Source organism: Polyodon spathula, chromosome 15 (genome assembly GCF_017654505.1).
Source record: "Polyodon spathula isolate WHYD16114869_AA chromosome 15, ASM1765450v1, whole genome shotgun sequence".
NCBI classification, from domain to species: domain Eukaryota; kingdom Metazoa; phylum Chordata; class Actinopteri; order Acipenseriformes; family Polyodontidae; genus Polyodon; species Polyodon spathula.
Window position 1 is genome coordinate 20,073,365 of NC_054548.1, and position 72,089 is coordinate 20,145,453.

Sequence of the window (72,089 nt, forward strand, 5' to 3'; positions counted from 1 at the left end):
GATGGGAAGCTGTGGCACATTAGCCTCTAAGATTGTAAGTACAATGTGCCATTTACTTTAAAAGAAACCGTGAAAGAGAAACTTTGTTATTTGGAGGCAGTGTTTGTTTCTTACTCAGGGGAATTCGTTTCAAATCCTTGATAGATGCAGGGGACAAAAAGTCATTTCTATTTGACAGCTGTTCAGGGCCTCAGTGCAATGGGCGCTGGTTTCTTTTCCTGCCCGTATCTGTGCAAAAGGCAGCCCGCGAGCAGAGCTGTTAATTCATTTGTCTCAGCTCAGAGAGGGTGCACATGCCAAGCTGGAATAACCATTAAGAGAGGCAACGAGCACAACATTAAAGTTATCCAAAAGAAGAGTGCAGATTTAGAGGGGAAAGTATTATTGTATCATTAAAGGAGTACAATTAAGTAAATGCAAGTTCAACCTTGGTTTGTTTTAGCTGCTGATTAGATGCAGCCACTAAAACTGAAAATAAAAAAAAGTGAATATTGGAGAATCAGAGCTTGGAACCCTTTAGAATGACCAGTCTTCCATTATCTTAACACACTGTACTTAGTGTAGAAGCGCAGATGCAAACAGCATGCTGCGTTACAGTGTGTTGCCAGCTCTCTTTGCCTCTTTAGCAGGCGGTATGGGGCTGTGTAGCACAATCTTGTACCCGTGGGGACAGGCTTTTTTCCTAGCTAAGTGGGATTAACATACCCAGCAGACAGGCGGCCAGCCTGCCTCAGAGAACTTGTTTCAGGAACCTCGGAAGAGTCAACAATTACCAGAAATTGGATGTGCTCCCTCCTACTGCAAAGTGCCTCTGATAACCATGGCACCATCTGGTTCTGCATCTTAATAAAAACTGAGCAAAACACATAAACATTCTGTCAGTGTCTTTTTAAATACCTTTGTTGGTTTTTACTGTTAATGCTTTTTAAAAATAATTTCCTATAGTTTTACCTATAAATTTATGACTGTTTTTAGAGAAATGTATATCCACTGTTTTTTTTTACTGGTACTATACAATAGAATATACATTATCATAAACTTATTACAATGTTTATTATCATATAAAGCATTTTGATTTATGATGTATTCTAAGGTTAAATGAATGACAAATGCTTTGTGTAGTGCTGTCTATATTACCATATACAGTACTTCTGCCTACACTTTTGTAGTGCCAATTTGAAATAGGATAACATTTTTGTCTGACCTACATCATTAATAATAATAGTTAAAATTATATTTCTAAACAAATTATGTACATAAAATGGCAAAGAAATGTTGATGTTATTTTTTTTTTTTTAAATCCGGGAACTAAATAATCAAACAAATAATATACTGAATAATAATAATATACTAACATACTGAAATTGTGGTGCACACAGGAAGGCTTCACCTTCCTTGAATATTGGACCACATTCTACACCAAGGACTATCTATATAGGCAGACTGCACTTAAATAAAAAGGGAACCATTCTGCTCAGAGAAAGGGTCCTCAAGGAGGTTAAGAAGCATTTAAATTAGAAAGGAAGGGAGGAGAAATCAACAAAAAAAAAAAAAACAGAAGGGAGACTAAATCAAAACAAGGGCAACAACTCAGGTAAGACAGCCATTAAATGTATTTATCTAAATGCTAGAAGTCTCAAAAACACAATGTTAGAACTTGAAGCTACTGCACTAACAAGTAACTATGATATGATTGGTGTTACAGAGACTTGGTTATTTGAGAGTGAAGGAGACGAATATAATATTAGTGGGTATACACTGTATAGAAAAGACAGGCAGGACAAAAGAGGCAGTGGGGTAGCACTATACATCAAAAATAGTCTTGAAGCCCAGGTGTTAAATCTGGAATAAAAAACAACGCAGAATCAATATGGGTCAGAAAAAACAAAATAATCTGTTATACAATAGCATTAGAAATGATGCAGCAAAGGAGAAGCCATATTAATAAGGGATTTCAACTTACCCCATATAAAATGGGAAAACCCGGTAGGGAGCACGACAGACGAAATTGAAATGGTTGAAATGACAAATGACTGCTTCCTAATGCAATTTGTCAAGGCATAACTAGAGGGAGGGCATACCTTGATTTTGTCTTTTCAAATAACGAAGACAGAATAACTAAAATAGACGCCAGAGAAACATTGACAAACTCAGATCACAGCATTATCTCATTTGAAGTGCTTTGGCAAAAGCATAGATGAAGAGAAAAAAAATAGCAAGTATATTAAATGATTACTTTTCACACGTTTTTTACAAAGGAGGATATGGACAACATGCCCCACGTGTCGACATGTTCCTATCCAGTTTTAAATAACTTTAGCATAACAGAGGCAGAAGTGTTAAAAGGACTAGGAGCTCTTAAAATAAACAAATCCCCTGGGCCGGATGAGATCCTCCCAATAGTACTCAAAGAAATGAAAGACATTATTTACAAACCGCTAACCAAGATCATGCAACAGTCTCTTGACACAGGGCTTGTACCAACAGACTGGAGAATTGCAAAGGTAACACCGATCCACAAAAAAGGGAAACAAAACCGAACAAGGTAACTACAGACCAATAAGCCTGATTTCTGTTATATGTAAACTTATGGAAACTATAATAAGATCCAAAATGGAAAATTACCTATATGGTAACAGTATCCTGAGAGACAGTCAGCATGGTTTTAGTAAAAGGAGATCGTGTCTAACTAAGCTGCTTGATCTTTTCGAGGATGCAACATCGAGAATGGATAATTACAAAGCATATGACATGGTTTATTTAGATTTCCAGAAAGCTTTTGATAAAGTCCCGCATAAAAGATTAATCCTCAAACTGAACACAGTAGGGATTAAAGGAAATGCATACATATGGATTAGGGAGTGGTTAACATGTAGAAAACAGAAAGTACTGATTAGAGAAGAAACCTCAAAATGGAGTGAGGTAACCAGTGGAGTACCAAAGGGATCAGTATTTGGTATCTTCATAATCTACATTAATGACTTATATTCTAGTATAGTCAGCACATTTGTTAAATTTGCATACGACACAAAAATCTAGACAGCATTCAGAACTGGGCAGACACATAGCAAATGGCATTTAATAAAGACAAGTGTAAGGTACTGCACACAGGCAATACAAATGTGCATTATCAGTACCATATGGGAGATATTGACATTGAAGAAGGAATCTATGAAAAAAACCTACGAGTTTATGTTGACTCAAAAATGTCTTCCTCTAGAAATCATGGGGAAGCTTTAAAAAAAGCTAACAAGTTTTGCCTAGATATATAGTGAAAAGTGTTGAATTTAAATCAAGGGAAGTGATGTTAAAACTTTACAATGCATTAGTAAAACTTAATCGAGACTAACATTTGAATATAGTATGGGGACTTTAGGGTAAACTAGTTAATGAAAATGATCATTCAGTGTCGACTTTTGCAATACATTATCAAGGAAGCAAGGCACATTTGATGGTTCAACAGAGAAAAATGAATATTGAACAACAGATTTGTTCCGTTTTCCTGTTGTTAAAGCAACATGAACCATTAGACATCCAATACAAATTGTATTTAGATGAACCTACATGGAGCAACAGGGACACCCAGTGGTCAGACACGTTCATGTCATTTACAATCCCAGGTCTCGGCAATGCAAGGAGTTGTACAGATGGCAATTCCATTTTTCAGCAATAACACAAGTCAGTTTTCAATCATCCAGATGGTGTGGTTGGCAGTTTAGAATACTATGGATGGAGACACTTATTATTATACGAATACAACATGATAGGGTGAGACATATTTAACTAGATAAGGAGGACAGACTTCAAGAAACTTGGCAATAGCTTACATTCCTTATTTTTTTCATGCCTTCAGTTATAATAAATGTCTCTATATGTATATCAAAAGTGTGCACTCTTTAATGTCTCTGGAAATATGAATCACATTGTTACCAGGTTTTTAGCTAATATTTGACATTTGCTGTAGTTTTTACATGTATTCATATTGTAGCGATCTCAGTTAACGCAGGCAGGTGCATCACACTAGGGCAGCCTATGACTTATGGATTAAGTGTCATATTATGGGATAGTTCAAGTTTTATATATATATATATATCTATATATATTATATATATAGATATATATAATATATATATATATATACACACACACACACACACACACACACACACACACACACACACACACACATATATATATATATATATATATATATATATATATATATATATATATATATATATATATATATATTGTATTTACAAAAGGGCACTATGATCTGGCATCATGCAGGAACCTGATAGTTTACTATCTTCTATGTGTTAAATCAGCAGTGTAGGTGGAAGTACATGTTACTAGAAATAACTCTTCATCACCTGTTTTTCCAGTAGGTGTTGTTTGTCACAAAAGAATATTCAATAGTGAGCAGTCATTTTCAGTATAAACATTCTCTGAAAATGAAATAATGTCTGATGTCCAGTCCTTGCATGAGCTCAATCTTCAGCCACCATGGTTTGCACATATGCTTATTAGAATGACCATACTGTTATCATCATGACACTGACATAGAGAGAGAGAGAGAGAGACAGAGAGAGAGAGAGAGAGAGAGAGAGAGAGAGAGAGAGAGAGAGAGAGAGAGAGAGAGAGAGAGAGACATTATTTAAATTGAGTTTTCAGTTTATCAATTACTTTTCATTGTGTATTGTGTATATATATATATATATATATATATATATATATATATATATATATATATATATATATATACTGCAGGTGCACATTATTTATGTAAAGTTCTAATATTCTGTCTAGTAATATTCAAATCTGGTAAATTCGGAATGTGCTTCGAGGCTATTTGTTTTAATGATGATTGCTACAAGTACTTTTTATATTCAGTATTATAATACTACAGAACAAATACAAATAGTAATAATGTGGTGATAAAAAACAAATGCCAATGTAATAAACACTCAAGGATAGAAAACTGCCGGGAGCATCTGATAGCCTGTGGTGAGTGTGCAGTGTGCTTGACTGAGATGGGACGCAGCTGGAGAGACATTACTACACAGCTGGGTACCTCAAAACCAAGAGCCTGTATGTTGACTGTGGAAGATGAGCTGCTCTAACAGAGACATTGTGGGAAGATCTCACAGAGCAGAAATACTAGAAATGCCGGTGGGTCTGCCTTGACGTTAACACTTGAGACAGGATTGATTTTGCAGAATAAGAGACACCTGTGAGTCGGCAATGATTAATGAAAAATGACCAGTCTTGATTTTATGAAACCAATTTTCTCAGCTAAAACACTTTAAAATAATGGCAAATTCATGTGAATTTCAAATTTCATAGGTTTGCATATGACTATCATCTAAATAACAACTATTTTGTAACTTTTTTTTTTCTAGTCCTGATGATTATAATGATATTAATTATAAATAATTAATGTGGAACACCACAGGTATAGCAGCTTATGCTTTAGAATTCATTTGAATTTGCGTCCATCGTTTTTCAAGTGTAACCATCACTTCTACATTATGAACAGTGATTTTAGAGAGGGATTGACAGTCTTTTTTTAATGCCTCTTTATTCCCACTATAATATAATAGAGCTGTGAAAGATGTACGTATGCACAAGTGGTCAATACATATTTGTATCATGAATTACTTACATTAAATATTTGGAAACTGTATGTCAAACAACTGTATATATATATATATATATATATATATCTTATATATATATATTATATGATATCATATATATATTATATATAGATATATATATAGCTAGCCACGTGTTGGCGTTCGGGTCAGTAACCTCGACCCAACCACACATGGTACGCCAGCTGGACCACAAATGCCCCATACATACTGTGGTAACAAGGGGCAGGCAGCCAAATGGGGAACAAATGCATAAATACATATTGTTGCTATCGCAACAAGGGGCAGGCTGGTTTGATGTTAATCCTGGCTTGAAGGCAGCATACAGTCGAGAGTCCAGACACAGATTTGTGGGTACAAGCACAGAGCAAATTTATTTTAGTAGGCAAATGCTTCAGGCCATACATTGCCTAGTTCTACAGTTGCATTCTATAAAATACATGTCAGTCGAGCACTTGTATTATTTAGCCCGGTAAGCCCATGTTACTGCGTCCTCCTCACAACTAAGAGGTAATTCACGATAGAGCTATGGGCACAAGTTTTACATCACCTGAGTTTATATGAGCATCGTCACGTGGTTGAGACTTGGCTCAAGAAGTTGTTTTTTTTTGGCAGTTGTTTGTATACTAATGAACAAAAGGAAACTTTCTTGTTATTGTTTATGCATGATTGAGTCACAGACAGGTTGAGATCATACTGTATCTCTGTTTATACTCTACAGCTCTGAACAAAAGTTTTGCATCACCTAGAATTATAAGATTGGCACATCATTAAAATAAAAACTATATGAACATAATTTAGATCTTTTATTTAATATCATGTAATCAAAGAAACTACAAAATTATATTGCAAAATGTCTACCGGAAGCCATAATTGTAGTACAGTATTTCAAGTTAGATTTTGAAATGTCAAATCTTTAAATTTTGGTCAGTTTTTTGTTAAGCATATGGAAAAGCAGCATGTATTTCAATAAGTTAGCAAATACTGAGGGTATATAGGGTAATGCAATACTGTTGACCACAGCTGTACAACCTAGTAGGTGGCGCAAATTAATTATATAAGTTACTTAAAGGTACAGCTACCAATCCCTGTGCCAGGGAGTTCATCTTTAATTGACCGCTGCTGTGCATACTTTACACTGCTATTATCTGTTGTATAGTTGATTTCATCATTTGCTAAGTTCTCCCTTAAGTACCAAGTTGGTAAAACAAACATTTTGAACCTAAAGTGCCAAATGCTGCCATGAAACAGTATTTGGCAGCGACAGCATTTGGCACAACACCGGCCAATCAGAGGGCTGCCAGAGCTATTACAATATATGTTTAAAGAAGACAAAAATAAATCTTTAGCATAATATTTGTATGTTATTTTATAGGAAACCTACTTAAAAATACGTTTCTTTGTATTGTAATGAAGACTAACGACTAACTCGACTTTAGCCCTGCGCCCATAATACATGCATACATTTCTCAAATTCTCTATGTTTAATTACAAAAAACCCTCCCTTGCTCGCCTACCCCTCCCTTTCGGAATAATGGAGGTTGTTGGAATGACGTACTTACTGCATGAACAGCGACACTACCTTGGTCTCACAGAGAGCAGATAACAATGTTAATTGAGAAAATAATGTGTTTATTATGTTTATAAATTAGCTGTTTTAATACCGTTTTGTAGAAAATGTGTTATGGGTATCAAGGTTATCGCTGTTCGGATTTGAAGAGAGAATCAAACGGAAAAAAAACCACCCATCTATATTTAACTTTTGGCGCAGTTTATATTTTCTACAAATATGGAAATAGAAGAAGCATTTCAAGTGGTCGGAGGAATGGGAATTTATCAAATGTACCTTTGCTTTCTACTGACATTTTTATTAACGGTGAGTAAATCTAGTAGGAGGAGCACTGAGTCCTACGGTATTGATGCTGCTAAAATAAATCACTATATCATCCTGCTTAATAATACCAGCGGTCTGTCTGAGAAAACGACAGTTGCTAGAGTTAGCAGCTCCTAGTAGGTACTTGTTTACTGACAGTAGTGATGGCATATGTTAATTAAACTAATGGAAAGTTGTGTTAGTTTTAATCAAATTTGGGAATTAGACAATTATGAAGTTCTATACTTTAAAAAAAAAAAAAGTTGTTTACAATTTATATTTTAGTGTAGATTTAATTCCGATGTAATGCAAACAAAAGTTACATAATAGTTGATATCATGCAAATGTTTTTTAAATGTAAATGGCTTGTAGCAAAAGTCTTTATATAGTCGGAATGCCATCGAGATCCTTGAAAAACAGCTTTGTTATTAGTATTACAAGTCCATACAAGTGCTATTTTCATTGCAGTGTACAATAAACTAGAATCTGTTTATAGAGTACAATCGTGTGCAGGGACACGTATCTTTAGATCAGCTCATTCAATCTTTGTATAGCATTGTATCGTAATCTAGACCAATGTGATAATGTGTTTGGGCTTGTGTTTATAAATCTGGATGTATAATTTGCAGGTCATGATACAAGCAGCCAAGTTATTTACTTTGTGGTACCCCATACATTATTTACATTATTATATTTATTTAGGAGAATGTGATCATTTAAAGGTAAATAATAGCTTTTGAAATTAAATAAACTAATTCTAAAAAAAAAAAAAGAAAAAAAGACCTTGTCTGCAAGCTGCAGTAATCCTGAAATGTATTTGAATTAAACTATGCCCCAACACACCCACATCACTGAGGTACAGGCAGATCGTACAGAAATGAGATGACATGCAAAATGCTTGCATGATACCTATAAAATCCCCTATATCCCCAGGACCCCGATTGTGCTGATCCAGGCACATTCCCAAACCAATCCTTGCTTATACAGCATGTTAAACGTTTGATGTAATCTCATCAGAGTTAAAAGATGAAGCTGTTTGTTTTTGTTTGTTTTCTTGTTTTGCACATATGTATATGTTATGACAAAGTGTGAGTTGAAATCCTGCTTGTTTCTTTTGTGCACTTTATCACTTGTACAAATAACATGCAATACTTTTATTCAGTGGAAGTATTTGATGGTATTTGTACAAGTAATCAAGTGCAGAAAATACCTATACATTATAAGTAACACGTTAAAATAATGGCTGCAAATGCATATGAATTTCAATACAGTTTAATGTTATTGCATCAGAACATAAACAAAGTTTTGGTGTTATTTTGTAATGATTTCTGTAATCTTGAAGATAATGTAAAGAAAATGGCTGCAAATTCATAATGAATTCAAGTGAAACACCACAGGAATAACCCTAATGTATGGAATTCATATGAATTTGCGGCCATTGCTATACTAGGTGTAACCTTTTGATTTAGTGTTCCTGTCCCTGCCTAACTGGGCTGCCTGTTACTTTCAGTTCTATGTTTCTACTGAAGCCATTCTTATTGCCTTGGTGGGGTTGGCACCTCCCTTTGACTGGGATCTGGAGAGACAGTTCACCAACCAAAGCCTGACCCACAAATCAGCTGATGAAGATCAGATATTCAGACACTGGCTGCATGAAGCAAACCAAAGTGAAGTGCACAGACATGTGCACTTCAACGGGAGTTATACATCAATTACATCAGAGGTAAGGAATGCCTTAGTATGTGTTAGTAAACGGCTTTCAACAGCCGGCTTTTGATGAAACATTTTCAGGTTCTAGGCTTGTTGTTCCAGGATATAGTGATACTACTATGTTGTTGTTCTGTTAATGTTCACCAGATCTGTAAACTAAATTCAGTTGTTTGACAACAAGCCACACACACAGACTTAAAGCTGGTTCAGGCTTTTTTTTTTTTCAGAACAAGGTGACTGTCGACATAGAGCATGCATCCACACAAGACGGTATTGCAAATTTTAAAAACCTTATGCTGGCTCGCCATGCCCCAACAGCCAATAGAATTGAATCTGGCATTGGATCAGCAGCAGCCCCTACATCTGCAACAGTTCATGAAAGATTATCGTGGAACTTTACTTCGAATTGTTTTTTAAACCACACTTGCTCTTGTATGTACCTTTGTTTACTTTCCACGTGGCTTCTGATGTGAGAGCTGTCTTGAGGAGTGCAAGTAGACCATTGAACTCCTCTGCTCTGAAATGACAGTCAAACACTTGCTAAAGTTTTATTTAGGTTTTGCCACTCCATGATACATTGTTTCACTTTTCTTCTTTGTCTGCTTGCTTGTGTTGGGTTAATGTTTTTTTTTTTTTTTTTTTTTAACTAGTACTTTAGCTTCTCATAGCCACCACCTTCCTGTGCAGTCTGCAAATTGATCACATGTCTTTCCATCATTTCTGCATTAACTTTGCTGACTGGTCAGCTTTGGGCACACACTTCAGATGTGATGGACTTCTTTAGCTTTCGTGATATTGCTTGAATACCTTTGTGTAATATACCGTCTGTAATAATATTTGTTATTGTTTTGTTTATTTGAGTGAGTCTGGATTTATTATGTATACCATTAAACAGCATTTAATGGGGAAGTCTCATTTAAATTGTGTTTATCTTACCTGAATTCTGCTTTTCTAGTTAACTGGTCTTTTGTCTATCTTAGTATCCCACTCATGTTTGCATATGTACTGCCCCAAATGAATAACAATTCACACTGTGTCCAAGTGGTACTTGATCGGGGATGCAGCCTACAAAGTCTCCCTGGCAAGCTCCTTTTACTTTGGTGGCGTGCTGATGGGAGTACTCGCCTTTGGCCATCTCTCTGATCGTTATGGGAGAAAGAAAGTCTACCTCGCTGGTAAGTAGGCGTGTGTGTGCGTGTGTGTGTCATTTTTAGTAGACTACATCTGTTAAACATATACATGTATATAATATGTTTAACCGATCCAGCATTACTATAGTGAAATGATTACAGACAGAAAACAGAAGTCCATCTTGCAGGCTACACTGATTACACATGTTTTCTCAGGTTTGGCGCTTGATATCATGTTTGGAGTTACAAGTGGGCTTGCACCGTCATACCAGCTGTTTGCTGCCTCTCGCTTTCTGGTGGGCATTATGAATGGAGGAATGTCCTTGGTTGCCTTTGTTTTACTGAACGAGTATGTGGGCACTTCCTACTGGGCACTCACAGGTAAAGAAGAATGCTTAAATGTTTGCTTGTGCATACATGAGCTTACACAGTATAAGAAAAATTAATCATCACAAATGCAGGATTAGATGTGCTTTTGGTACATTTTTATGAACATTTAAACTCTTTGCAATGTCAGCGTTTAAACCGTGTCTACATACATACACACACACTCTTTATATTACATTCTGATACTGACAGCCCTGGTTAGTATTGTCTAAGCAAATAAACCCAAAATAAGCAAATAACGTTTTAACATTGCAAAGCCTTAACTACAAAATAATAATAATAATAAAAAAACAACTACACGTCAAAGTATAGTTATATTTATGGTTGTAATTAAAATTGCTAGTGAAGATTATACAATATACAAATTGAACACATTTTCAGATAGTATAACGTTTTTAGAAGAGGTGTGTTTCATAAAGGTTCATTTAACAACAACAAAACAGGAAACTTACATTTTTTTGTGGGTTTTTTTTATGTTATAAGTACATTAAAAAGGAGACGAACATCACCCACTGTACAGCATGACAGCAAGTTGTGCTTATAATTGAAAAAAAAAGTTGGAAATACTTTCACTTCTTCTAAAGGTAATTACCAGGGATACTATTGCACAATATTTTTGTTATTTTAAAGATAAGTGACTGATATTAAAAAGTGTTGTCAAAGTTTGCGGTCTTTGATAGTAGCGGTGGGATTTTTGAGATCTATTGTTGCTCGAGACGAGTACTTGAATCAAACGCCACTCTCCTCTACATACTGTACTAGTGTACATAAACCTCCCAAACATTGCCGGAAGTCCTATTTTAAATGCCAAATTAACACACAATCAATTTAATATAATGTTTGCCTTCTTGTGCAGTTAATTGTATATGGTCAAGTGTTACTAAGTAAAGTAAAGTATTCAAATTCATGTATCCACACAGCTTTACATAAAATTGTAAAGAGATGCCTGCTGTACATGTTTGAAGTGTGTCTCAGTGATCGTTAGTGCAGTAGTTTCAACATACAAATAACAGCTGTACGAAACATAAACGGCCGTTCGGTCCAAAAGCTCACAGAACAATTTTAAGTGAAAAAGCCTTCCACCTGTGGGAAGATTGGGGGATGGGGTCCACAAGAGTCTGTGGTAATTGCAACTTTTTCTCCCTTTTGAAAGTTTTGTGTGAACAGCAGCAGCATGATTTTCTTTAAATTTTTCCAGCCTTGCTGCTGTTGTTTTATGGGTCGGCACAGTATTGGGATAATCTGACATTGATTTCAAAACTGCTGCGTTCATGATTCACATACACTGTCCTCATAGGGGATAACGTGGTCACGCCCTGTTCAGCCAAATCTATAGTAAATGTTGTTATGGATGTTTTCTTTTTTTTGCCATCAGTGAGTCTATACACAATAATTCTGAATGTTTTCATTTCAAACTGTGAAACATTGAAGGTTTTTGTGGTACGGCGATTTTGTTTGGCATAATTGTATACATACCATGGTTTTCTCGTCCGTCTCTCAAAATACTTCCAAACGTGGCTTCCTTTGTTGAGATGCCATTTTAAATATAGAACAAACTCAGAAAAAACTCTTGTCGTCTTTTGTTTAGAGATGCCATTTTAAATGTAGAACCAACTCAGAAAAAACGCTGGTCATTAACGTTATTTAACCCCACCATGGAATTGATACCATAACACACCTGCTACAGGCATAAACACACAGCCAGACTGACAGAGAATACAACCCGCCCCAGTGTCAATCTTTCTGTTGCACCAATTAGAAAAGCTACTTGGGGGCAATTGTCAAACCCCTTCGTTTTTATAATAACACCCTTACTGTGGCACTGTGGCAGTCTGATACGCGATGGACTAATGATGAGAAAATAATAAAATTAATGCTTACAAAAATATGCATGTGGTGACATTTGTCACGTGACCGGTTATACATCGAACATATTATTAAACGTTTTACCAGTTCTTTAGAGTTTATATGTTTAAAATTCCCATCCCTATGCAGGATGTTCCTCAAAACCATTTCAGCATCACAAACACATGTAGTATAAGTAAGATAAGCACATGTGATTGCATGGTATACACAACAATTTTAATAGTTAAAGAGATTGTAAGTGTAAATGAAAATCTGTTAGAAATCCACGTATTGTAGGCTTCAGTTTAGTCTTTTCAATATTTCCTCACAACTAACCATGCTGTAGTACATGAATGCAAGGATATTAAGATATTGGCCACTACCTGTATGTGCCCAACTCAGACATGTGGATATTTATGTCCAGGTCACCGTGATGCGATTAAAGCAAGGGTGCAATAACCAATATATGAAACCAAAAGATTAACAGAATTTTCAAAGAAAACACTATATCCAAGTATAAGCCCTATATAGTGCAAGTCATTTCCTTGTCAAGTTTTATTTGCTTTTATGTGCCTTTTGGTTAAAAATAAACCTCTTTACAGAGACTTATTTTATGTTCTTTGCAGGATCTTTGGGCAGCTTGTTTTTCGCTGCAGGAATCTCTGTGTATGCAGTGATGGGTTATTTCATTCACTCCTGGAGAATGCTGGCTCTTGTCACTAATTTGCAAGGGGTGCTTTTATTTGTGCTGTCAGTGTAAGTGTACAATCTTGCGTCTCAGTCTGAATTAAAGTCAACCAATGAGGAATTTAAATCCTGTTTAATTTAAAGCCTGTAAAATAGCATTATTATTGCACATGGCATCTGAGAGAAGAGAGCACTACTAAGTCATTAATCCAGACCAAGGGTAAAATGTAAGATATGTCTAAACACTGCCTAGAAGTACATCAGTAAGAAATACTACATAGAACAAATGTTCCTACATCCACTAAGGACAAAGTGTTGCAGGGGAACAGGTTAATGGTTACACTGTGGTGTACAAGATCTACTTGGAGAGTAGACATGATTCTGAGAGCAATATTGAGGTTGCTTAAAAAGGTGTGATTACTGAACCAGAAAATTAAACAAAACAAAAAAAAGAGCATTAGCTACATTCATTTCACACCCATTAAGTTGCTCTTTAAGTGAGCACTGATGCTCAAAGCATTGAAGTTTTCTTTATTTTAAGGTTTCCATGTAGGGCAAGGATAATGGCAAACTTATTCCACTCTTGGGGACCTAGTGTAACCCAGGTTCAAACCCACCAGGAGCAAAAGGCTAGTGAATTACTTTTTAAAGAATACGTAGATAAATACATAAAGTCTCGCTTTGACAGTCAAGTTTAAAAATCTTTCTATGGAAATTTTATTTATTTATTTATTTATTTATTTATTGATTAATTTTTAGTGTGACTCAGACAGTGAACATTTCACAATCTGGTGTTGTTTTTGCCATGGGTATACAGTCCAGTATGGTTTTGCATTCCTAGGTTTATCCCTGAATCGCCACGCTGGCTATATGCACAAGGGCGCCTTAGTGAGGCTGAAGATGTCCTTTACCTCATTGCGAAGAGAAACCAAAAACAGAAATGCACACTGTCCTTAAAACCCCCGCTGGACAGACGAGATAGGCAGACAGCGGGTGTCCTGGACCTGTTCTCCCACAGGATTCTTCTGAAGCGCACACTTGTTATGATGTATTCATGGTAGGTACTGGAGATGAAGCAGCCAGTGTGGCAGCGTAACACTGTACTGGGAATTCACTTTATAACAAGTTTGTTCAAGTAAATAGAGCTAAATAAATTAAACAAAGATTCCTGGGATTACAAACTTCATTTTTAATTTGAACTGCTTAATCATAGAATCTTAGTAAAACTTTATATGCTTTTTTGAGATCGACGAAAACTGTCTGCAGGACAAACATGTGTCTGTTGTACTTGAGACAGTTAAAATAGCCTTGCCCCTATGTTTCAAACAGCACAGAGAAATCTGTCAATTAAATGAACTACTTTCAGGAAAAATGAAGTCTCAAACTCATATTGGAACGTGAAAGCTCACAACTTTTTCCAAAACACAAAATAGAAATAAAGAAATGAAAATACATGTATCATTGTGGCAAAGTGGTAATTAGTAGAGTAGGTGAGCTGCAGGTGCAGTAAACCAATGAAACAAACAAGACAAAGTATGGGTGAAATGGTTTGATTTTATTTATAATACAATTGTCTATTGACCAAGCAGAAAATAACAAGGAGTTTGCAATACACAACCATGTGTATTGCATTGTAATGAAAAGGGGTTGCAGTCCCATAAATAATAAGCACAGTACTAAACACACAAATAGACACACACACAATCACCAGTCCAAAGTGAGTGCTCTTAGTGTATGTGGTGAAGTATAATATAATACGTGCTACAACTGGTGAACAAATGGTCAGATGTTGTCTAGGTGTTAGTGCTGGCCGTGGGCGACAGCTCTGGATCGTATTAGCCGCCTGGTCTACTTGAACAAATAAGAATGAACAACGATTTAGACAGACAGACAAAACAAACAAAACACTCACGCTTCTCTCTATAAATACACAGGTCCTTCGGTTTCAGTGTAACCATAATAAGGAACAGATCACATTACTACGTGCCCTATTTATACCGTCAACCATGACCCCTTGGTTAACTAGCACATCCGCTCTTCCAATCCGCGGATGCCACGCTGTTAACCTGTTAACTTCCATTAAATTGTCGGGCCAACTAGCCCAAGGTACTCTGTTCCCTTTACACATCGCCCTCACAGCTCGGGGGAGGGGAGGGGGGGGGTGTAACACCAGGAATCATTCAATCTTTGTCACAATCATCTACTGATCTTCCTAAACGTACAGGTTACAAGTTATACTATCACGCTAACACTATTTGGTAATGCACTTCACACTCAGTTTTTCATGCCTCTTCATCATGTTTCTTTGTCTGTCAGGTTTGTGTGCAGTCTTGTGTACTATGGCCTTACACTTAACGTAGGGAACATGGGTGGGAATCTGTACGTCAATCTGGCTCTGTCCGGGATTGCAGAGCTGCCTTCTTATCCAATATGCATCTATTTAATTGGTCGGAAATGGTGAGTGAATTTGTAAACCTTGACTCTTGTGTGACTCGACTGGGGAAATGTGGTAGTAAATATAATAAACTGTTGATGACTATTGAATACAATTGTGACAGTACAGACCAGTAACGTCTAGTAGAGGAACTTACCAGAAAGATTACAAAGTGTTCAAACTGATATGAAACACCGGAGAGGTGTCTTGTTGCTACTATATGTGAATACTGTATGCCTCTTTTGCATAATTTCAGTGAGCACAAGTGTAGGTAAACCAGCCATTTACTCCTAGCATTAGATTAGAGACTTGATCCATCTGTATTGCAATAGTGCATGGTTAATCATTAGAATACAGTGTGAGCTGAGAAGAGCATAAACAAAGGACGCTACTGTTGTTCATTAACATGCAGTGTTTCACACATGTATAATACAGTTTATAATGAGCAATACCTCTATGGAAGATCGTGTTTCAGAATACAGTGCTGTAAATCATGGGGAAATAATCACATTTTACAGCCTGTGACTTAAACACACAACATTGTGGAGAAGCATGACAGTTAAAAAAAAAAATAATAATCTTATTTGAAAATTGGCATTTTCGCAGTATTCAGGATTTAGCAGGATTCAATTCATTCATTTTCAGAAGCAGTTAACTTTTTAAATGTGTGTATCCTGAAACTGTATTTGTTAGAGGAAATTGGTTTGGTAATGCTTTCTATCAGTGACTACAATTAAATGCCTTTAAAGTTGTTTATTACAGGACCCACTTAATGAAATATGTAATCTAAGCAGTGAGACCGTTCGAGAATTAAATGTCTAATTTTTATATAATAAAATGACCTTTTAGTCAGTACAATGAATGTCACTGTTAATGTCTTATCACTAACCCTAACCATAACACTAACGCTAGAGTTTAAGGGTTAGATAGTGTGACGCTCAACATTGTTAATTTCAAATACACCGGTGTGGGTTATGAATTCAAATATTGGAATGACATTGGTACATGGTTTAAAGCTTTCAAGAAAAGTAAATACTCATAGATGCAATCTGTAGGTTTTAAGTATTTGTTGCTTTGTGTTTTAATGTAGGTCTGGACGCAGAAGGACATTGTCAGGATTTCTATTCTCGGGAGGTATAGCCTGCCTCATTATCATGTTCCTGCCAGAGAAACAAGGTTAGAATGTCAACAGCATATACCCATGCCGGGCCTGTATACAGTGCAGTTATAATCAGTAGTTACCTGTTTGTTGACAAGGTATGTGTTGAAAGACTAGAAACTACCTGTCATTTGTGAGATTATTTGGTATTCTCTGTAGTCATATTTGTAACATTGTCATGGAATTAAAAGCTGTTTCTTGTACCAGTCTGTATGTGAACAATTATTACAATACTTTTTTCTTTCTTATAGAAACAGGTGTGTTTGCATATGTAAATAGCAGGTCACTGTCTTTGCTGGGGAAGATGACAGTCAGCGCAGCCTTTAATATTGTCTATATCTACTCTTCAGAGCTCTATCCCACTGTAGTCAGGTAAAGGCAAGTTAATACTCACACGTGAGTTGTTCAATTGATTTCATTTTTAGTTTACCGTATCATTCGTTGTCTGTTTGCATGCCACTGTTTCACATGGTAGGCAATACACTCTGGGGTCTACCTGCATATTTCTGAATCTTTAACTTTTAATTGGAGAGCTTTTAAGGCGTGCTGATCAAAAGATGCATTTTCTGATACTTCTCAAAAAAAATAAAATAAATAAATAAACATTTTTAAATATAGAAACATATTTTATATACAGTAGAACCTCATTTATCTGCACCCTGTTCATCCTCGACTTCCGTGTCTCCCGGACAAGTTTTATCTCTGAAATGCAGTACGTTGTTTCCAGTGTAGTCTTAATGCCCGCGGTGGAAACACACACACACACACATAGAGACGCATGTGTCAGTCTAACCTGCGGAGGCGACGCCAAGACAGCAGCGCTACAGATGTGAGGATTCATGTCTTGGTATGAACAGCAGAAGGATTCTGTAAAATTAATTTCAGTTACATAGTGAAGCTCAGCAAACATTTTGCCTCGCTGAAACTAGAAACTATGATGGACTTTGTCAAGGTTCAGTATAACGACTTGCAACAGTCAGTTGTTTAAAAAAGCTTATTAATATTAATGCGTAGAATAAATTTTCGATAATATCTTATGACATTTCTAGCTGCTAGCCACATGACTGAGTCTACAGGAAAATAGTGCGCTCCGATGGGCTGAGTAGCTTATTCCCGTCATAAAATGCCTTATGATCTTGTAGCTTTATAGTATTTTTTTTTCTTAGTATTTTTTTTCAGAGTAAACTCATTAAAAAAAAAAAAAAAAAAATCTCTTCTGTTTTTAATATATTGTATTGCGTACATCTCCAGCTAATTTGGTTTACATTGCTAGTTTCTGTATTTGATTCATGCATTCTAGTCACACGCACTGACACCTCATTTATCCGTGGATTTCACACATTCGTTGATATATGTCCCCCCCCAAACAAGCTAATAAACGGAGTTCCACTGTATTTAAAAATCATAATTTTAATTTAGAAAAGTATTTTATATGTAGTCGAGATTATAGGGGTAGAGGTATCTTAACTAAACATACGTTGATAAGAAATATCAAATAAATATGAGGGGCACAGTGTTGCAGGAGAACAGATTAATGGTAACACTGAGTTTTAAAAAGTCACCAGGATTTGATGACTGAAAAACAAAATAATACAATGGGGAGCAATACAAACAGCAATACAGTATTTAACATAACAAACTGCTCTTTAGTTATCCATGCGTAACTGACAAATAAAATTCCTTTTCTTTTATTGTTTCACATGAACCATATTTCCATTTTACAGGAACATTGGGATGGGCATGTGCTCTGTGGCAGCTAGAATAGGGGGCATCATCACAGCCTTCATCCCTTCTCTGGTCAGTAGTCAGTATTTGCATCACTGCTCTCTGTGTACTCTCTCTCTCTTTATAGTCCGCAAAGACATACACATTTTTTTTTTTTTTTGCATACTTCCAAAAATAAATGTATTCTTCGTGTGCGATGAACAGTGTGTGCTGTTTTTTTATAATCTTTTCCCAATGTCCTTTATTTCACAATGTGGGCTGAATTGATAAGATAGATTGAGTCATGCCTCCCCTGTTCTTCTTTATTCCAGGTTAAATGATGTTCTTTTAGCCTTTCTTCGTAGCTCACTCATTTAAGCCTAGGATTAGTCTGGTTGTTGTTCTTTGGACTCTTTCCAGTGCCACAGTATCCCTTTGGTGCTCTGGAGATAAGAATAGGACACATTGTTTTGCACATGGTCTCACCAGTGCATTATACAACCTCATCATAACTTCCTTAGATTTGTACCCTACACTTTTGGCTATATACCCAGGCATTCTGTTTCCCTTTTTGATTGCTTTCACACACTGTGGTTGCTGACAGTGATAAGACTATTACAACACCAGAGTCTTTATCTTGATGTGCCTGGTCCAGTATGCTTTTAATGATGTCAGCATTCGTGGTATATAGTGGATACTGAATGATCGTTCATGGTATATTTTTTTTATTCATTTTAAGGGAAATAAAAACTGTATACCATGAATGCTCATCCAGTATTTGTTTTGTGAATAGGGCTCATTGTACCAAGTTAATGGTTCAAATTGAGAACACTAACCCTCAAGGTTTCTGAATATGGCCATAAGAGTCCTTCGGAAGTGTTAAAATGCTGTATTTTCTAGGAAAGCTGCTTCATATAATGCATGACGGTATGGACAGGTGTTAAAATACAATTTAGTGAAGTGTCTTTTTCTTTAACTTTTCTTTCTAGAAATCAGTCCAGTGGGCCTTACCTTTTATTGTGTTTGGTGTTGCTGGCTTATCAGCGGGAGTTCTGAACCTCTTGTTACCAGAAACCCTCAACACGCCCCTGCCGGAGACCATTTCTGACTTGCATGCTGTGTCGTATCGGAGACTCGGAGACGAAGGGTTGCCATTGCAGGCATTCAGCAACGGATTGGTAATAGAATACATACAGTGGCTCTCAAAGTATTCACCCCCTTGGACTTTTCAATAAGCTCTGGTGCAACCAGTTTTAGAAGTCACATAATTAGTTGAATGGAGTCCACCTGTGTGCAATTAAGGTGTTTCACATGATTTCAGGTTAAATACACCTGTCTCTGGGAGGTCCCACAGTTGGTTAGTACATTTCCTAACAAAAACTACATCATGAAGACGAAGGAACATTCAAAGCAAATCCGGAACAAGGTTCTTCAAAAGCATCAATCAGTGGTAGGATATAAGAACATTTCCAAGGCATTGACTATCCGCCAGAGCACAGTAAAGTCCATTATTGAGAATTGGAGCGAATATGGCACAACTGTGAATCTATCTAGAACAGGCCGTCCTCAAAAACTCTTCGGGCGAGAAAGGCACTAGTCAGGGAGGCCACCAAAAGGCCTATGGCAACTCTAAAGGAGTTACAGTGTTCCTTGGCTGAGCTGGGAGACACTGTGCATACGGCAGCAATAGCCCGGGTGCTTCAAAAAACTGGCCTTTATGGGAGAGTGGCAAAAAGAAAGCCAAAAACACATCAAATCTTAGCTAGAGTTTGCCAGAAGGCATGTGGGAGACTATTTGAGACCAAGTGGAAGAAGATTCTATGGTCTGATGAGACCAGAATAGAGCTTTTTGGCATCAATGCTAAGAGCTATGTTTGGCACAAGCCTAACACCGCACATCATCGTGAGAACACAATCTTTACCGTGAAGCATGGTGGTGGCAGCATTATGCTATGGGGATGCTTCTCTGCATCAGGGCCTGGAAAGCTTGTGAAGATAGAGGGAAAAATGGAGGCAGCAAAGTACAGAGAAATCCTGGAGGAAAACCTGCTGAAGTCTGCAAGAGACCTGGGACTTGGGAGAAGATTCATCTTCCAGCAGGACAATGACCTCAAACATACAGCCAGAGCCACACTGGAGTGGCTTAAAAACAAAAAGGTCAATGTCCTGGAGTGGCCCAGTCAAAGCCCGGACTTCAATCCAATTGAGAATATGAGGAAAGAGTTGAAAATTGCTGTTCACCAAAGGTCCCCATTCAACTTGACGGAGCTTGAGGAATTTTGCAAAGAAGAATGGGCAAAAATTGCAGTGTCCACATGTGCAAAGCTGGAAGAGACTTATCCAAATAGATTCATAGCTGTAATTGCTGCCAAAGGTGTCTCTGCCAAATATTGACTCAAGGGGGTGAATACTTATGCAATCAATTATTTTCTGTTTTATATTTGTAATTAATTTAGAACAATTTGTAGATTTTATTTTTCACTTTGACATTATGGACTTTGTTTGTGTTGATCAGTGGCAGAAACTCCTAATTAAATCCATTTTGATTCCATGTTGTAACAAAATAAAATGTGGAAAAGTCCAAGGGGGGTGAATATTTTGAGAGCCACTGTATCTTCATATAATGTATACATTCATTTAAAAAACAATTTACTATAGTGTAACAAGGTGTCTTAATGCTGGTGTTATGAACATCACTAAAAACTATTGAATACCTCGTAAACAGGGCACTGTTAAATTAGTCTTACCCCAGAGTGTCCCAGCCAATGTAAATAAGTGAATAGGGCCTAGTGAGTTTAAACTACTGTGGTAGAGAACTGCAGTGCCTCGATCTAGAAATACTTGCTTCAAAAAATATTGACCGTAATTGTAACTCTTCTTCTAAATGTGTTGAGCACAGGTTATAAATCCTTTCTCTTATAATATAATATAAACTCCTCTGTCCCTGCCGTTTTCAGAAATGATAAAACGCAGACACACACACTCCAGTTGCTACAGGTTTCCAGTATGAGGGGATTGTTCTTAGTGTTGCCACATAGTTAGTTCTGGTGCTCCAGATTAACTCATGCTTTAGACTGACAAACACACCCTACTGATCCTTATGCAAGATTGGATTGCTGCAGTGTACTAAAGTCCCCCTCTGTCCCAGCCCCTGCTTTTGTATTGATTTAAATAGTCAGTTTAGCAACAAAACAAATGCATCCAACAACCGACACCAGCTCCTAAGATTTAATTCCGATTTTTGGGGTGTTTTTTTTGCATTTTACCTATTTATCTGGGAGTTTTGAATGTAATTTAATCTGTAATTTTCAGAGAACATCTTGTTCCTGTTGAAGGAGTTTAATTATTTTTAACTTGTGCAGAATTTGTGAGGAAACATAACACCATTACTTACTTACTGTCCCCATACTCTTTACTGGCACTGATCAAGTATTTGTGTGGTTTGTTTTCAGATAACAGAAAGCCCTGGAGAGACTGACGAGGAAGAATACTTGGACGTGAACGAACAAACTCAAATGATCTTGTGAGCAATTTAACTGGAATTCTACACTAATTCAGAATGAGTTTGCAGCACAATAAGCACTACAGCTTAAATACAGCCCTTATCCAATTTCCTCTTTAGAATTTGACAGCACAGAAAGAACAACTCCTGCTTCCATGAGCTGCAATGACTTTGGTTTAAAACAATATTAAACTGTCTATCTTTAAACTGTGGTATAAAAAGTAAACTGCTGTATAGAAAGACTATTGAACTGGTATCGATCTGGTATGTGTAAAACAACAATGTAAAAGCTATCAAATACATCTGTCTGGATAATTTAATTTGTTTATTTTTTAGATTGCTAATAGACTGCTCATATCAGCGTTAATCGACGTAGTTTTTATCGCAAACCTATATTGTAAAAAAAAACTTCTAGCACAAAATCTAGACTGTAGCACATATGTTATTCTGCACTGTGTGGTTCTTCAGTGCTTGAAGTTTCTGCACCAGACAAACTTGAATGTGTCTTTGTGCAATTTATTTAGAGATCATGCGCTTTACAAATATTGACTTAAGGCTCATTTTAATAATTGCAAGTGGGTATTGTATAAATATATAAAAGTATATATTAACTAAGCTGCATTTCCATATACACTGCTCTCACACCTCAAATTGGCATTCTGGTGATTTCTTTCCAAATTTCCTCTTTGGGATATGCTGAATGTTCTATTGAGCTGCCGTTTAGACTTGATTTAAGCAGAGGCTTTAATTATATACAGTGATAGCCAAAGTATCTACACCCTCAATTAATTTCTGAATTATTCCTGTGAATAACATGCAATGAATGTTGACTTTGATCAAATGTTTTGATGTACTGAAGTAGAAACATGAAGGCATTTGTTTGTGGATAACCCAGACTAGGGATGGGTCAGTATACCAATTTTTTTTGTTTACCGCAGTTTAGGTACATTACGGTATTAATACCGTTCCTTTTATTCTACACCGCAATTATCGTAATTCCTTTATACAATGGTTAACACGTTTTTCATCTGCAAACACACTTCTTCTAAATCAAGCGACCGTACTTGCAGCCTTAGCAAAGTGTCTGAAGCAGATCTTTTTGTGAACTGATACTGTATTTTGATAATGGTTTTGAAGGAAACTGTCAGTGACACAGAATACACGCGTCAATGGCTGTGTTCTGTTACCCAGAGCTTGCTGCTCTTGGCTGCTGTCTTTCTGACGTAACGTTTTCTCACGCAACTTTAAGAGAAACACCTTCTCCAAACGTTCCTGCATAGTACACATTTTCAGCATGCTATATTTACATTTGTCTGGATTATCAACAGTTAGTTTCATGTAATTGATCAACATTAACTTTATTGTAAAATTATACATCACTGTACACATACAAACTCCACATGTGTAATAATCATTGGAAGTTTACTTGTGCAATGTCATGACGTGTACCTATAAATCCAATAACACGTTTTAGTATTACAATATTTTTTTTTTGCTATTCAGTTTTTATTTATCTGGTTGAAAAAAATAAACAACTCATCTCTGTTCTTAAATAATAACCTGTGTTACATGTTTGTGTTTTAAGCAATAAGACCGATCATTTCTTAAATCTATTTACCATCAGCTAAACAAAGTATTTATTTATTTATTTATTTATATAATTTTATACGTTAAAATGTTTTAACAAACTACAGCACCACACCATTTTGAGTAAACACTAGATCTTAATACTGTTGTAGTATAACATTGAGCATGTACAACTTTCGTTTTTTTTTTCTGATGGTCTTTATAGAAAAGAAACGTACCAAGTTATTTGGCATAGTAAAATACTAAATACCAAATGTTTAAATCATTCCATGAAAGTGTGATTTTTGTTTTTATTTTTGTGAGTTACAGTAAATTAAGTGATTTACATTCTTTCTTCATTTAAGCCTTTATTTTATAACTTGCATGATGTACTGTATACCGTGATATTAAGGCTACCACAGTGGGTTTTTTTGTATTTTTTTAACGGTTATCATACCATGCAAGTTTGTGTACCATCCCGTCCCTAACCTATCTATCAGGGTGCACATTATTGGAAGCATGCTGTTGCTGCCTCTAATGCAGTTTCAGATACATTGTCAGGGTAGTGTATGGGGCAATAATACATCAAGTAAAATGTATTCTAAGGGTCAAAAAAATACTGAATCATATTTTGAGTTATTGTAAGAACAAACTCATACTCTGATGGAAAATACATTTTTGTACTGTATATGTGTTTATCTTTTTTTAATATAATTTTACTACTAAGGTAATGTAATTCATAAGCAATCCCTGGAAGAAGGCCTAGGCAAACTAGGTAGCTGTCTAGGGCTGCAAAAAACAAACAAAAAATGAAAGCAAGGACTCTGCATTATGTGCAAAGCACCGCTCCCGTGACGTTTAGCACCACAGTAACTGGCATCACACTAAAGAATTCTATCCAAACACACTCTTTCGCATATTTTAATCGGATGTTAGTTTTACTGAAGTGATATGAATTGAGAACCTATATTTAAACATTTAAAAAAAGCAACCGTAAAAGTCACAATATGCTCCAGTACATTGAATTGTACTTAAAGAGGCATCATTACCTTTTTAAAGTTCCAAAATAAGGTTGTGGAAGCGTTATTATATGTTGTATGTTGACAGCTACATGCTGTCACTGGAAACTTCTTTATTTGTAATTCTGCATTCTGTCATCTAATTGATGTGCGCTCCAGATCCCTGTTTCTCACGTCTTGGCAAAAAACTTAGGTTTTAAATATCTTTGGATCTAAGGCAGCTAGGAGTAACCATATATTTGTTCAGTACAGTTTTGTGCTGTTCTGCATATTGATATAAGGTGTTGATTCATGTTCGTTTTTACAGAATATATTAACCTGTATTTGTGTTGACATTTCCATGTGCCTCTATTGCTTATGTCTAATTTCTGATTAATGTGCCTTTTGCTTTTCTGAAGAGTGAGAAAACAGAGTAAAAAAGCATGGAAAATGCAATCAAGTTGCATACGATGAATGTGCATTCCCTTCAGTGCATTAAACATCTTTCTCGTATTCGCTGTGTTTATTGGTCATGCCATAACATTTTTTAGCCATAACCGATTCTGTGTAGTAACAAGACATGTTGTTAATAAAAGCCATGCATGAAACTGAGGCATTTATTTTTGTTAATAAAAATACAACTTTGTACAGTAGTAAACCCAGTTTAATAGTGCAAAAAAATAAGAAAAGTAAGACACAAGTAAGTTTTACATGATCCAGCTGGTAATACTTTCCTGGGATAGTTCTTGTAATATGGGCAAGTAGACAATCAGGTAATGTACATAAGAAAGGGACCAGTCAACCTAACACCTCCTTTTAGCTGTACATATGCAATCACTCAAACTTGCCTATAATGCAGCCAGAATCCAGTTTGAAAAACAAACAGCGTTGACCTACTGAAGTGGTAAGTACTGCAAAATACAAACATGTTACAAAAAAAAAAACATTAACATTTTTTTTAAACTTGACAGAAGTATCATACTCGGCGATGGGAATACGTTATCAGAAAATTGTCAGCAATATTAAAAAAGGCCAAGATAAATATCCAACAAATTGCAAAGGAGACAAAAGACAGCACAGCAGTAAAACAGATGTGTCAGACGCAAATCTGCAGATGATGAGATTTTGATGAAGCACTCTATAAGAAAGCAAAGCAACTACCAACAAATGTGTCCAGACAGAGGTGAGGCAGATTTTAGTGCGTGTTTTCAAGCCAACAAACTCTTAAGTGACTGAGCAAGTTGCACAAATGCATTTTGTTTAAAATAAAGTAAAAACAAGCACTATGTTAATTCCTGGATGTTTTGCTACAATTACAATTTGAATAGGAAGTTACATGTTGCATTTTCCCATGTATGCTACGATTTTGAAGCCTTTCAAACCATAACGATACAAGTGCTGTCTTTGTAATTCCATCCTTGTTACCCATTTACATGATCTTAAAACTGTTAACAGGTTCATTAGGGGATTCAGTGAGTCCGAGAACAAACTTAGAAACATTTCCACTATTTGGGAGTCAATGATATTGAATGTGTCACATTGTATTAATGTGCCAAATGCTGATGGCTTCCTGTGCATTGAGTCTCTGACAACAGTCTTTAGTAACCCAATTGTTTAGTTCAGTGTAAGCTTTAAAATTCATATAATTTTTCATGTTTTAAGATCAAAATGGTTATAAGAACATCTAAGATATACAACAATGAAAAAACAGTAAATATATATATTTTTTATAACACGGTATTATCCAATTGGGTATATTAACATTAATAACACTATAACATCATTATAATGTAAGTATTTCTTCAGGCTTAAGAGTTTCCCAGTGAACCATAACCTCCAAAAGAGTTTTATTTTATTATCATTATTTCAATAAGACAGGCCACGTAACTCTATAACACATAGACATTAGACTTGGCCAAGAGACCAAGGTGTTTTTTTTTTCTTTTTCTTTTTTCTTAAGTGTATGACAAGTTTGATGACAGTATTCATCATGCAGCTGTATGCATGCAGGAATATAGGACCCAAGTGGAAAAACAAGACCACAAGAATACCCTATAATGTCACTTTTTGAAGACAGGACTATAAAAGAAGTGAATGGAAATCATGTGGTTGCAACATGTGTTGATTTTGCATTATTTCGGTGGTATGGATACAGTATAAGATGTAAAGGTCCAAGTACTCTTCAACAGGGCCCCTGACTTGAAAGTGTATGCATTACAAAATGGCACAATGCATTTTTTACTTCACATTATGCATGTGATAAAAATGTTTGAAAGCTTTGCAATTCAAAGAGAAAGAAATATAAAGTGTGTTTAAAGATATGTAATTCGTGTGCAAGTAGGACTTTAAATGTAATGCTGAGGAAACAACCTACTGTACACTCTCTATGTCTAAATAAAGAAGTATTTCTGCTTGGGGAAAAAGTGCCAGTTCAGATAAGCTAAAACAGAATACCCACAAAAGACATTGGTAGCTCAATTAATAGGCCATGCAAAAGAGCAAATGTTAAGTGGAAATGGTTGGAAGCAGTCTGCACATGCATTTACCACACAATCTTGTACAGACATTTAATTCTCTGTTTTGATTTGAAAATTAAACAAAGTTCTTCAGATTGATTGCAGTTTTGTTGGAAGTGCATTTTCGCTTGGATGTTGAATCAGCAGTGTTAGCAGCAGAGGTCCCCAGGCAGTGTGTTATGTAGTTCTGTTTTTATATCTGTTTCACTCAGTCTGTGAGACCTTGGAAAAAGAGCCAGACAACCAGTTAGAGAAAAGGTTTCTAGTTATTGAGTACAGCCTCTTTAGAGTCTTACAGTACTTGACATGTCCGAATAAACAAGCTGATGAATCATCAATAAAATGAAGATGATGAAATGAGTGATTGTTATAAAGACCTTACAGGACTACATAACCTGTACCTCTCTTTGCACTAACCTTTCCAAACTCATTCAGTGTAATTCCAATTATTCAAATTATTTTAAACTGAATTGTTCCATCACAACTGGCACACAACCACAGTTGAAGTCATCCATAAATGTACAGTAAATAGAAAAAAAAAAACTGAAGAGGTTTTGGTAGATCATATACCATAAACTTCAAGTCTATGTCTGCTGTAAATCCCCTTCCTTTGCTGCCTCTATAGGACGTGCACTTGTCCTGATGGAGATAGGATTCAAAACTGATTTAATTCCTAGCAACACAATAAGCACCTTCATTTGTATGTGTTTTTTTTTTCTTTTTTTTTTTTTTAACCAATCCTGCTGTAGGACCTCAGAAGGGGGCTGGGGTTGAAAATAGTCTTCAATCAAACCTCAATAATGACTTCAAGTCATTAGGCCAAAGGAATGTGCAGTATCCTGTATGGAGGACTAAAGGACACTGAGGACAAAACCTGCTTCTGCTTAATGCTATCTCAAATCAGTGAATACATTGTCGATGGTTAAAGTGCTTCCCTGTGAGTTGTATTTATGTTAAACAGCATCAAAGAGGGAGGTTTCGAGCAGTTCATTTTGCAGCAGAAACTAGTTTTGACAAGACTCTGAGACTGGGGACAGGAGTTCTATCCTCAGTCACTGCCTTCTGTATTACATTAAGAATACTGGTGTGAATCTCCAGCAGTTCCCTACACAACGTTAGAAGCTGCTCGTAGAAATATGTGGCTTAAGTTGGGGTCTTGATACCTAATGTGAGGGCAGTGGATCTGCACAGGAAACAGGAGTATCTGTCCTGAAACTGTTGTGGAAGGATAAAGAAGTGTCTGTCCTTAAACTTGGAGTGTTGTGCCAATGTGAAAATAAAAGTCTAAATGATAAAAGACATGTGCTAAAACGATGAAAGAACATTTTAAAGTCATGGAGTAATTACACCTTTAAAGAAGTCTGCATATATGGCACTAATACTACTGCTAACACTACTACTACTACTACTGATGATAATAATAATAATAATAATAATAATAATAATAATAATAATAATTACTGTAGTAAAATGTATTTAAAAAGCATTTGAGAACAGTACCAAGCAATACAGGTGGAGGCTGTTAAACTCTTACACATTAATATCCTACCACATTTCCTTGAGCCACTGTGAATATTTACAGTTTACTGTGTTATATATTTATTTGATTTGATTTGATAATAATAAAGGAACAAAGTTATGGTTTTTCACAGTTTAACAGTTGATAAAAGAAACAATCCAATTATTATCAACATTACTAAAGGTATCAACCAAACACTTATAACAAGTCATTAATTCTAAATAGAAAAAAAAGAAAAGCTGGTGTTAACATATTTAATCTGTTGATATAGAATGAACTTTGGTTTACGCATTTAGAATGTTTTGTCATTGACATTCTTCGTCTGAGATCTGTAAGCAGAGTTCCTATTATTGCATTCTAGTGGGGGCATTAGTTATAATGTTCTATAGTAGTATAAAAATAATGTTCATTAATAATGTTCAACAGTTTTCTTCTTTTTTTTCCAAGCTGTTTAATTGGTTTATTGTGACTGTGAGTAACTGACCATGAGTACATTGTGGGTGCTCAAAAAAGCAGACACAGGAATTGCTTCTGCATGTCTCCCCTGCTCCACAGATGCATGCAGTATTACTGTGTATGTAGGCTGTCAGAACCCTCATCTGTCACATCAGTTTGCACAAGTGTATTTTACCAGCCCACAGTCCAAACTGTTTGCAGTCACAATGCCTTTATGTTGTTTTACTGTTGCTTAAAAATAACTACATTTATTTGATATTTGTTAGACTTCAGTTTCATTGAAAGATGGAAACAAGCAAGTATAGCAGAACAGATCAGTTATCTAATGGCCTCCCTTCAAATCTGTGAACCCCAAAACATTATTGGACCTAAATTTGGGCAATTTAATGAGGTCCACCAGGAATATTTATTGTTGGTTGTTTCTACCCAACACCCCACACTATTGATGAGGTTGTTGATGTCGTGAACAGTTTTTGGTATTTCTCAAACAATATGAAATGTTATAAAATATGGAGATATTTATGGCAACCATGCAGCCATCTTAATCATGAGTGTAGTGTTGTGACAGAAATATGAGTTCTGGTGATGAATCTTCCTCCTGACCTGTGAGGGCGCTAAAGAATGAGAGAAGTATCTGGAAGGGCTGGCCTGATAGTTCGATTCCGGGTCAGGGAAGTGGGTCACCCTGGAAAGAAGAGAGACTCTGTTGTAAGACCGTATTGATTTGAAAGGTAAACTAGAGGTAGCTGCAAGTAATAAGGCAGCTGCAACTGTTTACCTAGATATCATGCGGGATTACATATAGGGGCCAGGGTAACGCTGATCTTTTCCTTCTTTTGGGTAACGTGAGGAGAGAAGGACTGAGAGAGGAGCTCTCAGAGTGTATTATAGCATCTGTCAAGCAGGCTATGATGACCGTGCCTTTGTTTGTGTTTGAGACTGTACTGTGTTCTTCACCATCTCCGCGCTTTACACATTGTTGTGTACTGCCGGGGATTTATTATTTGACGTTCGCCAGACCTGGAAACAGCACAAGTAAACACTTGTCCACTGAATCACTGTTGTCTGTTCATCACTCCTGCACCGCATCACCGCTACACCCGTTCCCCTTACCAACCACTTTGCCACACATGGTGTTAGCAGTGGGATCATGGATCGCAACGCACTGGCGGAGCTGCTGCCGGCGCTGGAGAGCAGATGGGATGCAGAGGAGAGAAGGAGGGAGGAGCGCTACACGGCGCTCATTGAACGGGTAGGGCTGGCCATGGCGGCAGTAACAACCCCTACCGTAACATCACCGATGTCGCCCCCGAAGGCTAGGGCGATGAAAATGACGGTGGAGGATGGCCCGGAGGCATTCTTGGTGGCGTTTGAGCGACTGGCCACCGCGGCAGGATGGCCGCGGGAGTTCTGGACGAGCCAGGTGGGACCCTGCCTGATTGGGGAGGCTCAGGCAGCTTACCAAGCCCTGAGTGACCAGTACGCCACCGATTATGACCTGGTCAAGCAGGCTATCCTCCGCCGTCTCAACATTACAGCGGAGACTCATTGGACGCGGTTCCGGGAATTCCGGAGAGCCCCGGAGACACGCCCCAGGGTGGTAGCAGAGCGGTTGTGCGACCACGTGGCCCATTGGCTGACCCCCAACAAAAAGACCGCGCAGCAGATGGGGGAAGCCATTATGGTAGAACAATTCTGCCATGTGGTCGGCGCCAAAACCCAGGCGTGGATCCGGCGCCACAACCCCGACACCCTGGAGGAGGCGGTCGAACTGGCCGAAAACTTTGAGGACTCCCTGACGTCGGCCCGGGGCGGGAGGGGCCCTGTCTGATTGACGTTGTTTTGGGAAATGTGAAAACCCACGCGTTAGTCGACACAGGGTGTGAGCAAACCTTGATTAGGACAGCTCTCTTGGGCGGTGTGTCGTGGCGGCCACAAGGTCAGGTGGCCATCTCCTGTATCCATGGAGACACGGCGACATACCCCACACTAAAAGTATATTTATCGGTAGGACTGATAAAACGTCACCTCGTAGTCGGGATGGCGGAAAGGTTGCCACACCCAGTTATTCTGGGCGGAGACTGGCCAAACTTTAAACAATTAATGCAAATAATGGCAGTCTCAGCCACACACATAAACGTGGCAGAAAAAAAAAGAGAACAAATTGGTGATGTGTTCCCTTTTCATCCTGAAATGTTTTCCCCTCTTTTCCGTCCTAGAAAAACAAATAAGGAGAGACGGATAGCGAAATGGGAGGGACAGTCTTTGAGACACGGCTAGGGTCTGGTGGGAAAGTGCTGCAATGGTAACAAACGCCAGTCAAAGGGAGTGGGAACGCAGTGTGACCGAGAGAGCGAGGTTACTGGACCGACTAGGGCAGAGGCTAGTCCAGACCGGACCTGTGATAATCAAGCGCGGACATGGTGTGGGGCCAACATAACGACCCGTCACTAGTGCACGCTTGGGGGCGGGTCCGGTCCATTGACGGTAAGGATGTTGATGGCGCTGGGGCGCTAGTATATCCACATTTCAGTATCAAGGGGCGATTACTGTATAGGGTAAACCTAGCCGCGGGCACAGGACAGCCTGTAACACAATTATTGGTTCCCCCGTCTTGTCGAACCGAGGTCATGAGGCTGGCGCATGATATCCCTTTTGCGGGGTACCTCAGAGCAGAGAAGATGAGGGAACTGATATTGGCTCGATTCTATTGGCTCGGTTTTCATACTGATGTGTCGAGATATGTAGCCACATGCCCAGACTGCCAGCGAGTAGCGCCAGGTCGAGTGCGCCTCGCCCCTTTGGTCCCACTGCCCATTATTTCCTCTCTTTTTGAGCGCATTACAATGGACATAATGGGCCCTTTGCTACCTTCTGACTCCGGGAACACACATATATTAGTAGTGGTGGATTACGCAACGCGATAGCCGGAAGCAGTTCCATTGAGGTCCACTAGTGCAGCTGCAATAGCCACCGAGTTAGCGCAGATTATGGCTAGAGTAGGGATCCCCAAGGAGATTTTGACTGATCACGGAACCAATTTTTTGTCCAATACGTTACAGCAGGTGTACAAAATATTGAAAATACGTCCCATCAGGACGTCCTTTTATCATCCACAATCGGACGGTTTGGTTGAACATTTTAATCAGACTTTAAAGTCGATGCTGAGGCGATTCGTAACACAGGAGCAGAAACATTGGGCATCGATTCTTCCCTACCTACTTTTTGCAGTAAGAGAAGTGCTACAGAGTTCAACGGGGTTCTCCCCCTTTGAGCTCCTGTACTGCCGGCAGCCTCGCGGCATTCTCGACCTGCTGAGAGAGGGGTGGAAGGAGCACAAAGGCTTGTCTAAAAAAAGTATGTACTCCTACTACGAGATTGCCTGGATTTGGTCGGTGTCCATGATTAATATGCTAGAGAGACGTTAGAGGATGATGATCTGATGCCTGAGTGTAGGTGGATCTCCGGCATCAGCAGGTTTTTAAAACCGTGGAGGCCCTGACTGCAGAAGTCAGCAGAAAGGACAGACAGTTTCACAAAAATCGCCAACTAAGGAACCCGCAACGATAATGTCAAAGTAAGTGCTACATTCATTATGTATCAGAAATGTAATCCAACAAAAACATAACACTTAAAACAATTCTCTATTAAACCTCGAAAGCCCAGAAGATTTCTACTCCAACAATAATGAGAAATAGTCACATGTCCCTGCTGAATAAACGAACATTGCACAGCTACTCCTGCAGTACCTCGGGGTAATTATAGCTATGCTAAAAAACAAATGCTAAGGTGAGGCATGATTCAAAAAAGGTTGAGAACCCCCGGTATAAACTGAAGTAAAAAAAAAAAAAAAAAAAAAACACTGAGGTAGAACTGGAAGTATCTGGTATAGTCTAGAATACATCTGGTGTCTGGATTTTAACCTACCAGGTATATGTTTATCCAGGCTGGGGTTCACATATATATATATATATATATATATATATATATATATATATATATATATATACACACACACACACACACACACACACACACACATATTTTATATAAATAACTAATGGTTTATTTTTAAGTTAAAATGGTTAATTTCCAACCCGATAGAATTTTTTGTTCAAAATACTGTTAGTTTAACCCTAGAAGTGCACCAGTAAACCAGTAATATATTTTGTTTCAGGGCTCCAATCTTACCAATCACAGTAACAATGTATTTCTATTAATGTACAGGGGGTATTCAGTGTTAGATACATGTAGTGGCAAATCTACAGCTAGATGGCACCAAATAGTAACTTTTCTAATGTTCTGGTAAAACTATTGCTCATGTCTTTGTAAAAGTGCATCTATGTTGTCACAGATATATAAACCATTAACCTTCTCAAGAAAACGGGCTCAAGATATTGCTGCCACACAACGTTTGTCAATTTTATTTGAATTCAAGCTCTAATGTGAATTGTATGATTCTTTCTTTCACTGTTTCTGTCAGGATCAGCCAGCTTTAATAGCCAAATGGTCAACTCTTCTGAGAGGAAAAGATGCGTTCAACCCAGCTATCCAGGTACATGGGAATTTAACATCTCTGTAACCCCACCTCCCTACTGCCTGTGTTTACAGAGGACTACACATCTTCCACATGTGAAAGAAGACATTCTCCTTCAACCGCTTAACTTCCCTCCTTCTTGTACTTATTTGTCCATCCATAGCCCAGCAGTTGTCTGCTGTTTTGAGTTATCTTGCTGCCTCGAGGTTTGGGGATTTTAGTGGCTTCATCTTGTCTAGACCTGTATAAGTTATGTTGAGTTCTACAGTATACATAAGCAACAGTGGTTCATGTATTTCTATTCTAATGTAATTAAGCCTATGGATTTTAACACCAGTGTGCAAAATTGCAAACAGATACTTCCCCTTAGCTAGCGGGCACATTGAATGTATAAAAAAATAGGTAATTCCTCTAGTAAAAGAGTTAAAAGATAAGATATACTAGTATTTTGTTGTTTTGTTTCTCAGGTTCTTACCTCCACGTTGTTCCTGGTCTCTGTCCCTGTTAGGGGCCTCTCACGGTACAAGGAGCACAGAGCAAGGCAGTGGCACTACTACACCCTGAGTGGCTCCAAGCTGCTCTCCCCTGTGCGCAAGCCAGAGAAGCTGCAACAATGGCTGGAGTTGAAGAACTCCAGCATGGCCACTGAGGGGGACATCGTCCCAGACAAAGTAGGGAATATCTTCAAAGAACTGCTGGAGACATCCATTGAAAACTACAACCTCATCAGTGAGTTCAAGCTTTTGGTCATACCTGTATGAAGTTTCCCCTTGCATCGTGTGAACCATAGTGTTAATTAGTTCAGAGGCAGTTGTCCTTGTAAATAACTTGGTCACCCATGGGTTACAAAATAAAAACAAAATATGTTAAATATAACTGAAATACAATAAGAGAATATCTGACACTACTAGATGTCATTACTTAAAGTTTTTGATGTCTTGTCAAATATAGTTTCAATCATTTATATATAAAATGGATTTAAAAACATTAATATTGTGCACAGAGACTGTCATTCACAGAGATGACAAAAAATAGCTGTTGCTTGGTGGGGGTTTTTATTTGATTTTCAAACAACCCTATGGATAGATGTTTGAAAAAAAAATGTGCACATTTTATTTATATCTGTTTGAAAATAGGATTCTTTTTATGTTTAATTTGGAATGACAGATGCATTGCAGAGTGTGTTAAGTTAATGAAATACACGCAGTAGGCTACATCAAGTTTTGCACTGGGGATGCAGCAGCTGTCACTGAGATTGCATTCTGAACATCAATGAATTGCATTGTGCCCATTAAATATTTAACCTATGCTTCTCGTAACACATTTCAAATTCATGACCACAGGTGCCCTATTAGACAGACCAGTAACAACCCTTTCTTTTAGACACTGCTAGGTGAAAAGGTGGACTTATCATGTATGGCGTACTATGTTTTATTGTTATTTTTCTTCGTGACAACTGTACAGCTACACATTTGCAGATCATAACATTAATATCCTTTATTTTTCTCTGCAAGGAATGTGAGTGTATTAGAGAGTGTAGGGTCGGTGGTGCGTGTTGCCATGGAAACCTCAGAACTGCAGTTTGAGGTGGAGATTATCCCGACTGTGGAGCTCATAAACTGCTGGCCAAAAAAAGCACGATGGCACAGATTCTTCAAACGGTGGCCCTCAAAAGAGAGAGCTTGATGCAGTAAGGTGAAGTGATGTGAATTTTAGTATGAACAATAGTATTAATATTAGACATATAGTTATTAAAATTAAGAACCACAATAAAGACATTGGATATATGTTCCCTGAAACATTAGGGAGGTGCTGTCAAACTAGTGTACACAAATACAAAATACAAAAGTATTTCTACAGCACTAAATGAAAGCTTGAGAAGTACTTATCAAGAAAAGAGTGCCCCTTCAAGCACTATTAAGTATTACTTATTGATTAGAGAAATGCATGCATCGTCTCTGTGTGTATAACCATGATCCTTGGTGAGCATAATCAAATTTTACAACAATTTCAAAACAATGTGTACATAATTCTTCCTTGGTCATTGTGAGCAGATACCTAACTGTGTGTGGTATACTAATGAGGTTCAATGTGTTTCTATTTCACAATGAATGATAGAAACTAAAGATTATTGACTACCAATCTTTATCTGATCATTAATTAAGCATAGAATACTATTTTTAATGATTAACCTGTATGTACACTTCGTCCCCTTGGACTTGGTGTGATCAATCTAAACCCCCGTTCACACTGGCACTCCTACCCGGGTCCCGACCTGGGTTCTGGCTACCCGGATCACAATCCTGCATAGTGTGAAACCATGTACCTGGGGTCGTACCTGGGTTGGCCCAGGTTGCAGCGACCCACCTTAGGATGTGTGTCGATGAAATAACAAACAGCCACATCTATGTGAAGATGTCACTTCCATAAGGAACATTTTTGTTTATTTTGTGTAGCCATATTTTTGTTGATTTGAGACACATTGTGATCCAGATCGGAGTAGGGTTGAAGAAGCTTGGATGGAAGCATCTGTAACAAGCTCCTTCCAGGGCATTGATACGGCTGTTGTGTATTTTCTTCTGTCACCCAGGTGGACCCTGCTTTATCAAAAGCAGTGTGAAATCATGTAGCTGACCCGCATGACAGGGTCCCAACCCGGGTAGGTTCTGACAAGGGTAGAGCATGTCAGTGTGAAAGGGGCTTAATATTCTGTGAGATATATCCAAAGCAACTTCAGGTTTTACACACACTTATACACTAAATCAAATCAAATCCAAACTAACAAACCTCCTGTTAAGCTTTTTATTTATTTTTTTGCTTTGTATTTGTGCAAGGAATGAAATTTAACCTTGATATTTTGCCATTTTATTGTTGAATGTATACTGACCAGCAAAACAATTGCACTGGATAATAACATCCTTTTCTTTTTTCTTTTTACTTTATATTGCACAAACATCCAGTACTGAGCACATCTATCTTTTTACACACTGGACCAGAGCACATCTGCTCCCCATGGAACACATCAGTCATTGGAGAAACAGCAGAACAGCAACTTTTCTAATCTGAGATGGAAACCTAATCACAGTTTACATTTAAGGTAGGCTCTGTACAATCCAAAAAAAACATGCAATGCATACAGATTTTTGCATCTGCACACCGTCTGAATAAAATATTTTATTTCCATAGTCTTTTGGGTTTAACCTGATGGCTTCCTCCAATTACCACTGACTCCTGTCCTTCAGACGGGTGGAGCAGGTCTTGATGGGCAGCATTGATGACGATGGGGGCAGCAGGTGGAAGTGCTACCGGGTCATCAGGCAGTTAAAAGAGGAGATTTGGTGGAGATTTGGTGCCCTGGATATATTGTAAGGGATTGGTCGGTGTTTAAAAACGTAAAATACAATGGCAACAAACTGGTTGGTAAACAAAGTAATTAATATAAAGATAAAAACTAAAGATGGGTTAATGAATACATTGTTAATTGATAATGGTTTGTTAAATACAAGTTTTTATTGTGCAGAGACAATACATTGGGGTCATTAGGACCTGGTAGTGGCTACAGGAGCTGGGACCAACTCCAGGTTTATTTAATAGACTAACTAGCAGATTAATTAAGAATGTTTAAAAGGGTGTGAGTAGGAGTTTGGTTGGGATAGTTGGAGAGCAAGCAGATTATTGGAAAAGGTATTTGGTTTACAGCTTTGGATTGTGAATTGGTTTTGGAGACAAGGGAACAGGCTTAGCCTGCCTCGTTATTAGTTAGAGAAAGAACTGTTTAGATAGGGCCCGAGAATGGGTTAGGTTTTGTTTTGTTTATTTATCTTTTTATTATTGTAAACAATAAACACGCTACAGCGTTTCCTGGCATCCTGTGTTTAAAGCGTTTATTTGGAGAAGCGTGTGACTGGAGGGCAATCTGTCACTATATATATATACACACACACACACACACACACACACACACACACACACACACACACACACACACACACACTGTATATGTATATATTTATGTATGTATGTATGTGTGTGTGTGTGTGTATATCTATCTATCTATCTATCTATCTATCTATCTATCTATATATATATATATATATATATATATATATATATATATATATATATGTGTGTGTGTGTGTGTGTGTGTGTGTATGTATATGTATGTATGTATGTATGTGTGTGTGTGTGTGTTTTACTGCATACAGTTTCGCAGTAGCCTAAACTTGAGGGCGGTGTATGTGTGACACGATAAAGATAACAAAGCTATGTTCAGAACTGGTTTCAAAAGATATTATCTCAAAACTAGAATCAATTAGAACTGGTTTAAAAGGCTAGTAGAAATTAATAGAATAGTAATAGAAATTAGTTAGCTATTATTAGGAGATAGCTAGTCTGGGATGTTCACAGCATGTGATTATGTTAAATGTTTGTTTTGCTGTTTGTATAAGTAAGAACTATTAAGCAGAAATCCTGTGATTTTCAGTGCTGTTGAGGGTCACCCAGTACTTTGTGTTCACTGTACTGTACTGTTATGCTGTTAGACTTCTTCTTTCTGTGTAATAAACTTCTTTTGGTGGGAAACATTACCTACAAGATCTTATTGACTTCTTTGATCATGGTAACATCACCTACAAGGTCACAGACAGATTCATAACCATTAATCCCTTATCTGCAGGCATACAGTAAAAACTATCAATCAGGTCCTGCTTCTTACTAATTTACTAGCTGGGAGAACAGGACATTGCAGTCAGGATATTATTCCAATGCTGTCTTTGTCCTTTTCTCTGACTACCAGGGGTGTAGTGCTGGGGGGTTGCGGCTCCCCCACTTCTCGAGCAGGGAGAGCAGCGCTTTTGTACTTCTCGTGTAGAATATTGAACTGTTTTGCTCCTATTAATTTATGGAGATATACATGTGTATAACCCATACAAATAAGCAAAGGATGCAATAACCGTAAGAAACCCTTGATAGACAAATAATAAAAAAAGTTTGAATTTGTCATCAAAATACTTGTAAAAATATATTTGTTTATAAATGACGGCAAACCGCTGTGCGTTTTGTTTTGCAGTGTGGATGGGAAGCCCCATCCGCCTTATTAAAACCCGTGCAGAAGGTGTCCATCTCCCGAATTAATTAAGTGATTAATTTATTGCTAATCGGGAAATGGTCACCTGTATAAAAAGCCTGCAGCTCTCCATGTTAGAAGAGGGTGTTCAGAAGTGGAGAACGGGAGAGCGGGAGAGCGGGAGAGCGATTTAAAAAATAAATAAATAAATAAATAAATAAATAAATAAGGATCATTGAAGGCAGTTGCTCAGCCTGACCTTAGCATTTATTTTGTGTTCGCGATTTATTCTGTTTAATTGTTTTATGTGTGCTCTGTGAGCAAGTGTTTATTTTTGTTCAAATATTTTATTTATTTTTTTGTTAATTAATAAAAGGGCGCATGCGCCACTGCACCATACCTCTGTTCTGGTTGTGCTTCCTTCTGGTCTGGTGCCTCGCAACGCCGTCTCTGTGACAGGGCAAAACTCAAGAGTTTTGTATGATACCTCCACTGTATGATAAACATTTCTGTGAAATCACCCTTTGATCTTTTAATTGATATTGTTTATTAACAAATCCGCAGTTTGTTCTACGAATCCACAGTTAATTATAGTATTACATTTCAAACAAATCACTTTGAAAAGGGCTTGCCATTTTCAGTTCACCATTTCATAATGTTAAAAGTAATACAATTATACATTAAAATAATTTCAAAAAAAGTTTTCAGAATTATAAATTAAGTTCCACATAAACAACTCTCTTCTCATTTTTATTTCACCTACCTTCCAGACAGGTTCAAGAACAAGGTTCAAGAATTATCACAGTACATCTCCATCAATAACACTTACATGTCGCCCGTGTGCTTCTTGAAAAACAAACAAGAGTGGAGAGTGTAGCGAGATGACCAGAACTGACCACACTATTCTAGATGAGGTCTTACTAATCATTGTAAAGTTTTAACATTACTTTCCTTGATTTAAATTCAATACTTTTCACTATATATCTAGGCATCTTGTTGGCCTTTTTATAGCTGCCCCACATTGTCAAGAATAGATGAAGACATTTCTGAGTCAACATAAACTCTTAGGTCTTTTTTATAGATTCTTTCTTCAATTTCAGTATCTCCCATATGATATTTATAATGCACATGAAATTACTTTCTGCATGTTATGTAATCATTTTTAATTTTATTATAAAGCTGAAAAAAAGCTCTCTTTTTTTAACTGCCCAAATATTTGTGTCTGCGACGGTAGAGATATATATATTAGGGATGAGACAAATATAGCAGTTCCAAATAATTTTCCTTTAAGGTCTCAATGAACTGACACATTTCAATTGAAAGCCAGTTAAACTTTTAAATCACGTAGATAGGCTATGCTGTGTGTATAATCTCCAAAGTGCTTTCAATTAAAAACTAATTGTCGCCTTTTAATCTACTGACTGGTGAGTTTCGTGTGGCCAGTTCAGTTCCACATTATAAAAACACAAGCATAACAATAGTGTGTAACATCTTCAGGTAGGGCTAAAAGAAAAACTAACAAAAAAGAAAAAGACATTTAATTTGAACATGGTGATGCTCTTAAATGATGTCATTAGGTTCTGCGGAGTGGGAATTGTTGGCTTTTAACTGGATAATTATCATCATATTTGTTTTGTCTCATCTCAGTTTAAAACTTGTAAACTTCAATATCAATCGATTGCAGAATTGTAACGTCTTTAAAACCCTAGATGATGACGTTACACACTACTGTTATGCTTGTGTTTTAATGATGTGGATCTGAACTGGCCAAGTGAAACTCATCTTTCTACAGATTAAAAGGCAGCAATGTGTTTTTAATTGAAAGCACTTTGGAGATTATACATTTAAGGGGTTAGAATGTTTTTTTTTGGATAGGTATTGATTCAGGATCTACCACCGGAGCCTTTTTACAATTTGCAATTTTTACAGTAGATATTTGTATTTAGTGGATATATGTTGTTCTTATGTTTAATTATATTTTTACCTTTGTCCATGTATTTACACACTTTACATGTACTAGTGCAAGTATTTGTATTTGTAGAACCTATTCTGTCAATTATTCTTTTATGTTTACTGTGAACTAAAACATCACCTAAATTAGCTTCTCCTTTGTATGCTACAACTGGGGCCTTAAGAAATACTTAAAAATCTGAATTATGTAGAATCTGCAAGTGTTTCCAAACTATATTAGAAATACTGGGCAAACGTTTAGAGTAAGTCAGACTCTTTTGACCTTTTTATCTCTATTTTTATAATATAGTAGATCATCTCTTTTTAGTTTATTCACTTTTCTTAACTCTGTCTCTATAATTCTTTCTATCCTATTTTTTAAGATTGGTTTTTAATACATTTCTTTGTTTTACATAGTCACTTTCTTTTGAGCATATTCTTCGTATTCTTATTCCTAGACCCTTTGGGATTGCCCTTTCAGTGTGTATTGGCTGTGCAGAGGACAAGTGTAAATAGTGGTGCATGTCAGTGGGTTTACAGAAGAGGTCACTCTCATTTGAACCTTCTTCAAGTTTTACTTTGGTATCTATAGATTCTATTTCCTTTCATGTCCATTGAAGGTCCACCTTAATATTACTGTGTATTTCATTTGCCATTTTATGAAACTGGAAAAGAGATTCTTCTCCATGTGTCAAAACCCCAAAAATATCATCTACAAACCGAATGTATTCTAAAGATTTCTAATGATTTCTCAACGTGTGACCTAAGTTCTTTTTCTGCTATTTCAGCTATTATGTGTGTTGGATTATAAATTGCACTGACTGATTTTCTTTTTGCATTTTAGGATTTCCTCTTGCTAGGCCTGTTCTTGCATTATGTGGCTGCATGTATTTGTTTTAATTATTTTGTTATAATGCCTTTGTTGTATAGTCTCTCCACAATTTCCTTAACCTATTTTACCACTTTTATTGATCTTATTGCTTTTAACTTCTTCATATGTATCCGTATTATTTAATTCGCATTCTAGAGATTTCATATAGTCATCTGTGTTCATCATCATTATTCCAGAACCTTTATCTGCGGGTATTATACTTATATTATCATCACTTAATAACTCAGTCATAGCTTGTTCTTCAGTATTGGTTAAATTAACTTTACATTTGTTCTTTAGTCCTACTATAATTTCTTGTTTAACTACTTTAATATACATATCTAACCATTTATCTCTTCCATCTGGAGGAGTCCAAGTGCTTGTACTATTAACCTTAATCCTATGCTCATAATTACCCTCTGAATCTGATATATTTTCATTGAAAAAATATTCTGCTAATCTCATGCATCTCTCCCACTCTTTTCATTCAGTGACCAGTTTACCTATGTATTTTTTAGTCAGTATAAACTTAAGTCCTTTACTCAATACTGCTTAAATTCTAATTTGTGTGTGTTTTGAAATGTCCTTGTAAAAACTAAATCATTTTGAAATTAAGTGTTATATATGTTTTGCAATAACAAGCCAGATCACTCTCAGAAATATACAAAACAGACACACTTGCTGGTGATGTGGGTTTGACTTTAGAGACTGTGTAAACAGGGGTCCAGGTGGGTGACAATCAATTTAAAACAGTGACTGACATTCATACCTTGCCACCTGTTTAAAATATATATTAGAGCTAACTGTCACTAAGTGTGCCCTCTATCTACTGTATGCTCATGTAAAAACTTAAGTTTAATGTACAGGCATAAGGACAGACAAGCAGATGCTTCGACTAGCACGCTCATTAGTGCACTTTTTATTTGTTTTTATTAAGAACATAAGAAAGTTAAGAATGAGAGGAAGCCATTCGGCTCATCCTGCTCGTTTGGTTGTTAGTAGCTGACTGATCCCAGAATCTCATCAAGCAGCTTCTTGAAGGATCCCAGGGTGTCAGCTTCAACAACATTACTGGGAAGTTGGTTCCAGACCCTCACGATTCTCTGTGTAAAAAAGTGCCTCCTATTTTCTGATCTAAATGCCCCTTTGTCTAATCTCCATTCGTGACCCCTGGTCCCTGTTTCTTTTTTCAGGTCAAAAAAGTCCCTTGGGTCAACATTGTCAATACCTTTAGAATTTTGAATGCTTGAATTTATTTTCTGCGTGCACTGCCTTACACTTTTCTCTATTAAATGTCATTTGCCATGTGTCTGTCCAGTTCTGAATCTTGTCTAAATCATTTATTGATTGCTTCAAAGTTATGGCTCATATTTGTAATATCTTGTGCTAAAGTATAACCAAACCAAGTTAACAAGAACAGAATAAGAGATGTGCAGGGTGCTAAAGTATAACCAAACCAAGTTAACAAGAACAGAATAAGAGATGTGCAGGTCTGCACATGTTGTTGTTTCATATAACACTTAACAGACAATTTAGCTTTATTTAAATATATATTTCTATATTTTACCATATATTTAAAATACAAACAGACACATATGTATAGGCCATTTATTTATCATGTATGATTTTCCATATATTTAATTATATGGTTCTTCCATAATGACCAGACCACTGTCAGGCAGAAAACAACATGCGAAAAAAATCTGGTTCCATGCAGACTTTGAGTGGAAAAAAGATTCATCGCGTTTAAAATATAAACACACAATTTTTGTTCACCAGTCCTAAAATGCTTTTTGATTGATAAGGTAAGCAGATATAAAATCTAGGGTCAGGTTTTATAGTTTAGAGTAGAAAAAAAAGAACTGTTTTACTCAGCTAAAAGTGACATGTCATACTTGATCACTTAGTCATGTCCCCGCTAGTGAAAATAGGCCGTAAAAGCTGAAACTCAAAAACTAACCACTTAGGCCTGACAGTCAATTTGAGAGCTAAACCTTAAGTATATATATAAACCTGTTTATATATATATATATATATATATATATATATATATATATATATATATATATATATATATATATATATAATTCTAATATGTGTGTGTGTTTGTTTTAAATGTCCTTGTAAAAACAAAATCATTTTGAAATGAAATGTTTTACATGTTTTACAATAACAAACCAAATCACTTTCAGGAATATACAAAACAGACACACTTGCTGGTGATGTGGGTTTGACGTAAAGGCTGTGTAAACAGGGGTCAGAGTGAGTGACAATCAATTTAAAACATGACGTCACTGACATTCATACCTTGCTTGGTTGACTGCAGAATGTTCATGCCATTTCATCTCTGTTTCATTTATTGGGATGGAAGAGTGGAAAATCCTAACCTCCCCAGTTGTTAATTAACAGTGTAAATACTGACACTGCAGGCAATGAAACACTCATGAATGCCAAAATATTCCATGACTAATCTTTCACCAAGAAATCATCCCTGGTTATTGTAAAGACTGATACTGGAAATTATCATATGAACTGACTCTGCAACACGAGTGACATTGAGTACTCCCAGAATTATTACACTATCAGACTTTGTTACACAATAGTTTGTATTGCACTATGCAGTACAGTCTGGAGCACAACAGAATAGACTAGGAGGGATTCCAATCTTTTTATTTTTCAAAAGATCAAAATCAAAATCATGAGGTTTTGTTTGAACTTCTGCAGTTGCCACGAGCAATTGCTAAAATTAATAAATAATTAATAAGAGCAAATGGAAATCTGAACCCATGATCTTTCAGCATACAGTTGGGCCAATACGGTGTTCTTTCTACGTTTTGAACAGTGCTTTGATTGTCAAAAATCTTATTTCACTCATCAAGGTGAAATGCAGGCAAGGGCAAGGGGTGTACATAACCTTCTGAATCATCACAATATTGACAGCAAGACAGATTGGAAACTAAACTGGTTGTTTATTAAAATAACACATTATTTGTAGTTGAAAATATAATTAATAATGATTTTAATCCCTATGTTGCAGACATTCAGATTATGCCAAATACTAGCACTGAAATTCATCAAATGTTATAATAATCCACTCAAGAACAATGGCTCCGCCTTATTAACACCTTAATAACACCGGTTACCATGGCAAAAAGAGCAACATCCCATTCGAAGCAGTATTTATACAAGTATTTTGAACACAGAGGTAACCAAGATTGCCTGGACGTCCTGGCAGTGGCAAGTGTGGGAAAGAGAACAGCCAGTCGCAATAAATTGATTTTTAATATGAATTTCACAATTTATTTAATATTATAAAAAATAAAAAAAAAATACCTGGAATTTAATTAAGAAGATACAAAAATAGTAAACATGGGCAAAGGGGTAAGTGAAATACAGTTTTGATTAAAGGCTAAATCTTAAGCAATGCAAAACAAAAATAAATAAATAAATAAAAAGATTGTGCATACAGGTGGTTGTTATCTAATGCTTTCAGGATTGGGGATTGTGATTTAATACATAGTTTATGAGTTACTTATGTGCGAACAAACCCTGGTCAAGTTATAAATGACTTGTACAGTGAAAGTGATGGAAATATTTAGCTATTCGTACACACGTTTGACTTCACCATTTTAAAGCATTTTAATTTAAAAGTGGGCACTTGATGCAGTGGGTGGCTTTGTTCATATTGGGTTTCATGCATTTCTTACAAACACGGAGTATAAAGTAGTGGTATTTTTTAAAATTTTAATGAATAATGATGACTCTATTTACAATCCACTTTTTGGGTATAATGCAGACAATTCAAGGTGTGACATACTTTTTGAGGATCACTTTTCCCAAAAAGAAGATCTGAATTAGCCTAGACATCAAATGTTGCTGATTGTATTCCCAGATGTCTTGCTTGCCTTTCTTAAGAAGTTCAAGAGTGGAAATAAATTCATAGCATTTCATTTTCTTGGGCTTATTCATTTTGCACTTCAACAGGGCTGTTAGTGTCTTAGTACATTTCAGATTCGCTCTGTTTTTTTGTCTTGTTCTTGAAACATAGCCGAGCAGTCTCTCTGATTCTGCATTGCTATGTGGCAAAAGAAGAACTAATTTTGCAATCTTGCCTAGAAATCTGAAAAGAGTTTGCCACTGGCATCTTTTATACCAGCTGCATGGTTCCAGAGTTTGTTGATACACACCGGTTCATTTCCATCTTCATCTACTGTGACCATCTGTAGCTTAAAGTCATGAAGTTCTTGCATTTGCTGATAGTGTGTGAAATTATCATACTGTCTTTCAGCATCAGGAGCTCCACTTATACCCAAAATAGATAGAGCATTTGGGAATCTTTCCATGAAGTATTCCACTGATGAGAATGTTACAGCTTTCCTTTTTTCAAAATCAAAGACCTCAGCATGCTTAACTACCAGGTCATCCCATCGGAATTTCTTGAAGAAATAATTAAGTGCAGTGCAGTAAAACCCTATCACACTGGAGCAGAACTTTATTTTCTCACCTTTCCTTTGTGCAAGAGCTTGAAGCTTTTGTTTTGGTTGTGATGCTTTTCTGTTCATTCTGGCATCAGTAACTGAAAGGGGCAAACATCTCCCTAACAAGTTGCTTGGTAGGACTGTACAGTTTGTGTATGCGTGGGGCTTCAGTTAGTAAAAATAGGCAGTAGCTCAAGAATGGCCTCAAAACAGAAGAAAAGAATAACAAATATATTTCTGTCTGCCACTGGATTTTCAAAGTATGACTGCAGATGGGTCAGCCTCTTATCTGATTAATAAGGTGGCTGTGATTGGAGGTGACTCGTTAAAGCCTCATAAATGTGTATCATTTTGTCCATTACTTTTTCTAAACTCTATATGCTGACATGCTTAAGAATGTTTCTCAATTCTACCCCACAAAAATCAGCAAACTTCCATGTAAGATGTAGCAGTCATCTATACAGAAAGCCTCTACATCAAATAAGGAGAGACTGCTAAATGCTTTAGACTAGACTTAAAAGACTAACCAAGACTCAGATCAGTCTGCTCAGATTGGTTTTTGCTAATTAGCTTTTCCAAAAACAGTCCAAGTGGGCACATTTGCCTCTGGGTTTCACTGGAGTAAAGATCTGTACGTTCCTCTTTCCCCCAAAAAATTGACTAAATACCAGACTATACTGTCATGTGTGTATAGAAGGTACTGTTGCTGATTGTGTACAGTGGAATAATTGACTTGAACAAGTACTACAAGTGAACTTGCTTGTTTTAATTCTGCTTTGTAAATCATACAAATTTGGTAGTTAGCTGCAATATTATTCAAAGAACAACATATCTGTACCAATGTGTTCTAAGCAGACTATTTACTATTGTAAATGCTCACATAGGCTGCAAGTAATCTAGCTGGTTAACATTGAAAAGCAATGGAAGTCCAAACTTGAATAGAGCAGAAGAGCATGTACAACGCTGTTAAAGGGGAAAGTACAGGAAGAGGTGAGGATCGAATATTTCTCATTGTTAAATATTGGGTAACTTCATTTTATAACCAGGGATCTGATGGCAGATCAAAGTAGTACTTCATTGCGCCATTGCTCAGTCATACGATGCTGAAGTTTATGTCATCATTAAGCAATAGAATTGCCTGTCTTCAGTGCTTTGCCAGTCTGACATCCCATTCTAAACCAGCTGGGTAACACAATGGGGCAGTTTTAACACTGTTGTTGTTCAGGAAAATATTGAACCCAATTCTGAATCCAATTTGAATAAAAATATTGAAAGAATTTTGTAAGTTGACAAGGTTTGTGTACAACATATAATTTTATGCCAAGGCATTAATTAACATTTTTATAAAGTTTATTTGATAAGAGGCAGAAGGTAAAGATTGCTCTTGGTAGTACATAGTTAGTGGCAGGGTATATTTCTATATTTTCTAATTTTTGCTGACATAAAGTGAAACATTTAAAACAGTGTACTGTCAAGATGGCCTAACAGTGAAAGAATCGGTTATGAACTGTTGACCTTGCTTGGTATGTGGTGGTTTAACATGCTTGAGGACCTAATGCAGTGCTCTAATGTCCATAGTGGACAAGCTATTAATGGACAGTAGCCAAAAACTATTATCCAGTTACATAGTTACTGTTAAAGCTATGTAGGAGGTTAGTGGGCTGAGTGAAATGATGGTGATGATGGGACTGGCAAAAAGTACACAGGAGGCTTGAATAGTTTTCCCCGCAGCAGGGTTTTTATTTGTCTGGCCGTAGATGGCCACCGACCAGTATTCCAATCAAAAAGAAAGTAAAAACAAAAGTAATGAAATAAAAAATAGTCAAAATAAATTCCCCCACCAATATCAACAATGATAAAGGAGGAGGAGAAAAATAAAAAGGTACAACTTACAAAGTCCCTCACACAGTAAAATATAAGTTATAAAAATAAATATAAATAATGTTTCACTGGCGCTCCTGCGCTGGCCTCTAGGGGGCTCCTGGTGTACATAGTAACTCTGACTGGGGTACGTGGCGCGGCGGCCGTGGACTTTCGCGTTCGGACGGAGCGAGCGATCTTTCTGGAATTCCCGGACGGTTCGACCTTTGCTTTTCCGCTGGTCTCGTCCCGTTTTACCCCCGTCACAAGCTGTCTAACAATTCTGCCTACTTCTCCAAAGAATATTATTATTATTATTATTATTATTATTATTATTATTATTATTATTATTATTATTATGCTATAGAATGCAGTTTAAAATGTTTCTTCTGCTTGGTTTGAAAAATATTTCTCTCTGCAGGAAGGACGTGATCAATATGAGTTGGATGCAACATCAGAGCAGGGTGGAAAAAAGAAGGAGAAGAAGGAGAAGAAGGGGAAGAAGGGGAAGAAGGATAGACATCTGGAAGAGCTGAAGAAAGAAGTAGATTTGGTAAAGACTTGCCTGCACTTTTTAATGAGAAGCAAAGTGTAGATTCCCAACTAAACAGGAGCTGTTGAACAATACAGTAATGGAACCCTGCTTAGAGGGCATTACTGTCTCATAGCTGACTGTTAGGAAGGTAAGAGTGCATGCCGCTGGTGAGATCAGCATCCAAGGTAATGCACAATAATCTGGGTTTATCATGATTAGAAACCGATATACAGGGTCTTTATTGTAGTAAACATTTGAAATCTTTCATTTTGAAATGTTTTGCTAGAATTTTATCTAAAAGTTATGAGGTCATCTACTATGTGATAGTGCCCTGCATGGAGCTTCCTGGTTGATAGATGAAAGCTCTGAGGTATTACCATGTGTTTGTAAACTTCCAATTTCAATTTTTATTTCCATTTGTAGGATGACCATAAACTTACTTTCGATGAACTGCATCAGAAGTATGGTACAGACCTCAGTCGGGTACGTTTTTGACTTGTTTCACCAACTGCACTGTTTCCAGTTCTGTCAGGGATAGGGGATAGTCTGTGTCCATGAGTACTGATAACCCCTAAACAGACTATGGACTGACATCTAGGCTATTCCAGAAATACTTAAGATTACATTTCCTTAACTGTTAATTTATCTTGTAATTATACTTGTAATTATGTAGTCATATCTGTTAAATATACATGTATTGCAAATTGTGGTCTCTAAGATACAGTTTATTTATTCTTGTATGAACTGTCTCAATTATGTAACACAATTTCTTGAATTAGTATAAGGCTTCAGGGTAAACGGCTTTGTTCCGAGTAACCAGACACTGGTTAAACTGTGGGGTCCTTTAAGTCTCACTGGCAGAAAGTGCAGTCAATCCTTTCATCTGTAAACATTTGAATTAAGGAAGGGGAGGGTATATATACATACACTCAAACAGCTTAAGAGTGGTCACTATAGACAGGTGAAATTGTTTGTGTTCATAATTCCCAATTTACCTTCTGCAGGGTTTAACAGTCGCCCGTGCTGCAGAGATCCTGCTTCATAATGGTCCCAATTGCCTGACTCCTCCCCCTACAACCCCAGAATGGGTGAAGTTATGCAAGCAGATGTTTGGAGGCTTCTCCTTGTTGCTGTGGACAGGAGCCATTCTCTGTTTCTTGGCATGTGGAATTCAGGCTGCCTTGGAAGATGGACCTGTCTCTGATAATGTAAGAAGCCAAATAAGGTTTTATAGGCTGGACGGCAACTTGTTTGTAGTACTAACTAGTTAATTAATGGGAGATGGATACGATGTCTGTCTGTTTCTCTCCACAGTTGTATCTAGGTGTCGTGCTTGCTGCTGTTGTTATCATCACTGGCTGTTTCTCTTACTACCAAGAATCCAAGAGTTCTAAGATCATGGAGTCCTTTAAGAACATGGTTCCTCAGGTACTGTAACACTTCCATGTATGCTAAGTTAAAGAAACTAGGTACCAATTTAAATGGGGTTAAAACTCCTTTTTAATCTTGAATTTTTGAACAAATCAAAATGCCTCTCTCTATCTCCAGCAAGCCCTAGTTATCCGTGATGGTGAGAAGAACAGTATTAATGCTGAGGAACTTGTGGTTGGAGACCTAGTGGAAGTGAAGGGAGGAGACAGGGTCCCAGCTGACTTGAGAATCATCTCTGCTAATGGCTGCAAGGTAAGTCTGAAGTAAAAGGCGATAACCAAACTGGAAGCATAACTCTAAAATTGGGGGCATGGGGTGATGCTTATGCTTTTTCTATATTTGTATTCTGTAGGTTGACAATTCTTCCCTGACTGGTGAATCTGAACTTCAGACCAGGTCACCTGACTTATCCAATGAAAACCCACTTGAGACGAAGAACATTGCCTTCTACTCCACCAGCTGTGTAGAAGGTACAGACCTAATAATAGGCTGGGGGTGGGGGGGGGGTACTTTTTGTTGAAAGGTTGTTGATCTTGCATGATAGCATCCTTATCCTAAGTTATCTGGGAAAATAAAAAATCTGTTCGTAACACAGGAATAAAAATAATAAATTAATGGATGGTTTGACTTTTTTAAGCTCTATCCAGTCATATATCTAGTTCTAATTGAGCCCAAAGTAGCTCAATTTTCTCCCTCCTTTTTCTTTTAGGTACTGCCTGCGGCATTGTCATTAACACTGGTGACCACACTGTGATGGGACGCATTGCCACTCTAGCCTCTGGCTTGGAGGTTGGCAAGACTCCCCTCTCTAGAGAGATTGAACACTTCATCCATATCATCACTCGACTGGCAATCTTCCTTGGTGTTACCTTTTTCATCCTATCCCTGATCCTTGGATACACCTGGCTGGAGGCTATTGTCTTCCTCATTGGAATTACTGTTGCCAACGTGCCAGAAGGTCTGCTGGCTACTGTCACGGTATGGAAGGGCGATTTTTAGAAAAAATAAATACACAGCCACCCACTGAATCTATGAGGATTTTTTTTTTTTTAAAGTGAAAACAGTGTGCTATAAAAATTGTATTGCAGTGTACTGATATCAAATGGCTGTTTCTTTTTGAAGAAGATACAAGAAGGTGGAGACTTGGCTGATTCATCTCTGTATTGCATGAACTTTTAGCAGTTTTTGGGTGTTATTGCTGACCCTTTCGTAAAGTAAATGGAAAATATTTAAATCTCTTCTGCCACTACCTCAGGTCTGCCTCACACTCACAGCAAAGCGAATGGCCCGTAAGAATTGCCTGGTAAAGAACCTAGAAGCTGTAGAGACTCTGGGATCCACCTCCACTATCTGCTCTGATAAGACTGGCACCCTGACACAAAACAGAATGACTGTTGCTCACATGTGGTTTGACAACCAGATCCAAGAAGCGGACACCACTGAGAACCAGAGTGGTAAGAGACCCACTTCCTGTGTTTTCCTCTCTGAACTGCCTTTGTTTTGACTCAATGTATGCATATGGGATCATATTCTAATATCCTCTTTACAGGTGGTACCTTTGATAAGAGCTCTTCCACCTGGGCTGCCCTTGCTCGTGTCGCAGGACTCTGCAACCGCGCTGTATTCCAGGCTGCACAGGAGTCTGTACCAATTCTTAAGGTAGGATTGTTTATAGAAGTGCTGCTTGAAGTGTTGTGTGTTTTTGTTTTCTTCCTAAATTCTGGCACTAGCTTTCAATAACTGAGATGGGGATTATTTTTAGTATATAATAGTACTTTTCCAAATTCTCTGGTGTATCCAATTCTTTAAATATGACTGAAGGCCACTGACAGCAATGAGGCTGTTGAAACAAATCTTGTGTCCAGCAACTTCCATGATTTCATAATTGCAACTATTTGTTCTCCCTTGAGGTGCTTGACTGGAAAAACAGACTATTAAAAGCCTTGGACCTTTACAACTTTAAACCAGAAGGGATTCTACAATGTGATGTACATTATTGCTCTAAATCCCAGTGTGACAATTCAGCTGCAGAAAACGGTTGAGTCTGGTTGTCATTGGCAAGGCCAGGATTAAATTGTCACATGCTGTAGAGGCCCAAAGGCAAGTGGTGGTTTCTTTTTGTTCTTTCTCAAATGTGTGTGTTTTTTTGTTTTTTTATAAATCTGTAGAGAGAAGTAGCTGGTGATGCTTCAGAATCTGCCCTACTGAAATGTATTGAGCTGTGCTGTGGGTCTGTGACGGCCATGAGAGACAAGAACCCCAAAATTGAAGAGATCCCCTTCAACTCAACCAACAAGTACCAGGTAAATATGAAGGAATGGTTCTGTGTGGGTCTGAAGCACCACACTGAAATTGTAATTCTCTGTAAAGCACCAACAATTTTACTTTGTTCTTGCACATTTTCTGGCAAGCATGAACTTTACTACAAAGTTGAAGATCTTTATAACTGTCACTTGCAGAATTAATACCTCTGTCCTTGTCTTCAGCTCTCCATCCACCGGAATGCAAACCCCAGTGAATCTTGTTATCTGCTGGTGATGAAGGGTGCCCCAGAAAGGATTCTTGATCGTTGCACCACCATCTTGATTCAAGGCAAAGAGCAGCCACTAGATGATGAGATGAAGGATGCTTTCCAAAATGCTTACCTTGAGCTGGGCGGACTGGGAGAGAGAGTTCTTGGTAAGAAACTACATTCACAAAATGGTTGCTTATTGAAGTCTTTAGGATTGCACTTGATGTGTGAAAGTGACCAAGTGTAAACCTAGCTTTTATCCCACCATATCTTCCATGTAGGATTCTGTCATATGCTGCTTCCTGATGATCAGTTTCCTGAAGGATTCAAGTTTGATGTAGAAGAGTTGAACTTCCCTACTGAGAAGTTGTGCTTTGTTGGTCTGATGGCCATGATCGATCCTCCTCGTGCTGCTGTACCCGATGCTGTTAGCAAGTGCAGAAGTGCTGGTATCAAGGTAATTTTATATTGTATTAAGACTTCATAAGAAATGTCATACCTAGCCATACTTTGTCTTCAGTATCATTACCAAATATGCACTTCTCAATTATTGTTATTTTCTTCCTTCTACAGGTTATCATGGTTACTGGTGACCACCCTATTACAGCCAAGGCCATTGCAAAGGGTGTGGGAATCATCTCTGAAGGAAATGAAACTGTTGAGGACATTGCAGCTCGCCTGAACATTCCTGTCGAAGAAGTCAACCCCAGGTATGCAATTTGATACAAAGTTGTTTTAAAAAATAATAATTTTCAGTACTGTACTGTAATTATACTACCTATTTTAAAGCATATTTGTAGATGTTAGCTCTATTTTAAAGTCTCCTGTTTTACTCTGCTTGTTGAGTTGTTAAAGACCACTGTAAAATGGAGTCCTTTCTAACAGAGATGCCAAGGCCTGTGTAATTCATGGTGGAAAACTGAAGGATCTGACTAGTGACCAGCTGGATGACGTGCTGAAGCACCACACTGAGATTGTGTTTGCCAGGACCTCTCCTCAACAGAAACTGATCATTGTGGAGGGATTTCAAAGACTGGTACAGTATTGGATTATTAATAATAAAAAATAGTCTTGCTGTGTACACCATACTTGGAAAGTCCTAGAATGCCACTTCAAATTGGAGCTCTGCTAGGAAATATGAAGTGCAACTTTCGGAATTCATTAAATGAGATTCTGGATAAACTCTTCTCTTTTTATACTTCAAGTTTTCAACTTAAGAGATGGGGTTTTTTTTGTATTCATGTAAAATAAATGCTCATGACATCCTCCTCCATGTCTGCAGGGTGCTATTGTAGCTGTGACTGGTGATGGAGTGAACGACTCCCCTGCCCTGAAGAAAGCAGATATTGGTGTTGCAATGGGTATTTCTGGATCCGACGTCTCCAAACAGGCTGCAGACATGATCCTTCTGGATGACAACTTTGCCTCCATTGTGACTGGGGTAGAGGAAGGTAAGACAGGCCATGTTGTTAAGTCCACCTCTTATTTTATTTTTTAAACAGAATTGTCTGACTCTTTATTCATACTCTACTAGGTCGTCTGATCTTTGATAATCTGAAGAAGTCAATTACTTACACCCTGACAAGTAACGTCCCTGAAATCACACCATTCCTCTTCTTCATTATCGCCAGCGTCCCTCTAGCTCTGGGAACTGTAACCATCCTGTGCATTGACTTGGGTACTGACATGGTAAGAACTGATGATTATTATTTTAAGCTTAAAAATTGTGTTTAAAAAACATAATGTGTTTGTTTTTTGTTTTTTGTTTTTTTTTAAATGGAGAATGTGAAGTTGAAAATCCTTCTTATTTTTCCAACATATTTTGTCTTTTGATTTTATGAGATCTGTTTTTGCTGGTTGCAGTGAAAGCTATGTGCTTTTGCATATTTAACTCTTTTTGGCTTTTCATGTCTAGATTCCTGCTATCTCCCTGGCTTATGAAGGGGCAGAAAGTGACATCATGAAGAGACAGCCACGAAATCCCAAAACAGACAAACTTATGAATAAAAGGTTGATCGGTATTGCCTATGGGCAATTTGGTAAGCTGAAAAGCTGATATCTAGTTTAAGAAGGGTTTCAAATAACCATGAAATGCTTACATTTGAGTCTTTTCCTTCTGTAATTGGTAGCCTTTATTTTAATTGCAAGTGTACAAATATTGGTACAATTTGTGATAACAATCCCTACTGGTGTCTAGAACTTGTAATCCTCATTTAATGAAGAATTGCTTGTTTTAAGTGTTGAGTCTTTCTGCAATTGAAATTCTAGTGTCCCCTCAAGGGAACCACTGCGGTTGCTTCTCTCTGGTAAAAATATGTTTATGGAAGGAATAAGGCCTTTGTATTTTGGAAAAAGGAAAGCTTGAAAGTGGCACTACATGGGCAATTGCTAATTATATTGCACAGCATGCCAGCTCTTCCTCAACAAGTGTGATTTTATAGAAGCTCTGTTAAAGGAGCTGAAGATACGGCTCATATTATTGCTCTCCCCATTAGTTATAATAGGCATTCCCATTTATCCACTGGGCATAGGGAGTCATCTGTGAGGGGGATAAAAGCTTAACTAAAAGGTATCTGTCTTACTTCAGGTATGATCTCGACTATGGGAGGATTCTTCACATATTTTGTCATTCTTTCTGATAATGGTTTCTGGCCCAAGAGACTGCTGGGAATCCGTATTGAATGGGAGGACAGAAGCATCAATGACTTGGAAGACAGCTGTGGACAGCAGTGGGTCAGTAATCCTCAACCCAATTTTTGGAGGGGGTGGGGAATAGAATATTAAATGGAAGTATTTTGCACTAAAATTAACATACCTGTCGTCTTGTCTTTCACAGACCTATGAACAGAGAAAGATTGTCGAGTTTACCTGCCAAACTGCTTTCTTTATCAGTATTGTGATTGTGCAGTGGGCCATCTTGATCATCTGTAAAACTAGAAAAAATTCTCTCTTCCAGCAGGGAATGAAGTAAGTATCGAGACTGGTGACACACTGATAGTGGTAAGACCGTCAACTACATTAAAACTGTGAAGAAAAATAAATATTACTAAACATGGTCTCTGTTAAAGAAATATGATGTTTGGTATTGTAAAGCAGTCTGTGTGGGTGGTTTTTTATTTATTTTATTATTTTTTATTTTTTTAACAGGAACAACGTCCTTATCTTTGGGCTGTTTGAGGAAACCGCTTTGGCTGCCTTCTTGTCTTACTGCCCTGGAACGGATGTGGCCCTGAGAATGTACCCTCTGAAGTAAGTTAATGTTTTTTTTTTTTTATTTATTTTTTTATTATTATTTTGTTATTTTTTGACATTTATTAATTTTATTTTATTTTTCTCCTTAGACCAACCTGGTGGGTTTGTGCCGTCCCCTATGCTGTCATTGTCTTCATATATGATGAAATCAGAAAGGTTATCATACGACGCTACCCAGGAGGTAAGGCAACAAAATTAATATTTTGCATGTGTGGTGTGTTTCATCATTAGGACTTGGTGTACTAAGATGCCCCAGTCGCAGAGCAAACATACCACAGTTTGCATTTTCGTTGTGACACTTAGCAAAGTAAACATTTTGTCCTATGTATGGATATAAAATATGTTATTCTAACAAAGACAGCCGAAATATACTAATTAAAATATTTGTTGTGTCTTCTTGGCACAACCTCTAGCATTGTATTCAAAGTGACATTCAAATAAAGAGTGGGAGTTGAGTTGTGGTTTGCTGCAGCAGAGGGAGCCCAAAGGATAACGTCTATACCTGCAAGGATGCAAGAATCAAAATAACATTGTTTTTGTTCAATGTAAACGTCATCTGTACAATGCATTCTATTCTGTCTTCATTTCACCTATTTGAATACTGTTTTATGTATAAAAAATGGAATCATATAGTAGCCCTTCTCACTAAACCGGACATGTTTGTCCAACATAAAGAGGTGTTGGGTTTAAAAATAAATAAAATAAAATACAATAAAATTGCACACACATACATTTATAGTGCTCAGTGCATTTTAAATGTAAATCATGAAATAACTCATGTGTTTTGGATAGGCTACACATTACATTATGTAAAAATATAAATCTGTTCAGTAGTCCTGTACAGCATAGTCATACCTGCCAACTTTTGAAAATACAAAATCAGGAGAGTTTTTGGGGCACTAGTGGGGAATGGCAGGGGGAGGTTTTTACAGTTTTTTTGACTGTATTCCCTGTGTAGAGCGAGAAAGCAGGGGTGGGTGGGTGCTTGTTAGAGAAAATGTACTTAAGGTAGTACTGCATTACAATTGGCAATCTAAATTATCTGCAGTTTTTTGAGTCTCATCGGGAGACGGGAGATTCACCCTCTATATCGGGAGTCTCCCAACAAAATCGGGAGACTTGGCAGGTATGTACAGAACAATAGTAAAATCAAATGAATAGCTAGCACACTTTCTTTTTACTATAGCCTACCAGTAACACAAAATAAATCCTGCTGCTGCATTTTACACATTTGTACACTGCGAATCAAAGATTATTTTAAATTGAAACAAAATTATTTTAGGGTTTTGTATTTTATTATTATTATTATTATTATTATTATTATTATTATTATTATTATTATTATATTATTAGTAGCATAGACAATTGACACAAAATAGATAATACTAATCTTTATATAGCGCTTTTCATAGTGGACCACCATCACAAAGCGCTTTACAAGATACAAGACTAGGGTGTGTGAACCATGCATCAGTTGCAGAGTCACTTACAACCAGAAAGATGGAGCACAAGGAGGTTAAGTGACTTGCTCAGGGTCACACAATGACTAAATGGCTGAGCTGGGATATTAACCAGGAACTTCCTGGTTACAAGCCTGTTTCTTTAACCACTAGAACACACAGTCTCCTAAAGATCATAGGCCTATACAGATGCTTAAAATGAGCTGGAGGAGTTAGTGGCATGTGTGCAGTCTGTTGTTCCCAACACATTGGAGGAAACCAGAAATGTCATAAAAATTTTGTTTTCAAGGCTTGTAAGTACACCCTGCCTTTCAGGAAAGTTAGGTACCTTTGCCTCAAAAATGCATTGAGCACAAGTGGCAACGCACAAGACAAAGCAGACTGGGAAATGCCAGCAATAATAACGACAGTTTAAAATGCTTTCAAAAGTTCTTAACAAATTGATGCAATTGTAAATGTTGCAATTGCCGGCAGCTTATGTACATCTCATTATAATATCTGAGAAGGATGATATTATAATGTATAATATCTGATATATCTGATATTATAATATCTTCGCAGGAACGCAGATCATTTCATATTTACTAAGCTTGAACCGTAAACAAAAACTGCTGCTGCAAAGCATCCCCTAAAAAGTTACAAATAGCATTACTCATTGTTTAGTACATTCACCCAAGACTCATTTGCAACTGGTTTGTACGACAGGCAACAACTACATCTACCACTAGTGTTCTGACAAAGTGCACTGTAATCACAATTTTGGATGTTTTCAGACTGCTACAAGTGCTACAAGAAAAACATGTCGTAATGCTTTAAGATGTGCACAGATCTACATAACTGCTTGTCTAACTGTGATACTTGCCAATGACATTCTGTAGCATGATCTATTAAAACTCACAATCTTGGAGGTTACATGAACTTATATTTTTACATTTATAGGTTGTAGCTTGCATACTTTTTTGAAATTGTGGCACAACAGTCCTGTAAGATAAATGTAATATAAATGTATGATGATTGGAAAGTTTATTCAATATGTTTATTTTCTTTCTAGGTTGGGTGGAAAAGGAGACCTACTACTAAACTGTTGCTCTACATCACTCATGTCCTTTAACCTTGCATCTTTGGATATGTGTTTTTATATAGAATGCTTGAGAAGCTGCTGAAAGATACAGAACCAAGACATTTTGATATGCCTTTGTTTTGTAGTATAAATTGTATAGGGTCTCTAACAGATGTGTAACTTAAAATAAACTTTCAGTGAAGTTGAGGTTTAGCCTTTGTCTATTTTTCCGGGGGGGGGGGGGGGGGGGGGGGGGTTTCATCTATTTTATTCCACAACTTCAATATATCCTCTTCCAACCCCCCTAGGTTGTATATCTGTACTGTAGTATGCACAGGTTAAAAATTGTTTTATTTTATGCAAATGTAAATCAACATGCAGTTCTGTTCCAAACTTTTTAAAATAATGCAACCATTTAAATGTGCAAACATAACACAATCCAACAATATTTGCACAAGCATTTGCTGCTTCCACAAACACCCCTGTGCTTGACCACTAGTAATGTACTACTGCAGTAATAGACAAAGTATCTGTCTTGCACCTGAACTCCTGTTAGTCACCTGTTAGTCACCCCCCCCCCCCCCAAACAGAAAGGAAACCCATACAAAAACATCTGTGTGGTTTTCAAGCAGTTATATGGTTTAGGTCTCATCATAATAAATGTCACACTTTCAAATAATGTCTTCATATCTGATATACAGAAGCAGTCTATGATTTTGTTAGTCTAGTTGCAGTATATACCTTTTCCCTGCAACGCTACATCAGGGGCAATCTCATAACTGTATTTTATAATGGTCATTCACCAATAAATTAACCATACTGTGCCCACTTTTTATTATCCCCTCTATATTAAAGCATTCATTTAATCCCAATATGAATTGGAGACGTCAAGAGTAGTTGGGACCAAATATAGACCTTTACATCGTCTGCAAACAGAAAACACTTGCATTTGACTTATTTATAAATGTCTGTAAATTACAGTACATCCTCAACATGACCACTGAACTTGCTTTGGAGCAGTTTACAGTACCGGGAGATCCACTTACTTTATGGGTAAGCCCAGCTATATGGTTATTGCACTGTAGTGGGATTCCCCAGTGCTGTAGAATGCTCAAGAAGTCCATGTGACCGAACCACGGAGCCCCCCCCACCCCCCCCCCCCGCGACGCCCCCCTCGGAATTAATGAGCAACACATAGTGTATGTCTCCTTGTACGTTGTTAACTTGGAACAAAAAGAAAGAGATGTCCTGTAATAATGTTGTTTTATTTTTACTGACAGTGTGTTATGTAGGAATCAACCTGTGGACTAGTTAATGTCCCAAGTGACCAAATTTAGTTATAGGGAAACTTATTTTTTTTTTGCTAATTATTGTCACTAATTGTTTATTGCTCTTATTCTATTTCACTTGTGAAAACATGGAGAAGCAGCTGGCAGGTTTTGTTTTGTTTGTATCACAGTACCAGGACTTAAAATATATACATTTCAGTCGTGGGTGGTCTGTCAGTAGGTGGCCAATTTATCTATTTAAGTCCCTGTGCTGTAATACAAACAAAACAAAAACTGCCACTCCAAACAGTGTGCTGCTTCTCCATCATAAACCAAAAAGGGGTAAAAACAATAAAAACTAAATCAGTCAAACACAATTCAAACAAGTGAAATAGAATAATAAGTGCAATAAACAATCTGCATAAAGTTAAATGTAAATGTCATCTGTACAATGCATTCTGTTCCGTCTTCATTTTATCTATTTTAATACTTTTACTAAAACCGCAGCTTCCCTGTCTCTGAGTCTCTTTCCTGCCAGTAACATCTCGGGCCACAGCGCTGTACTCCCACACAGACCCTTTTTGTTTGTTTGTTTTACAGATGAAAACAAACAATATAACAAGTCTTTAATTCTTCACTCATGGAAGACATGGCTGTCTGTCTATGAGTGAGTGTGTCACCTTCCACATGCGGAATACATTCTTAGCCTGAATTTTCGGATTGCACTTGGCTGTAATCCGATAAACTTAATTTTATACACATATTTTTAACCGGTATATTCACTGTCTCACGTTCTTACCTTAATCAGTCCAACAGAATTACATCACTTTAAGCCGATTGTCATCTGATCATCAGCTTTTCATTCTTGGGGCTGCCTAACAGGATCACAATGTTAAATAACAGGGGAGTGTGAACAGCAATACATTCATAAAAAACATATACAAAACGGTCTAATTATGCAGCAATTCCCCACAACAGGTCAGGAGGATTGGACAGTGAACATTCCCTGACCCTACTACCAAGCCAGCTTGTAAATCAACAGGAGCCTCCCTGGCTGTGACCAGCCCACCGTTAAAACCACTTCTTCAATTCTTTATCATTTAGGAACAGCTCTTAATATGACATTTTAACAACCCCTGGAGGTTTGTGTGTCATTTTATATATCATGGCTAGCCTGTCCTGCTTGTTCTAAAACTTTAACTATGCAAATGGCAGATGTGATATCAAGCCTCAAGAAAAGAACAACAAAATACAGGATTTGTTGTCCAAATGCCATTTATAAGAAAAATGAATTAATCAAGTGGAGTCCATACAGGATATAAAACATTTATAACTTTGTTCTTGTTGAAAGCACTTTAATTCTAAATCAAAACTATTTAAAAAAATAAAAAGTATATATATATATATATATATATCTATATATATATATATATATATATATATATATATATATATATAAAACAAATTCATTGATCATTTCACTGATCATTTTATAAATTCAACGCAAACTTTGAAAACACTTTTACAATCATTTTGATACAGTATGCTAGTATACATATACAAGTACAATTTACAAAATACAAGTTTATTTTTGGGGATTCCTATTAATAGAATCAGCTGAATATGTAAAATGAAAAAATAAAAACACAAAGGCTTAAAATATAAAATTGTATTTTAGTGTGATGATTGTCATGGTATTTTATTATATCTACTGCAGTAGTGTAGTTTTTTACAATGGCACACCATAGTCACTGCTGTACACGTACAAACGCTGCTATGGCAAGCCATTTTAACATTTTATCCCCAATTGCTGATATCAAGAATGGCATTATTGATATCACGAATGGCATTCTGATATCAATAATTGCATTTTTTATATCAATAATTGTATTTTTGATATCAGTATTGTAATCGTATTTTTGATATAAAAATACAATTCTTGATATCTAAAATGCCATTGTTGATATCAAAAACGCCATTCCCGATATCAAAAACTCCATTCTTGATATCAGAAATGCCATTCTTGATATAAAAAACGCCATTCTTGTTATCAGAAATGCTATTTTTGATTATAGAAATGCCATTCTTTATATCAGAAATGCCATTCTTGATATTAAAAAACGCTGTTCTTGATATAACAAATGCCATTATTGATATTAAAAATGCATACTAATGAGCTTCCGGTTTGAATTATTGATATCAGAAATGTATACTAATTATGTGATAAATTACACCCGGTCTGTATGTCTGTTTTGTGTTTGGCAAAATGTCTGAGAATTCTTGTGACATGGACAATGTTTTACGAGCAATTCATAGAAAATGCACTTCCAGACAGGATTGGAACTCGCAAGGCTTATATAAGGCTTTGAAATAATTAAGACAAAAGTAGTAATGTTCAGCTAAAATATTCTGAATGCAGAACATTTTGTTTTGTTTTGTTTTAATATATAGTTTATACAATGTGTTATGACCATACAATAAATTGTTAAATCTTTTTTTCTTCGTCTTTGTCTGTTAAAATCACTAACTCTGATGCTTCGTTATTGTTAGACATATCCATTCTGGCCCGTTCTATAGATGGAAAAAACACGCCTTAGTACAGCAGAAATATTATCAACACTATTGGCCATGGCATTCTTGGTATACCCAGGATAATGTGTTAACAAATGTGTCGACCGGAAGTCTCAGTCTTATTAATATGTGTTTTTGAAGTCCAAAATTGAATCTGGATGTTCATTAGCATGCATTTTTTTATATACAAAATTCAGACCAGGTGTTCATTAGCATGCATTTTTGATATCGGAAATAGAATTGTTGATATTAAAAATAGAATTGTTGATATCAAAAACAGAATTGTTGATATCGAAAAATGAATTGTTGATATCAAAAACGTCATGCTATTCTTGATATTGAAAACGCCATTCTTGATATCAAAAACGCTATTCTTTATATCAAAAACCCTATTCTTGATATCAAACATGACATTCTTGATAGCAAAAATGACATTCTCGATATCAAAAATAGGATTGTTGATATCGGAAATACAGTTGTTGATATCAAAATAAAAGGTACTATTTTTGATATCAACACTTCTATTTTTGATATCAACTGTTGTATTTCCGATATCAACAATTCTATTTTTGATATCAACAATTTAATTTTTGATATCCACAATTGTATTTCCGATAACAATTCTATTTTTGAGATCAAAAACTAACATTGAGAAGTGTTGATATCAAAAATAGAATTGCTAATATCAGCAATTGAAGATTAAATGTTAAAACGGCTTGCCATACCCTGCACATTTATGACACAGTGCCACCTGCTGGGAAAAAAAGTTAAATCAAATCACTGTGAAAACTACTGGCAGAACTGGGAAAGGACCAATGGTGCTGTAACTCTCATGGCCATTTAAATGAAAAGTTTATACTCAATGGCTCAGCCTTTACAGTGTTCTTCAGTGTGACAATGAATTCCCAAATCTGACTTTGCTCTGCTGTGTATTGTGTCTGCTTAGACCAGAACATGTTACTATGGCAGCAGTGCTGGGAAGTGCAGTCATATTTGGATACAATAGGTTGTTAAATTGCACACTGTAGGATTGGGTCAGGAGAGAGCTCCATTTCTATAACTAGTACTTAATTATTCAGAAGTTTTCACTAGCCACACAAATCTTCATTTTCTGTGTTCATCTTTTGTATTGCAATTACACATAGGGCAAAAACCTTTAAATATTTTTCTGTAGTGCAAAATAGGAATCATTGATTTCAGAAAGGGAATGATCAAAAACTCTTTGTATTTCAAAGCAAGAAATATACATCAGCAGTAATAAGTCCTGTTACAATGGCTTCTAAAATCCATTGTGCTTCTTCTGGAGGCCAAAAAGTAAACCACAGCCTTGTACCACCCAATGGCATGGGAAAGAGTATATACAGGCCTGGAAATGCTTTTTAACGGCATTGGCACTGTTTTTTTAAAATAGTGAAATCAAACGCAATTTTAATGAAGTCATAACATGTATCATTTTGTCTCAATTAATTTAATCTGTTGCCCCTCCCCTCCCCTCAATAACTACTGTTTACTCTTTTTTTAATAACAGTAAAGGAGGCTCTGTGCTTACAGAGGCCAGCAATCTACTCTAGAGTTCTGCTCAGAACTGAGCAAATGGTGGTTTTTGACTAACACAAGGTTGAATGCAGAAGGGTTATCCAAAGCATATTTTGTTGTTAATTCTTACTGATATTTTTTTAAATAAAGCTTCAGAATCACAATGTGTAATTTAGGATTATTTTTTAATTTAGGAAATGCTGTACACAATTACAACTTGTTTAACCCTTTCAGTCCTGAATTATTTTTGTCGAGCTGAAGAATAAACTCATTTATTGAGTATACATGAGAACAGGACAGTTATTATTATTATTTTTACATATATTTATACAGAAGCTCAGGCTGGGACCTAGTGGTCCCGTGAGGCTCTAACGTGATTTCTGACTGCATATGAACATACCTTGATGTCCCGCAAAGACTGAGAGGTTTAATGTGCAATCCTTCTTTCTTAGCTGCTGATTAATTATGCTATAAAATGATTAACAGCTCAGAAATAACTGGGCTGTTCTGTTCTATCCTCGAGTATATTTTTAACCTCTTAAAACACTCTGATATGAATTATTTCCTAACCAAGAGCCACTCCTGGCTGTGTCAGGGATTTTCCTTAAACTACAGTCTGTTTTAATTATACCGGTAAAGGCAGCTCTAATCTAAAGTCTGAAAGTCCACAAGTCAGACTTATCTGAAGACACTTATATTGGAGGTTAAAGCAATGTGCTTACTGGAGACACACAGATATTGCACCCCATTTTAAATCGTATTGTCACTCCATACATGAGGCATTGAGTCAGAATTCCAGCTGCTGTAAGACCCAGTTCAACTTTCAGGTATTTAAAATATTAGAGGACATGCTTTTATTAACCCTGCCAATGGAAAATGCAAAACTCTTTAAATGAAAACACCTGTGTACCACCCATCCACCCCTATGGAAATTTTGATTCACTGTTGCCATAGAATATGCAAATACCTAAGTCAACATATTATCTAACACTACAAAGATGAGATTCAGTAACTGGAAAGCCAAACTATTATTGAATAGGTTTAACTGAAAACACAAGACAGTGCATAGTGGCGTCACTGGCAGGCACCCTACAGGCACTTCAATGCTCGAGGAGCTGCTGTTCTGTATCAAGTAGAATATAGCTGACAACAAAGAAAATATGAGTTAAACATTTTCTGTGCCAGTTCTTCCTGTTTTTTTTTTTTTTTTAAAGACACTAAATAAATAACCCTAGGCGTACTTTAAAGCAGCCCTAGCCCAGCATTACAATTTATATTCTCCAAGAAAATAAACTCCAGGAATCGTATAATAATTTGAATGGAGGTAATAATAATACTGAATTTATGATGAAACAGTATTCATTGCAGGTTTTGTAGTTTTGTAATAGTGCATATACCCAAGTTGTGTTTCTCTACAGAATTGTGGCTGTTTCTTGGAAATTGTGTTTCTCTGGAAATTATTAAAATAATACAAAACAGGAGGGCTCATCTGCATTGGTTAGAGCTTTTAACCTCATCTCATCTCACCAACAGAGGAGGGAATCCAATCCGGCATTGCCTCACACAACACTGCTGGTTAAATACGTCTCAGCTAAAAAATAATAAAAAAAAACTATATAAAATACTGTTCTCTGCAGGAGGATCTTTACTTTTTTAATTAGAATCCTCTTCATGGTCAATTACACACAATTAACACAATCCTTCTGCATTTTGATATATGAACATAAGAGCATAAGAAAAGTTTGGGAACAAATAAAGGCCACCAAGGCTCGTCCCTTGTCACCAAAGAATCTCATCTTTTTTTTGTGTTTCATAGGTTATTCCATGCATTTCTAACTGTAAAAAAAAGTAAGAAAGAGTGCTTCCTATGTTCTCTTCTAAACTTACTTTTCCTCAGCTTCCATGTATGCCCTCTGGTTCTTCTCTCTGTACTAAATTTGTAGTAGTGTCTTGGGTTAAATGTATCTTTTCCATTTATGATTTCATATTTATTTTTTCTAGGCTGAAGAGATTGTTTTAACCTTTCATCATAACTCATTTCAGCCATAAAGTCCTGGGATCAGCCTAGCTGACATTTTCTCCTGGGAACATTTAGTCCTTTAGCGAACGAAATCATTGTAACGATGTAGGAGTGGAAATTGTTTGTTCTGATGTATTGCAGTCTCTTATTGGGAATGGAGAGCTGGCTGGCTGTTACTTCAGATAACACACTGACTTCAGGTCAGGATGTTCCATTTTAACATGTATTGCTCCTAGGCGTGAACATAGCAGTGCTGTGTACATATGCCTCAAGTCTTTTTGCTTTCATTTGTATAAGAGCAGAATCATCTCTGACCCATTATCTTTATTGGTTTAAATTCCAATGCCTTCCGGCCACTTTAAAATGTCTTATTTGATTGTATTCCTAATGGAGGAAAGAGCTAGAATAATGCAGTATCCAGGATGTTATCGCCTAGGTACATAGATAATCAATGCTGTATGTTAATCATAATATAATAGCATAGGAAATTAAAATAATGCATTATGGCAATAGTTTATAATATGAGCATTATCTGATGATATGAGACAACAAAACATTGTCAACAACTTAAACAACTGTGTGTACAGCAGTGGCAAGATGCATGTGTGACTTTATTAACGTGTCCAATTCACACTGCGGGTATTAAGTATTCCTTCAAGGGGAGCTTGTCCTTTTATTATTCTGGACCATACGGAAACCGGTTCTATTTTTAAAATGGTTATAACTGATTAAACTGTTCCATAAATCTTACCTGTTTAGCACTTCCACTGTACACTTACAGTACAGTGGCTCTGATATGTAGAGTTTTAAAAGAAGCACAGTGTTTTTAACAAATGTGTGTATTCGATAATAAGTTAAAGGAACCTTTTAGACAACTGACTTTCAGATAGCCTGTTAACGTTTCTCTTCTAGGCCATTTCACATCAGCAGGGTCAAGTCAAGTCACTGGCTGCAAAGCATAACATTCTTAAAGAACCAGTATGGTAGTTTAACCTTCACAGTGTTTTACATGCATTCTTTTTTTCAATTTAAACAATTTTACCAGAAAAGGCTTTCGTGCGTTTGCCCTAGACTCCCCATTTCAGAGAGGCCTGCCTCCTTCTGGGTTACCTGTGCAAATCCTTCATGTATTTTCAATTTAGATCCCAGAAATCGAATTCCAACCATCAGAGTTTCTTAAAAATAAAACTGACTTGTGTTCAAAAGACTGCAAGAATCAAAACTTACCTGCCACCTTAAAAAATATAACCTGTAAATAAAATACTGCCCCTGTCTCAGTGGAGGGTAATACTCAGGTTACAGTTTTGAATGAAATGAATAGAAAAGACATAAGTTCCTAGAATCAGTTGGTTTACACAATCACGCACAAAAGGATAAAGACAGGCAAAATAAAATCTAGACGATAATAATGTCTTGTCTACATATATACACTAGTCTAAGCAATGGTTGTAATCTTATAGCCCTTATAATAACAACAACATAGACTTATAAAAAGAAAGTCTTTAGTTCACAAGTCTTTTTTCTATTATTACAGTAAAGTTACCATAACATAATGAATACAATGAATAAACTTCCTACACAAAATGCAGGAATGGCTGTGCAGAATAACCAGGCTTCTTGTTAGGAACAGAGCATTAGACAACTGAACACTGGTTCTGACCAGAGTGGTATTTCATTTATTGTATACAATGACTTTTGTAGTAGGCATTTTACAAACATTTTAAAGTGGCATATTAATGGTGTTTAGAAATTCAAAATAAAGACATGTCTAAAACCGATAGCCATTGAGTTCACTCATTCCAAGTGACACAGCTGCACGCATGATCCAGGCAGACCGTATCCTAGCAACCTGAGCAGCTACTGCCTGTATTTGGTTATACTGTCATATTTCAGGCATATTGGATAAAAAGCTACACTCTTCAACTTTTAAACAATCATAGTAGTGAGCTGCAAAATGTCTGCAATTACTGAGTTTTTACCAGCAAGGCTTTTGCTTAGACAGTGGATAACAAAGGATCAAACAGACGTGTGGGAAGAAGGATCAGTGACCTGAAACTGGAATAAAATGAAGCTCATGCTGGCACAAGGACAGGGTATTGCATAACTTAATTTAATGCAGGAATTTGAAGAAAAAAAAAAAAACGGAACCATGCAAGACTATTCCAAGGTTAATTACACCAACTTGAGAACACGTGACCTGCACTAAACCGTGGAATTTTTTTAAAAATATCATTGAAATACTTCATGGAGAAAAACAATCAGGGAGAGAGAACGTTAATCTAATGATTTTTTTTCCCCATTTTTTCTACAATGATTAATGTTTGTTAATAAATTTAAGGAATTCTGTAGAAACTGAAAAAGCTGAAGTTTGCAACTCTGTAGGTTCATGTAAGAAAAAAAAAAAATACCACCACATAATTCTGACAAAAATCCCATACTGCAGATAAAGTATTTATCAACCACAGCACAGGTTCCCAACCTGTGGTCCAGGGACTTGTGGTTTGTGAGTAAATCCCAGCTGGTTTATTGAAAAGTTCCCAAAATGAGTTCACTGAATCGACTCAATCCCTCACTCCCAAACCCCTAATCCGTTCCAAAACCACACAGGTAACTAGCTCTGTACCTCCTTGCACCATTCCCTTTGCTATTTATCCACTGTTCAAATTGAACTACATTCTCAAGCTTGCTACATTTTGTACCAAAGAAAAGTTTTAAAGACTATATTGTTATTACCGTTAGGCGGTAGCATAATAGCATTAACAACCTCAAAAACTTTTGTAGAAGTCATCTTTCTTACAAAACATGATGAGTTTTTGTAAGGGATTGGCATTTGACAGCGCTGCTTCTGAAAATTACAAAACACACATTCATAAACTGTCAAGCTGCTGCCAGTTTCTCTGTCCTGCCCATTCCATTATGTAATTACACGTCAACAACCAATATACCAGGTCCAAAAAAGGACACAAATTATCAGGAAGAATAAAAATACTATTTCTGCAGTAAAAACAAAGACTGCAGCTGGATATGACAATGAGAATCATTAAGAATCATCTTCTACAGTATGATTCTAAAATGATGGAGTGTAAATTATATTACCCTTTCTCCTAGCTAGTCTTACCAGCGTTTCACTATAAAATATAAAAGAGGCTTCTAAAATGTTTAATGCAACTTGCTGTAATCCTTACAGAACGATTACATAAAGATGTCAATGTAGCCATAACAAAATAAAATATAACACACATTTGAAATGATCTACTGGGTGGGCATGTAGGTCTTTTCTCTTTCCCAACATTTCCTCAATGAGCTTGATAATACATTTAATTATCTTCCTAACTTCCATTTGCTCTACAAAACAGCAATTACCTAAAGCACAGTAATCCTGGAATTTCCAAGACAATATGACAATGTTGGTGAATTTATTCTCATTGCATGTGGCAACAAAGATTATGAGTGTGGGATGTGAAATGCACCAGACACTACAACTGTAGCATGTGTGTTGCCTCAATACACCAGCAGCATTCACTGGTGCAAACACTCTGACAGCTGTCTCTTTGAGGTCTACTTCATAGTAATTGCATGAAATGATAATGAACGAACATTAATCTGTGTTATTGGAAGTTTTAGGATTGTGCTTTGGGTAATTACTGTTATGTGCATTGCTTACTTAATTAAAAAAAAAAAAAAAAAGTATATTGTCATTAACTTTTAAAAATACTTTACCAGTGGGTGGCATAAAAGCAAAGTATTGTGAAGTAATTGCTAGAGTGAAAACAGCAGTATATATTTATACCACAATTGGCTGACCTTATTAAAAAAAGCCAGTGAGTAAATTAAACCTGTATGTAAAGACACTGCCTCGTGTGTCTTTTTGTATGTAAGGATAAAAATAAAAGGAGTCTATATATATATATATATATATATATATATATATATATATATATATATATATATATGTGTGTGTGTGTGTGTGTGTGTGTGTGTATATACATATATATGTGTGTGTGTGTATATATATATATATATATATATATATATATATATATATATATATATATATATATATATATATATATTCTGCTATTTTATCTTACATACAATGCATATATTATAGTTATTATTCTTTTTTAACCAAATTTTTTGCACTATTATATACAATACAAAAAGCTTTGTTTGTCATTTTCAAATAACCAGCTGTACTGCGCAGGCAAATTCGAATATATTGAGTTATAAATCCATGTGAGCCAGACATTTCATAATGCTGTTTGTCTGTAAAGGTTCTCTTAATAAGATTCTCGTCTTATACTAATGGGATAAGAGATCACTGCGCATACAGACCCACAGTTATCTATAAACACTAGGTGGCAGTGCAAAACAGGTTGGCGCTTCAATAGCCTGATGTTCTGCACACAGTACACTTACCTCATTAATTGTATGTGCTGCAGCTCCCCCTCCAACTCAAAAACATGTTTCAATGCATCTTCATCATACAAACTACAGATTTTTTCACTTTATTCCCACTCCCAGACTACACAGTGCTGATGGGAACAATATGCATTCTCGTCTAATCTTGTATCTGTTTGACTGCAGAGATTAAGCTGATTAATGGTGGGGTGTGGGAGAATTCAAGGCTAAAAACAAACCTTGATAAACAACAAGTATACAATATACTTACAAGAGCTGAGCTAGCAAAGCAGAGGCTGTTATGCATTTTTTGTCAACTTGTATAATTGATACCAGCAGTGCATCAAGAATAACATAACCAGTTTGTATGTATCTGTAACTGCTTCCTAGCCTGTAGACACTGAATTCGTTACCCAATGTCTATAAATATCAATGAAACTGCTGACCAGGTGCTTTGCTAGCTTTCCTTTGCACAATCGTGTGAAATGTCGGTCTGTAGGTATGCACTTACTATACATCATTGCCCCATTAAAACTGAGCCATGCTGAGAGTGGGTTTTAATACATCATTAGGAGCACGTGAAAGGAAAGGATTTAATGACAAAGGTTAAGCACACTAGAGGGAGTTCAATTAGCACTGTTCTGCAGAATGGCTAAAATAACTTCTGTAGAACTGGAATAACCAGAATCATTAAAGTCACAGTATTCTGGGGCCAGCTCTGCTGTTTAATTCATATCCCTGCTGTGGTGCCCTTGTGGAAACCATGAAAGGGCCTAACACCACAGCACAAGCAATAAGACATACTGGGGTTTAACTGATATACTATATATCCCCTCTCGCTCTCTATACCAGGCCATTTTCATTGGTAAATGATTCAGCTATTTTTGTGTGCTATACTCATACCAGAATACCATAACTCCTGGAATGTGTTGCAAAGTCTTTAGAAAAAAACAAACAAAAAAAACAACTTTGATGTCTTTAGGAATCAATACTGACTTTGTGTTTTTATCAAGGATCTTTTTAACATCCCTGAGATCCCTTCAAAATCAAGATTCATAACACAATATGAATATTTTGTTTAAATTGTTTTATTTTTCAAAGGTATATATTTTTTGTAAATACTTTACATGTACTGTATTACATAATGTAGCAAAAATGTGTACATACTGTACCTGGTGTGTAGGAACTGTACACATTACTTTAGGGACTGATAACATAGTTAAAATTCTTCCACTTTTTAACTGTAGCTTGCAATCTGTAATTAGGCTAGTTGTTTAGCTTATCTGGAGACTACATCTATTTGTGCTCTGGGTGTTCTTGTAGCTTTAAATTCCAACTACAAAGGGCTGTAGTTTGATCAGAGTCACTGTAGCATGATCAGAGGGCTTCTTTGTGGGTTAAAATACTCCAATATTGAAAAACATTTGTAGTGTGGAGATTGAAGAGGAGTCTAATGATTATAATAATTTGCTACATGACAAACACATTTTCCACAGATTTTGCTTCTGATACGGTCTGATGGTTTCTGAGCTGAGACTCATAGTGGTGATAATGGAGGTGATTGTAGGTCCCTTTGCATGGTAAACAAATGTGACAGCTATAGAATCAACAAGGATCAAATAACAGTTTTTTATGAAAAGCTATCACACCCAGACATTAACATTAGATTTGTAGATAGGGAGGCTCTGCTGGGTAGTATTAATATCTGAATTAAAACTGTAGCCAACATCTTGCCAACACATAAAACACCACAACAGTAACATATACATGGCAAACAAATCAAGACCTGAGAGACTCCCCCAGTCTAATCAGCACCAATGGAGAAGAACAGTCACCATGGCAACAAACTCCCAGCAGCATTGGAGGTGAGCTTGGGGTTCCTGGTGCGAAGTTGAGCCATGACAGATGGCTGAGTATCATAACCTGATCAATGGTGACCTTAGGTTTTTTGGGGGTTTTTTTTGTATTATTAAATAGGATTTACAACATCAATTACTTTCTTAAGGTCATTACAAAGTGACCTTTGTGAAGGCTAGCTCTAAAACTATACTGAGACTTCTGAAAGATCATTATGATTGTAGGCAAAAGGGTTGCCACCTGTTGGGGTTTGACCTGGACAGTCTGGAAATTGGCATCTGT

At 36.7% G+C, this 72,089-nt stretch overlaps 2 protein-coding genes and 1 pseudogene across 2 annotated transcripts; all 3 read left to right on the plus strand.

The window, feature by feature from the left end:
* The first annotated feature begins 7,199 nt into the window (after positions 1 to 7,199).
* LOC121327473 (solute carrier family 22 member 15-like) lies at positions 7,200 to 23,509 on the plus strand. The gene is made up of 12 exons (XM_041271542.1): positions 7,200 to 7,533; positions 9,041 to 9,253; positions 10,283 to 10,415; positions 10,587 to 10,751; positions 13,229 to 13,358; positions 14,131 to 14,346; positions 15,606 to 15,746; positions 16,814 to 16,899; positions 17,134 to 17,254; positions 18,607 to 18,679; positions 19,576 to 19,764; positions 22,039 to 23,509. The coding sequence occupies exons 1-12, from the start codon at positions 7,447 to 7,449 to the stop codon at positions 22,111 to 22,113; spliced, it is 1,629 nt and encodes a 542-aa protein (XP_041127476.1). The 5' UTR covers positions 7,200 to 7,446; the 3' UTR covers positions 22,114 to 23,509.
* A 6,934-nt stretch (positions 23,510 to 30,443) lies between these two features.
* Positions 30,444 to 37,057, plus strand: LOC121327534 (annotated as a pseudogene).
* A 7,751-nt stretch (positions 37,058 to 44,808) lies between these two features.
* LOC121327885 (sodium/potassium-transporting ATPase subunit alpha-1-like) lies at positions 44,809 to 58,361 on the plus strand. Its single transcript, XM_041272193.1, has 23 exons — positions 44,809 to 44,947; positions 48,326 to 48,457; positions 48,863 to 48,922; positions 49,444 to 49,647; positions 49,754 to 49,867; positions 49,988 to 50,122; positions 50,223 to 50,340; positions 50,580 to 50,848; positions 51,126 to 51,324; positions 51,420 to 51,529; positions 52,039 to 52,173; positions 52,357 to 52,549; positions 52,664 to 52,839; positions 52,956 to 53,092; positions 53,268 to 53,418; positions 53,665 to 53,833; positions 53,917 to 54,071; positions 54,298 to 54,421; positions 54,970 to 55,115; positions 55,219 to 55,349; positions 55,530 to 55,631; positions 55,724 to 55,815; positions 58,146 to 58,361. Exons 1-23 carry the CDS (start codon positions 44,936 to 44,938, stop codon positions 58,172 to 58,174), a joined length of 3,093 nt encoding a protein of 1,030 aa, XP_041128127.1. The 5' UTR covers positions 44,809 to 44,935; the 3' UTR covers positions 58,175 to 58,361.
* Positions 58,362 to 72,089: the final 13,728 nt, after the last annotated feature.

Coding starts and splice junctions, on each gene's coding strand:
- LOC121327473 (XM_041271542.1), top strand. CDS start 7,447: ATGGAAATAGAAGAAGCATTTCAAGTGGTCGGAGGAATGGGAATTTAT. Junction 10,416..10,586: donor AAAGAAAGTCTACCTCGCTG/GTAAGTAGGCGT, acceptor ATGTTTTCTCAG/GTTTGGCGCTTGATATCATG. Junction 15,747..16,813: donor TATTTAATTGGTCGGAAATG/GTGAGTGAATTT, acceptor GTTTTAATGTAG/GTCTGGACGCAGAAGGACAT.
- LOC121327885 (XM_041272193.1), top strand. Junction 50,123..50,222: donor TCTCTGCTAATGGCTGCAAG/GTAAGTCTGAAG, acceptor TGTATTCTGTAG/GTTGACAATTCTTCCCTGAC. Junction 51,530..52,038: donor AGTCTGTACCAATTCTTAAG/GTAGGATTGTTT, acceptor ATAAATCTGTAG/AGAGAAGTAGCTGGTGATGC.